This window comes from Salvia splendens, chromosome 10 (assembly GCF_004379255.2).
Source record: "Salvia splendens isolate huo1 chromosome 10, SspV2, whole genome shotgun sequence".
NCBI lineage: Eukaryota > Viridiplantae > Streptophyta > Magnoliopsida > Lamiales > Lamiaceae > Salvia > Salvia splendens.
Window position 1 is genome coordinate 2,129,906 of NC_056041.1, and position 66,726 is coordinate 2,196,631.

At 37.7% G+C, this 66,726-nt stretch overlaps 7 protein-coding genes across 9 annotated transcripts; 4 read left to right on the forward strand and 3 right to left on the reverse strand.

Annotated features, from left to right (window-relative positions):
- The first annotated feature begins 5,678 nt into the window (after positions 1 to 5,678).
- On the forward strand, positions 5,679 to 6,878 carry LOC121751433 (probable protein phosphatase 2C 33). Its single transcript, XM_042146175.1, has 4 exons — positions 5,679 to 5,887; positions 6,075 to 6,189; positions 6,303 to 6,526; positions 6,629 to 6,878. The coding sequence occupies exons 1-4, from the start codon at positions 5,744 to 5,746 to the stop codon at positions 6,806 to 6,808; spliced, it is 663 nt and encodes a 220-aa protein (XP_042002109.1). The 5' UTR covers positions 5,679 to 5,743; the 3' UTR covers positions 6,809 to 6,878.
- Positions 6,879 to 7,808: 930 nt separating this feature from the next.
- Positions 7,809 to 11,790, reverse strand: LOC121751352. Of its 3 annotated transcripts, none has more exons than XM_042146074.1 (6): positions 11,661 to 11,740; positions 10,502 to 10,768; positions 10,186 to 10,291; positions 8,863 to 9,006; positions 8,409 to 8,668; positions 7,809 to 8,029 (listed from the first exon to the last, which is right to left on the reverse strand). In XM_042146074.1, exons 2-6 carry the CDS (start codon positions 10,762 to 10,764, stop codon positions 7,993 to 7,995), a joined length of 810 nt encoding a protein of 269 aa, XP_042002008.1. In that variant the 5' UTR covers positions 10,765 to 10,768; positions 11,661 to 11,740; the 3' UTR covers positions 7,809 to 7,992. The 3 variants fall into 3 exon arrangements, with proteins under 3 accessions (XP_042002008.1, XP_042002007.1, XP_042002009.1); XM_042146073.1 differs by having other exon boundaries at positions 7,811 to 8,029; positions 10,502 to 10,771; positions 11,661 to 11,790; XM_042146075.1 differs by lacking the exon at positions 7,809 to 8,029 and having other exon boundaries at positions 8,166 to 8,668; positions 10,502 to 10,771; positions 11,661 to 11,789.
- Positions 11,791 to 14,519: 2,729 nt separating this feature from the next.
- LOC121752901 (vacuolar-processing enzyme-like) lies at positions 14,520 to 18,383 on the forward strand. The gene is made up of 9 exons (XM_042147994.1): positions 14,520 to 14,806; positions 16,071 to 16,235; positions 16,359 to 16,515; positions 16,660 to 16,745; positions 16,827 to 17,026; positions 17,194 to 17,242; positions 17,315 to 17,524; positions 17,638 to 17,844; positions 17,949 to 18,383. The coding sequence occupies exons 1-9, from the start codon at positions 14,588 to 14,590 to the stop codon at positions 18,129 to 18,131; spliced, it is 1,476 nt and encodes a 491-aa protein (XP_042003928.1). The 5' UTR covers positions 14,520 to 14,587; the 3' UTR covers positions 18,132 to 18,383.
- A 543-nt stretch (positions 18,384 to 18,926) lies between these two features.
- LOC121751090 lies at positions 18,927 to 23,533 on the forward strand. Its single transcript, XM_042145806.1, has 7 exons — positions 18,927 to 19,061; positions 19,347 to 19,555; positions 19,639 to 19,733; positions 20,386 to 20,742; positions 21,698 to 22,034; positions 23,159 to 23,236; positions 23,315 to 23,533. Exons 4-7 carry the CDS (start codon positions 20,405 to 20,407, stop codon positions 23,363 to 23,365), a joined length of 804 nt encoding a protein of 267 aa, XP_042001740.1. The 5' UTR covers positions 18,927 to 19,061; positions 19,347 to 19,555; positions 19,639 to 19,733; positions 20,386 to 20,404; the 3' UTR covers positions 23,366 to 23,533.
- Positions 23,534 to 32,810: 9,277 nt separating this feature from the next.
- On the reverse strand, positions 32,811 to 35,965 carry LOC121753068 (glycosyltransferase BC10-like). The gene is made up of 2 exons (XM_042148227.1): positions 34,570 to 35,965; positions 32,811 to 33,599 (listed from the first exon to the last, which is right to left on the reverse strand). The coding sequence occupies exons 1-2, from the start codon at positions 35,068 to 35,070 to the stop codon at positions 32,958 to 32,960; spliced, it is 1,143 nt and encodes a 380-aa protein (XP_042004161.1). The 5' UTR covers positions 35,071 to 35,965; the 3' UTR covers positions 32,811 to 32,957.
- A 7,407-nt stretch (positions 35,966 to 43,372) lies between these two features.
- Positions 43,373 to 45,767, reverse strand: LOC121751519 (CXXC motif containing zinc binding protein-like). The gene is made up of 4 exons (XM_042146268.1): positions 45,548 to 45,767; positions 44,893 to 45,000; positions 44,357 to 44,524; positions 43,373 to 43,696 (listed from the first exon to the last, which is right to left on the reverse strand). Exons 1-4 carry the CDS (start codon positions 45,647 to 45,649, stop codon positions 43,574 to 43,576), a joined length of 501 nt encoding a protein of 166 aa, XP_042002202.1. The 5' UTR covers positions 45,650 to 45,767; the 3' UTR covers positions 43,373 to 43,573.
- A 3,654-nt stretch (positions 45,768 to 49,421) lies between these two features.
- On the forward strand, positions 49,422 to 54,004 carry LOC121752036 (protein HEADING DATE 3B-like). The gene is made up of 5 exons (XM_042146909.1): positions 49,422 to 49,675; positions 50,015 to 50,342; positions 50,679 to 51,433; positions 52,798 to 52,849; positions 52,941 to 54,004. Exons 2-5 carry the CDS (start codon positions 50,136 to 50,138, stop codon positions 53,871 to 53,873), a joined length of 1,947 nt encoding a protein of 648 aa, XP_042002843.1. The 5' UTR covers positions 49,422 to 49,675; positions 50,015 to 50,135; the 3' UTR covers positions 53,874 to 54,004.
- The last annotated feature ends 12,722 nt before the right edge of the window (positions 54,005 to 66,726 follow it).

Consider the following 66,726-nt stretch of genomic DNA (forward strand, 5'->3'; position numbering starts at 1 on the left):
CGGCGTCATCCAGTTCGGCGAGCTGGATACTGAATGTACCTCGGCTTCATCAATGCTTCGATGCATTAATTCTTCCACCTTTGAGCTCGGATCTGAGGCCAACTTACTTAAGGTATCTGCTCGGCTATTTTCCGCTCTGGGAATGCGGATTATCCGAAAATAGGAGAAACTTCGGCTGATGTTTTGCGCTTTGTCCAAATACTTCTTCATTCTCTCGTCACGAGCTTCACTTGTACCCAACATGTGATTCACTATGACTTGTGAATCACAATGGACTTTGAGAGATTTGACGAGCAGACTTTGCGCTAACTGGAGTCCGGCCAGGAGGGCTTCGTACTCGGCTTCATTATTAGTAGTGGGGAATAGGAAACGAAGTGAGTAAGTTACCTCGTGTCCGTCGGGAGCGACAAGTAAAATACCAGCTCCACTTCCCATCTTGTTTGAAGCTCCATCTACGAATCCGCTCCAGCAGTCCGGCGGCTCTACTTCGGATTCCAAGGGCTGTGCTAGTTCGGCATTGGCAGAATTCTTCTGTTCGGCAATAACGGGAATTGCTTGATCGAACTTCGCTTCTGCAAGAAAATCCGCCAAGGCTTGTCCCTTGATGGCTTTCCGAGGTAGATATTCAATTGTGTGCTCTCCCAACTCTATAGCCCACTTGGCGATTCTGCCTGATGCTTCTGGTTTGGTCAACACTTGCCGAAGTGGCAGATCAGTTAAGACGCATACCTTGTGAGCATAGAAGTATGGCCGCAGTCTCCTTGCTGCATTTACTAATGCTAGAGCAATCTTTTCCAGAGGTTGATACCTGGTTTCTGGACCTCTTAATGCTCGGCTTGTAAAATAGATGGGAAGCTGCTTTAGGCCTTCTTCTCGTACAAGCACCGCGCTGATGGTTTGATCCGATGCCGCTAAGTATAAGAATATTACTTCGGCTTCGGTTGGAGCAGAGAGAATAGGAAGCTCGGCTAGATAACTTTTGAGCTCGTCAAAGGCCCTTTTCTGCTCGGCTCCCCACTCGAACTTTGGTGCCTTTTTCAACACCTTGAAGAACGGCAGTTGCTTTTCGGCTGCTTGGGAAAAGAATCGATTCAGTGCGGCTAGACATCCGGTTAGCCTTTGCACGTCATGTATGGACTTCGGCATTGCCATGTTCTGAACGACTTGAACTTTTGAGGGGTTTGCCTTGAGTCCGTCCTTTGAAACCCAACAACCCAGAAACTTTCCCGAATCTACCAAAAAGGTACACTTTTGGGGATTAAGTTTGAGGTTGGCTTTCTTGAGCACGTTGAGAGTGGACTTGAGGTTGTGCTCGTACTCCGAAGTGCTTTTGCTTTTGACGACTATATCGTCAACATATACTTCGACCTCCTTTCCAATCAGGTGCCGAAAAAGCTTGTCTACCATCCTTTGATAAGTGGCTCCGGCATTCTTTAAACCGAATGGCATCTTTTTATAAGCGAAAATGCCGAAATCAGTAATGAAGGCCGTTTTTGAAGCGTCAATCTCATCCATTAAAACCTGATGGTATCCTTTGTATAGATCAAGAAAACAAAAAATTTCAAAGCCTATCAGAGCTTCTACTTTTTTATCTATGTTCGGAAGGGGATAGCAATCTTTGGGACAGTGCTTATTTAGATCGGTGAAATCTATGCACATCCGCCATCCTCCTTCCTTTTTCTTGATCATGACAGGATTGGCCACCCACGAAGGATACTTCACTTCGAATAACACATCCGCCTTCAATAATTGACGGACTTCGTCATGGATGACTTGACTTCGTTCTGCCGCAAAGAGTCTTTGCTTCTGTTTTATCGGCCGGACCGAAGGATCAATATTTAAACGATGAGTGATTACCTCGGGGGGCACTCCGGTCATGTCCAACGGAGACCATGCAAAGACGTCTTTGTACTCCTTGAGGAGCTGGATGGTTTTTTCCCGAAGTAGAGGCGTTCCCGCGAAGCCGATCTTAACCGTTCTGGATGGATCGTCTTCGTACAGCTGAACTGTCATCGAATTCGGCTCCGGTATGACTTCGGTCATTGCCTCTGACTCCGGCTGCTGTGATTGCTATGCTTGGTGGTGCCGATCTGACTGCTCGGCACTTCTAAGCGCAATTTGCAGACATTCCTTTGCTCTCTTTTGGTCACCTCGGATGACCGCTATCCCTCCTTTAGTAGGGATCTTGATGGTGAGGTGATAAGTGGAGCAAATGGCCCGAACTGTGTTGAGCCAGTCTCTTCCCAGGATGACGTTGTACGGGGACCGAGCTTTCACCACGAAAAACTCAATCATCGTACTGGAGCTAGTAGGCGCTTTCCCCACCGTGATCGGAAGGCTGATAATACCTTCAGGGCGGGTGTCCTCCTGGGCGAAGCTCTTCAGGGGAAGCGGAGCCGGGCTGAGCCGAGCTGGGTCCACTTCTAGTTTGTCGAAGCACTCTTTAAAAAGAATGCTGACTGACGCTCCTGTATCCACAAACACCCTGTGGATCAGTTTGTTTGCCACTCCGGCTTGGATGACAATGGCGTCTTGGTGAGGAGAGATGGCCGGGACGGGATCAGCATCCGAGAACGTAATCACTTCGTCCTGCTTCAGCCTTTTATGCGTTGGCTCTTCTCGATTGGAGCCTCTGCGCTCTGACTTCAGGGACGACTTGGTCTTCCCGGCAGGGAGAGCGTCAATAGTCAGGATTACTCCATCATATTGCGGCTCGTCATCGTCTTCGGGATCCGGCTGCCTTTTCGGATCCTGAGGAGCGCAGTTCGCACCTCTCTGCTTCTTATTCTTCTTTGACTGCTTGCTTTGGTATTTTTTCAATGTCCCTGCCCTCACAAGAACATCGATACCTGCAGCCAAGTTTCTGCACTCCTCGGTATCGTGACCGTGGTCTTGATGGTAGGAGCAGTAGTTATCCTGGGGTCGGCGCGCGGCAGATTTCGTCATCCGCTTTGGCTTTTCGAACAGGTCAGAGTGTAGTTCGAAAATTTCCGCTCTCGGCTTGTTCAGCGGTACGAACTGAGCGGGCGGCTTCTCGGGATTGAGACGGGGTCCCAATCTGTCTTGCACCGGAGTCCTTTGAATCCTTTCAAAAGGAGTTCGGCGAGGATGTCCCTGATCGCCAAAAGGAGTTCGGCGAGGATGTCCCTGATCGCTATGATCGGGCTTCCTCCTGTCTCCTCGGGACGATGAGCTGTCTAACGACCGTTTGCGACGGTCTGCCTCATCGGCCCGGGAGTACTGGTCCGCAATGTCCCACATTTCCTGAGCTGTCTGCGGACCGCACTCAACGAGCTTCCTGTAGAGAGCTCCGGGCAAGATTCCATTTTGGAATGCCGAGATGACAAGCAGATCGTTGAGATCGTCTACTTGCAGGCATTCCTTGTGGAATCTTGTCATAAAGTCGCTGATTTTTTCGTCGCGACCTTGACGAATGGAAAGCAGCTGAGCCGAAGTGATTCGGGCTTCCGCTTTCTGAAAGAACCTCCTGTGGAAGGCATCCATTAGATCTCGGTAAGATCTGATGCTGCCCTGGGGGAGGCTATCGAACCACCTTCTCGCGTTCCCGATGAGCAGCTCGGGAAACAGCTTGCACATGTGGACCTCGTTGAGACCCTGGTTCGCCATGTTATACTGATAGCGCCCCAAGAAATCGTGAGGGTCCACGAGCCCGTCGTAAGTCATCGACGGAGTTCGGTAGTTCTGTGGTAGGGGAGTTCGGGTGATGTCGTCCGAGAACGGAGTCTTCAGTGCTCCGTACACGGCGAATCCGATATCTCGTCGGTATGGAGGAGATTGAGTTCTCCTGTGATTCCGGTACCGAGGAAGAACAGGAATATGTCGGGGTTGAGGATTCTTCTTCCTGGAAGACACGGCACTACTGCGGTAGTGACTTTCATGTCTGGATGAGGAAGGAGAATCCTCCGTTTTCGTCTTCGGCTCTTGGCTCTTTTGCAGGAAGGCTAAGAACTCATCCTGCTTCTCAGCCAAGAACAGCTTGACAGCCTTATTCAAATCAGGCTGCTGGGAAGACTCAGTGGGACGATTTTTGGAGCGGCCTGTTCCTTCGCCATGAGAACTGGTGGTGGATTTATCCCTAGGCTGTTTTCCAGACCTATGGGATGGATTGGCTTCCTCCTGGTTCTCACGGGCAGGAATACGGGTACTCTGCGATCTGGTATGCATTTTTTGGGTGGAAAAAAATGGATCAAAAATTCGCTTTATCACAAATTTTGTTCTCTGCTTCCCACAGACGGCGCCAGTGATGAATCCGCGAATTATTGATGATGATGAATGCTCGTAAAAGTAAATTACGACACAGGGAATTTACGTGGTTCGATTTACTGAAGTAAATCTACGTCCACGGGAAGAAGGGAGGGCAAGATTGTATTGCTTGATCTGGGATTTACAGCTTACAACACAGACTTGCTATATGATGTTTTATCTCTAGAGAGCTTAACCCCCTTCTATCTGATCTAAGTTCTATTTATATCTTGAACTAAGATCGTGGCTTGCATCACCACCCTAAGTCGTGGATGTCGTGTAGGTCATGGCCTAAGATCGTGGATGTAGCGTAGGTCATGGCCTACGATCGTGGCCTGAGTTGACACCACGTGGTAGTGGGTGTGTTGGACATCCTGTATGGGTCCACTAACTCCTTGTTCGGTCGAATACTGAGACCGAACTGCTTTGGTTGCCGATCTGAGAGTAGAGCTTGATGCCGACCTGAGAGCAGAGCTTGATTGGATGGCTTTTACCGAGCTGTAGGCTGAGGCCGAACTCTTTGGTAATGCCGAACTCATACTCCTGCTTTGGTTGCCGATCTGAGAGTAGAGCTTGATGCCGACCTGAGAGCAGAGCTTGATAGGTTGGCTTTTACCGAGCTGTAGGCTGAGGCCGAACTCTTTGGTAATGCCGAACTCATACTCTTCCTTGGGCTTTGGGCTGATGGGCCGTCATTGCTGTTGGGCTTGTTTAGTACGCACCCCATCACTCTTCTTTTTCAGGTATGTCTCTAACATATTTCCTACTATATAATGTTCTTTGTATAAAAAAAGATGAGAAGGGAAAATAGTGAGGTTTGAATCCTAAATGTATGTCCCATCGGAACTGTTACAAATAGTTATGATCATCAACAAAATTTCTCCTAAATTCATCCATCAAACTACACATGTTCTCATAGTTAGGTATTGTATTTGCATTGAAGGATTATGAAAATGAAGGGTTTATTCTTACATAATTTGGTATTTTGTAACATCTTCACATGTTTTGATTTTGAAATTCTAAAGAATAATCTAGTGATTTATTACATATCGATATTATTTTGATTTTGGCTTAGGACAAAATTTATCTATTTATGTGTGCAGTGACAGATAGAAGTGAGAGGCTCGAGGGGCTTAAGCCCATAATATTATTGAATACTTGATATTTTGTGTGAATTATTGTGTAAAAGTTCCGGTCATCAATACAAATCATAGTAAAATTCACTTTTCAACATCTCGAATATGAAATACATCACTCAAAAAAACATGTGTCCGCCTCTGCACATGTATCGCATGTACCATCTAAAAACACTGACTAAACCACGAGCGAGCATGTAACGTTATCGGGGGTTTTTTGGCAGGGCTACGGAGTCGAGGAAGGGGCCATTTGTGCAGTGTTTGATGGGCATGGAAAGAATGGGCACACAGTGAGCAAGATTGTGAGGAACAGGCTACCTTCTCTCCTTCTCAACCACAAAAAAATGGGGAGTGATCAAAGCAAGAATTTCCAAAGATGGAAAGAAGCTTGCATAACTTCATTCAAGGCTGTAGACAGAGAGATACAATTTCTTGAAACATTGGATTGCTCTTGTAGTGGAACAACTGCTACTGTCGTAACTAGACAGGTAAATGATTAACTATACTGTACTAGTGTATAACTCGAACTTTGTCGAAATTGCAATTTTGCCCCAAAAGTCGAGAATCCCGACTTCATAGATTGTTTATAAAGTAAACGTAAGTTGAGGACATTTTCTAGAGTAAAAGAAAGTGTGTTTGATTTTTATTTACGAAGTGTGGTGGCGATGATGATAGGCTGAAGATCTGACGGTTGCAAATCTTGGAGATTCGAGAGCAGTTCTAGGGACAAGGAGCGAGAATGGGATCGTGGCCGATCAGTTGACTAATGATCTCAAGCCTGGGGTGCCATGTAAGAAGAGAAACCACATTTTTTCAAATAAACTGTTTACACGCACTACACACACTATATATGCATGAAATAGTTGGGGATGTTTGAAAAATGTGTTTTTTATACTTTTGCAGGTGAAGCAGAGAGAATTACAAAGTGTAAAGGGAGAGTGTTTGCACTAAAAGAAGAGCCACATATACAGAGAGTCTGGCTGCCTTATGACGACTCGCCCGGACTCGCTATGTCTCGACCTTTTGGGGATTTCGTGCTAAAAAACAATGGCATTATTTGCATCCCAGAGGTCTCCCACCACCGGATCACTCCCCAGGACGAGTTTCTTGTCGTGGCGACAGATGGGGTGAGCAAACTTTTAAAGAAAAAGAAATCATATTAGAATTAATTATGAATTTTAGAAAGGATTGATTCGATTTTCCAAAATATCTAATTATTTTGATTGAAGGTGTGGGATGTGCTGAGCAACGAGGAAGTAGTGTCGATGGTAGCGGCTGCAGATAATGAAGAGGTAGCAGCAAAGGCAGTGGTTGATGCAGCAATTGCAATATGGAAACACAAGTTTCCCAACTCAAAAAGGGATGATTGCACTGTTATTTGTCTATTTTTGCAATCTAAATCACTCTAGATTTATATCTTGATATATATACATACAGAGTCTTGAAGTCTACTGGGGTTTAGCCCACTTCAATAGCATAGCCAAATACATGATATGATGTATAAACCATGATATTTGAATACTAAGATATTAAGTGAAAGTAGGAAATGTTTTGTGTAAATATGGTTTTGATCCTGGAGGAGGATCCCCTGCTGTGGCAATAACACAGCAGGGCATGCGGTGCTTAAAACGCATGAATTTGTTAACTAAACGCAATAGTCATGCTAACTTTTATTATGTTTAATTCACACCTTTTTATACACATTTTTATTCTATTAAATTGTAAAACGCACTAAAAATTACATTTGCATATTAGAGTATTTTTATTATATGAAGTATGTTGACTTTGATAGTTATTCTTATTAATATTTTTTTAATTGATGTTTGCAGCGGTTAATAGGAATTAGTATATAGTTCACCTTTAATTATTTTTGCATAATCCTTTTATTTTAGGAATAATAATTAATTATATGTTTTGGTACTTTCACTTATATATAAAGTTCCTATATTTATGAATTATAATTGAACATTATTCCTCAAATAAAAGGATTAGGTACAAAATAACTTAAACTAAATTATACTATTAAGTCTAGCTCGTCTGAAATCATTAATACTAAAAAACTTAAACTAAATTATACTATTAAGTCTAGCTCGTCTGAAATCATTAATACTAAAAAATTACTATTAAAAAGAACATAATTATTAAAGAAAGCATATACAAATATTCCGAGTGCAAAGTATGTTAGACAAAATGGTAAGTGGTATTTTAAAAAAATGTGAATAGAAAAAAAAGGTCGACTATAATTCTTCCATTTAAATTCACTGGTAATAGCAAAAACATAAATTTAAAAAATATTAATAAGAATGACTATCAAAGTCAACATACTTCATATAATAAAATACTCTAATATGCAAATGTAATTTTTAGTGCGTTTTACAATTTAATAGAATAAAAATGTGTATAAAAAGGTGTGAATTAAACATAATAAAAGTTAGCATGACTATTGCGTTTAGTTAACAAATTCATGCGTTTTAAGCACCGCATGCCCTGCTGTGTTATTGCCACAGCAGGGGATCCTCCTCCTTTGATCCTAGTTTGTGTACTCGATGTTTTTTTAGAAATATATCTCCCAACTTATGGTCTCTTAAAAACCCTACAGCTTCAAGAACCCGAGGAGCTGACTCAAAATTCTGTAACCAAATTATATCAATTAAGACATAAATACAAAAGTTTCAAGATTTAGAAACACACACATAAACTGGAGACATTTTTATGTCAGAATATAAAAGTTGGAAACACAAAACAGAATTAAATCAACCCTCTAAATATTTGCAAATATAAGCAATTTTATAAATGGTTACCGAATGATTGATAATACGGATGGAAATCCATCTTCTCAGATAAGAGTATTTAACAAGTTTTTGTACACGGTGAAAAGGGGAAAGAGAAGTGGCCGCAAAGTTTATCGACAAAAATTGCCCACCGAAGATACGGAAGAACATGTGTAGAAAAAGAAGGCAACAGATCAAAAGCATCTAACTTAAAGGCAAAAAATAACGGTTCTCTTACATTGCCGGAACAGCAGCAGCAGCTTCCTCGTCAGCTAATTTATCCTTGGAATTCTCTCCACCGACCAGAAAATCATCGTATATAACTGGCATTCGTATCCGTTCATGAGCAGATGTACGTTTTGGTCCGGCTTCGTGCTGGATTTGATCGTGAGGTGCGAGATCCATATTATCCGATGGATTGCCAGCAAGAGGTGCGTTTTTGGAGGGAGCATCACGGTGTTGCACAGGTGGTTCTTGCTTCTGCTGCTTGAATTGTTTCTGCAACGTTGTGAACGAGAATAATTTAATAGTTTGATTCTAGCAAAACATGGACTGCTACACCAAAACGACGTACAGAGGTGCAACTGCTTGCACACGATGGCTATTGACGTGACTATGAAACTAAAGCAAATGCAAATCTAGAAAAGTTATTATCTAAGTAAACATGCATGCACAACAACGGCCAAACATACCTCAAACTCTCTTCCTTGTCTCATTATCTCTTTGTAGGCATTTGGATCGCGTACTTTGATAATATTCCATAATACACCACCACCTCTACGGAATCTGCTGCCATCTGAGGTCTTCTGACCTCCACAAGCTTGGATTGCATCAACCTACATGTTCGTTTCTCATGTTAAATTTTCATAAGAGTGAATCTGTACAAAAATGAAACTAGCAAGTTTTGCTATACATCATTTCCAAGAGTTTCTAAAATTCTAGCTGAAGCACAAACTAACTACAGGATCATACATCTTTTCACCACACACCAATATTTACTTCCGGCCTGGGCTTTCTCATTATAGCAGGCCGGATTTACATAAGTTCTAGTGATCATTAGCCGTGGTGCATCAGTTATTGGGTTAAAAGTCTAACAGATAGGAAGAGACTATCCGAACCTACTGAGTAAGTGATGACAACATCGAGGATCAGATTAGGTTGTCCTCATGAACGTAGAGTAGGACAGTCGACCAAAGTCTCACCTTGAATTACCACGTCATGACGTCAATATTTCCAGGGTTACCTAACCATATGGATTGATGCTTTACAAAACTCTCATTTTCAAGTAATACATGAGTTTTCATAGTTGTCTCAAGGCATGAGGTCCGCCAGGATAATGTTAGGATTATTCAACAATTTAAACAAAAAATCCCGGTGTAGTGAAAAGGATACTAGGAGTGAGATGTCAGAATAAAAGAATGATTCTACGAAAATGTAGCAGGCCTTTATTCCCAACTACATCAAACAAATACCAACAGAAATCATCCAAATAGTGAGGATATTTGAAGAAATCAGATTCATCTATGAGTCTATGACCATCATCTCGCTCTGGAAATTTTGAAACACTTCACTGGATTGAAATATCACAGATGATTAAATATGAAGAAAATCGTATTGCAATATGAGAAATCCACAAGCGAAAAATTATTGAGGGGGTCAGAATCCTACCTATTTCTTCCAACATTTATACTGAAAGCCTTGGATGAGGGACTGGAGGTGCAAATCCCTCATGTTACATACTCTTCATAAAATCCACTACCTATTTGACTACTTCAACATGACCTAACAAAACTAAAAGAATTTTTTTTAAAAGTTCAAGAAAAATACACACACAGCACATATGTAATACCATAGTAAAGCTCAGAACTTCCCATTGATACGACAAAATTATATCCAAATAGTAACAGTTTGTAGTATTAAAACAGATGCTGCTTCACCAGTATTGAAATAGCAAAAAGTTGAATAGCTATCTCTAGCAATGATGCCTGTATACAGAGACTAGAAAGGCAATTTACCTCTTTGATAAGATCACTCAAAGCTGCCACTCCAAGACAACCAACAGCAGTGTACATAAGATAAGATTTTGGCTCTCTCAAACGCTTGCATGCATCGATAACAAACCTAAGGAAGGTGTCATAGGAAGAAGTCATTCACCAAAATTGTGAAATAGATGCTAATAAAATCAAGGAAAAACTAGACGTTTTATAAAACCAACAGCAAAAAATATGAAACTGTAGCAGGTAATTAGATAAAAAAAACCAGGAAACATCCCAGATAACAGAGTATATATATTTTGAATGAACGAGAACAGGACTCATAACATATACGGACCTGTTAACATCAGTTACATTTGGACCTACACTGCCACCTCTCCTCCTCTTGTTTTTCTTTTTCTTCTTCTTCTGATTTGAACTTGGCCTGTTAGATTCTTGATTTTCTTGAGTATCATGAACATTAGAACTTTCTCCTGCTCTAGTCCTTTGAATTGGTTCAACAAACTCACCCTCTTCTACATCAAGCATCTCAACATCTTGCCCGGCCTCAAAGTTTTCCCCATCAAAAAGTGTGTCAAGCAAGCTTTCTTGTCCTTCCATGTAACTACTGCAGTACGCGTCCAGGTCAAATATTCTTGTTCAAACAAACATAAGCAAGACTTACACTAAACAAGTATAATATCGTATAGGACCAACTAGCTAGGAATAAATTAAGCTTGTAGTTGATATGCAATAAAGTTTCATCATACCACAACTCCACGAAATGAAATCTACAAGATTATACTATCTAAAAATATGGAAATTAAATTAGGCATTAGCATTTTCATAGCATACATGGCTTAGGCTTATAGAGCAAACACAATTTAACTAGTATAATTTTTTTCCTTATTGATTCTTTTCTGCACACGCCTAAAACGTGCATTCTGAGGTGGTATTTAAAAATCATTTTTTACTTAAGGAACCTCACAGATTATACCTATTCGGAAGCTATTAGCTCTCTTATGGACTATTTTAACAAAATATTAAGAATACCTTCTCTAATGAACAGGATCTTTAACAGATATCTTAAAATTCCGCAAACTCTCCTCACAAATATGTTTACAATTACATAACATATTCCAACACAAAATGCCACCAGATAAACTGATAAACAATACAATCAAATCAGGGATAAACAAAGAGACATTCAATGGCTCCTACACGGTATCATACACTAAACGATTCAGCTTCCAACACACAAACACAGCTGAAAAATAACAAAACCATTTTAAACATAGACAACCAAGAAACAACCAACTGCTCTAATTTTCAAAACAAGTGAAGCTCATAGACCACTCCTACACCTAGAAATCACCATAAACCCTAACGAATAGTCATAATTAACAAAAACAAATATCCTGACTATCACATAAAAATTGGCGGAAACATTGGCAATACGATCAAATTTAAACCGATTATCAAGAACACCAAATTTAGAAAATGAGAGGAATAAAAACCTAGCTTCGATTACTGAAACTGTTGCAGCGCGCGACTTCAGAGTAGCAGAGAGCTTAAACAAACACTGCCGCAAATGCGGAAAATCAAATACGGAGTATATTTATATTTTTATTTGTAACGCAATATGAATCTAAACCGTTGTGCTGATATCTAAAGGGCCTTCTATTTTTGGGCTAGTATATCTAATGGGCCTTACCTCTTACATGTATAAAAAAAGGGATTATTCTTAAATTAAATTATAGCTTAAAATTTGATTTTATAGTAGTAATTTTTCGTAAAATATGTAATATTATAAATATTCGCTTTCAAGCAACAAACATTAAAACCAATGATATGCATATAAAAAATCTAATTTTTTATGCTGAAAAAACAATGAAAACTCTCTCAAATCGCCCAAAAATTAGTATAACCCAGAGTGATAAGGAACAGCAAAGATAAGTAAATTATTTACTAAGTCATGTAAATTAACAATATATTTTACATTATAAGTATAAGTGAATCAACTAATTTTTGCCAATAATCACAAATATACTTATTATACTAGAAACCAAAAAAGCATAGGATGCTGGTGCAGTTGATATGAACCCCCCATTAATTGATAATTTGATCTAGATATTTTGCTTTCTCCAACTCCAATAGATGGAAAGCACCACTCATGATATTTATATATCGCCTAACGTATTTGTATTATATATATATATATATATATATATATTAACAAATATAAATTTTAAAGGTCATATCATGATAAATTCAAAATATATAATTTCAAATATTAACTATTATACCATTAAGTCAACATATGTTTGCTAGTTATATGATATGTTAATTATGCATAAGCAAGGTTTTGTTGTAACTTATCCATAAAATACGATGCTATTGTGGCAAAATGAAATGCCTAAAAAAAAGGTATTCTCTTTTTTCAATGAATATGACATAGTAGTACTTTTTAATTTACGAACAAATATGACAAATTTTTTAAAAATAAAATAATATTATTATCTCTGCTTGCTTTATTCCCTATTTATTTAACAAAATATGACATAACATAAAATTTTATCGTCAGAAAGGGATCATGTCTATTAGTACAGGGTAATTGTATGGATATTATTGAGATAGACATATGATTATTGTTCATTCATATATGGAACTAGTCATATCCATGTGACCATATGTAGATAAACATTGCATGCTATACCATAAGTTCACAATTGTTTCTTCCTGAAAAAACACACACAAATATTGTCACACTAAAATAAAATTAATCACAAGACTCAAGAGGATTTAATAACAAAAAAAATATCCAAATCATGAGAATTTTATCAACCAAGTGGATGCTTGATATTGCAATTTGTTGTGTATAAATAATTATAGAAAGTGACGTGATCATGTGATTGATTCAATCTTATTCGATCACATAATATCAATTATACAATCCATTTGTCCTTGAGTTAGAGTGGGCATGATGAGTGCATAAGATTCTATCTATATTTGAAGATTCATTTTCTATTGATGAATCTACCCTTGATTTCACATCTTGTCACTCAACCACATACTTAAATATCAAAACTTATGAACAAATGTTATTATAAAGTAGTTGTAAATGTTGACTTTTAGCATGATTAAATTTCAAATATCGTTTAGAATATGTCATTTATAAAGTAGATGATACGCAAGATTTGTAATTTGAACTATATAAAATTTCAAAATACATGATAAAGAAATGCATAAATTACCGATGGATAATTATTTGACAATAATTATTGATGGACAATTCTGATGCCACTCTAACGGATGTTAGAGTTAAACTCTTATATAGCTTAAATGAAATAATATTGACCCTTTAATCCGATTTCAATAATTATAAAACTCTAAGTGTAGCTATAATTATAAAGTAAAAAATAGTTTGCAAAATATCAATTTAATACGCCGTTGTCACATTGAATACAATTTGCGATAATTTCAACTTTTATTATATGGACCACTAGGCTAATACGAGTGGTTATTCTTTTACGGTGGTTCCCACTGAATATTCTAATCTTATCTTTTCAATTAAATGTATTTTTTGATCGAAAATGCATCAAAATAACATAAATGATTAATTAGAAGGAGAAAACAATAAATGCATCAAAATAACAATCGAGGTAAGCTTAGCTATATCCACAAAAATAATGTATCGATCTGTAAATATTTTAAACTGTGGATTAAACACATTAGTGAATACTACTCCTAGTACTTGAATTCAATTTAAAGTTATGGATTACATTTTTTTTTCCTATGGATTACATTTAAATGTAGGGTAATTAAAACAAAAAATTTGTCTAAAGCCCATTGGCCCATAGAAGAGAAAAATGTCCAATCACAATAAAAAATCATGGATGACTTTCCCAGTATTTAAACGACACACAACAAACTACTCCTACGACACAAAACAAAATACTAAGTAATACTAACCCATTTTAATGGAATTGGATAATACTCTTTTGTTAACCCTTTTGAATAAATTATGTTACTCTACAAAATAAAATAAAATCATACATAACAATCAAGTCTTGACCTTTCATTTCCTACGCCAAATTATATACTCACAAATGCCGTAAAGTGCAAACGAAATTTATAACTATATTTAATTCATAAAATACATAGTACACGTAGATTTACGAATTTCTTATTTTAGTCACGTAAGTACGATTTAATCATATACAGTATAATTTTGAAGTTCTGATTTTGATCACACATAATTTCAACAATTCATATATACTTTTACAATAAAATGTTATTAATAATTATACTACTTATATTTAATAATTTGTGCTCACGTAAGTCGCAACCAAAAATTTTCCTGGCTATATAATCGCGCAGTTTAGATTCTTCACCCACTCCTCACTTCTCCCGAATTCCCTATATTCCTTCAACATCGGGGAAAATGATACGCTACGCCGCCGGTGCACTCTTCGTCCTTGCACTCTCGATCCTGACCGTTGCTCACGCCCGCCACGATCTCCTCAGGCTGCCGACCGAAGCTCGCCGCTTCTTCGGTGGCGCGCCCGCGGACAGCGACGCCGGAGCAGACGACGACTCCGTGGGGACTAGATGGGCCGTCCTCTTCGCAGGATCCTCCGGCTACTGGAATTACAGGCACCAGGTGATCGCGATCAAATTTCTCTTAATTTTTTGTAGGATATTTTATTTCTGTGCTGATTTATTGTTTATATATGGCCGTTGATGCTTACTGAAAATCCGCAGGTAGTCAGCCGACGAAATAGTTTTGTTTTTTTGTTTTTGGAAGCTAATTTTGCAGAGGAGCGTAGTTCTGTGTTTTTTTTGTGTTGCTTCTTTTTACTGTTTTTCCTTTTTCTTTACATTTTTTTTCCGATTTAGATCTTAATTGTACTGCTGTGTGTGTGTTTATCAGCTCATGGTTACTGAATCAGCATAGACTTAGTTTTAACTCTTCTGTCATTTTTCGTTTATTACGGTAATTTTGGAAAAATATTTCACGATTTACCAAGTTTTATGTAGCCAATTGCGATTACAGTACTTTTCTAGTTTTGGCTTTTTGTTTGCTTAAACTATAAGTTTTCTATTCAGTATATTAATCCTTATCTGAGATTTTCAAAATATCCTTTGCCTGCGTTTTATTTCTTAAAAGTTGTGGTTGCAATTCATTAAAACGAAATATGGCATAGATAAGAATCTCAGCTACAAACCTTTACTTTGGCTGAAGAGAAATTATTGAAAGCAAGTTATGACAGATAATAAATTATTAATATATTTTAGCCAGTAGTTGTCTATTGCGTGTTATAGTAATGAACAAGGCAGAGTCATAGTTGGGACCACAGAGATTATAAATCATAAACATAATACAAGCGGAGTATTTTTTTTGTCGTGAGAGTCAAATTACTAAAGTTGCTGATGCTTGTCTAATTGAAAATTCTCATATTCTTCTTTTCTTGATATGCATCTTTATCCATCTGCCCTTGATTTTCCTTGCAATGTTGAGTTTGACCTTGAAATGAATTGTAGTTGAGATTAATGAGTGAGTTGCAGGAAACATTCAGAATATTGATCTTCCGTCCTCTCTTTATGTAGGTAGCTAACTATGATGATTTACTTGTTAACTAGTGACTAATATAAGACATTGATGTTGGAACCAAGAAATTTTTTACTAGTATACTTGGCATGAACATCGGGGCAAGTAATTATAAGGGAAAATATCGAGTTATGATTTAATAACGAAAGTGAAGTTGCAAAAGGGAACATGTAAAGCAAAAAAGATATACGTTGCTTTCTTCTATTGGTGCAGTTTGCTATTCATGGCTTGTTTTATGTGTAAATGATGAGATGTCCAGATTCTCCTCTGTGTCGGAGCAGTGGAGCTGATGCATGTTCTTTCTGTTTTGTGCTAGGCTGACGTGTGCCACGCATATCAAATCTTAAAGAAAGGTGGTCTGAAGGATGAAAATATTGTAGTTTTCATGTATGATGACATTGCCAATAACAAAGAAAACCCTCGGCCTGGTGTCATCATCAACAACCCGCATGGTGAGGACGTGTACAAGGGAGTTCCAAAGGTTCGTGTTTGTTTCAAGTATCCTAGTTTCTTGTCCAAAGGTTCATGTTTGTTTCAAGTATCCTAGTTTCTTGTCAGCTGTAGAAGAAGCTCAATTTTTCCTAACAGAGTTAATTTTTGGCAGGATTATGTTGGAAGCGCGGTAAATGCTGAAAACTTTTATGCTGCGATTCTTGGCAACAAATCTGCAGTGAAAGGAGGTAGTGGAAAGGTCGTGGACAGTGGTCCGAATGATCACATCTTCATATATTACACAGATCATGGTGGTCCTGGAATTCTCGGTTAGTAAACTCTTTTATTTGTAAAATTTCTTCTTTCATTATTTCATTATGCTGATGATAGACAATGCCATCCTACACATTCTCTTTACCAGAGTTTTTGTTGTGCGTTGGACTGATTATTCTTGATGAGTTATGTATGCCCAGGGACGCCTGCCGGACCATATATATACGCGGATGACCTAAATGCTGTCTTGAAACAGAAGCATGCTGCTCGGACATATAAGAGCCTGGTAATTTGAGTACATACTTCATTTTTTGTGAAACATATCTGAAGCAATAAAAACACTAAATACCTACATACTATGCCATAGGTATTTTATTTGGAAGCATGTGAAGCCGGAAGCATATTTGAAGGTCTTCTTCCTGAAGGCTTGAACATATATGCAACAACTGCATCAAACGCTATAGAGAGTAGTTGGGGAACCTACTGCCCAGGAGAGTACCCGGCTCCTCCCCCCGAATATGACACCTGCTTGGGCGACCTCTATAGTATTGCCTGGATGGAAGATAGGTAATATCATGTATTCTTCAACTTTTCTTACTTCATTTGGTCTTCGTGTATGCAAATAAGAGAGTTTCCTCGGACGTGGATGATCCCTCTTGTAAGAGTCATTGGAACTAGTTCTGAAACTACTATATTTTCCTGATGAATATTGACTTTGTGGTGTTTATCAACAGTGACAGGCACAATCTCCGGACTGAAACTTTGGAGCAGCAGTACGAGCTGGTAAGATCTTGCGAAACTAAATATTTCCTCTGCTTATTGAACAAATATGACCTTTCTTTCTTGCATTTTCAGGTCAAGAAGCGAACAGCGAATGACAATGGTTACTATGGCTCCCACGTTATGCAATTTGGCGACGTGAAGCTGAGCGTGGAGGCTCTTTATCTGTATATGGGCACAGATCCTGCTAATGATAATGCCACTTTCGCGGAGGACAATTCTCTGTCGCCGTCTTCACAAGCTGTCAACCAGCGCGACGCTGATCTTCTGCATTTCTGGCATAAGGTATGTGTAACAAACTCGAGTTTGATCAAATTAATCATAGGATAAAAAGATCAAATGAGAATCAATGTCACATTTCCTCGATTTGTGCTTCTTATTTTGATTCCCACTTGCAGTTCCGGAAGGCTGCTGAGGGCTCTGATCGCAAGGCTGAAGCTCAGAACCAGCTTGCTGAAGCTATGGCACACCGCGCACACATTGACAACACCATCAAACTGATCGGAAAACTCCTCTTCGGGATAGAGAAGAGCCACGAAGTCATGAACTACGTCCAACCTACAGGCAAGCCTCTTGTCGAAGACTGGAGCTGCATGAAAACTATGGTAATAACAAACACTAAAACATCCCAAAAAACATTCATAGCATCTTCATTTCATTCCCTCCTAATTTCAATCAAGAACGCGTTCATTCGTCTCTTCAACCACAGGTTAGGACATTCGAGGCGCGCTGTGGGGCACTATCCCAGTATGGGATGAAGCACATGCGGGCTTTTGCCAACATCTGCAACGCGGGAGTGAAGAGTGAGGCGATGGCCGAGGCTTCTGCACAAGCCTGCACTACCTTCCCTTCCAACTCTTGGAGCTCTCTCATTAGGGGCTTCAGCGCTTGATTCGCCGTCGTCGTGCAGCCTGGCTATGTGCAGAAGCAGTGGTGCTGGATCTCAGCTTGTATATATGAAGATGGTCTTGATCATATGTATATATATATGTATATGTTGATAATGCTGTTGGTGGCTTTTTTGTACATAGTGCCAAGGATTATTAGAGTCCCTTTGTTATTCTTGTTCATATAATCAAATTGGTTAGAAATTGTGGGCAACAATTTAAGTATTTATGCATTGAAAAAGCAGGCTTTGATAAAATTATTGGTTGTGTAGTAATTTATGAATTGTCTTACATTTTATGAAACATTAAGATGTGAATACATTTTATGTATTCATAATCATTGAAAATATAAATTAATTCAGATCAAATATACTATAGTTAACGAGACAGTTTCAAAATTCAAATTATCAAAAGCATCTACTTACAAAATGTTGGGGGTCCACTTAAAAATTACTGATAAATTTCAAATTATAACACGAATTATTGGCATCTCCAAACTCCAAATTTGAGATTGTTTAAAAAATAAAGGCAAAATTAGATAAATAAACCTAACCATGGTAGCGAGAAGGCTCCACGATTAATCAATTGCAAATATAAAAAATTACTCCAACAAACGACGTTTTAAATATTCCGTTAGATCATTCAACGTCGCGAGTCTTCCTTTCAGCTCGTGTAGGGGCATAGTAACGCCGTCATCTAACAGTGCAAACGGCGACAGATCAATACCGATGATGATAATTCAACGGTCAAGATTGAAAATTGAGGTCGGGACGGTATAAAACAGGAGGCTATCAATGAAGGCAGAGTTCATTCGTATTTCTGTGCTGTTTCTTCCCACGAGGAGAAAACCTTCTCTCTCCCTGGTTTCTCTCTCATAACTCATAAGTTTCGAGTAATTGATTGGAAATTGTGAGCTCACGGAGCTGTGTAATCTGGTGAGTGGTAATGCAGTGAATGTTTAATGATCAAACAATTTAATAGTGAGAAATTCTCAGTTTCTGAGAGTTTAATCGAATATAATTGAATTCTGGATCTTCGTAGGCCATATATGAACCGCACGCGCGTTATTGGATTATGTTTTTAGAAGATATTCGAGTTCGATTGTGCCGAAAATTTTGATTCAGTCGGATTTGATTTTCGGAAGGATATTTGTTTCACGTTCTGTTTATATTCATTCGGTTGTTTGTAATACTAATATTTTGTTGATTTTTGTTCAACAGGTGAATTTTGAGAGATTTGAGATCGGTATCGTGGATTTGAAGATCGCAATCGATTTAAGAAACCTCGGAATTCTTCTTGTTTCTCTGCTGAAACCGCTATTTTCAGCACTGGATTCTGCTTGATTTCTTAGGCGTATGTGACGTCAATTCATTCTTTCTAAAGTTTCTTTAGAGTTTCAGTCTGCTAGCATCCAACTTGGGAGGCCAAGGTAATTTGTTTGGTTAAGATCAGAAAATTGGTGTATAATTTGCATTGTATGTTACGATGACGAATTTTATTTCGTTGCCGCAGATTTGGAGGACTCCGGCTTTACTGATTTTTTTTTCAGATTTTATCGGCAGAGATTTTAGGTTGTAGTTGAGGTCCGGATAGCAGGTAGTTTGCAGGTAATGGTGAATTTTCTTCCTCTGTTTCTCCTCCTCTCTCTCTCTCTCCGAGGAACGTGATTTTCAAACCGTTTCAGCTATCATCTTTTACCAATCATCACCAAAGTTTCTTGTTGTTTAATTCAAGCGCTCTGTTTTTGCCTAAATATCTTCCTCTCGACGATTCCAATTTTGTGAATCTCCAGCATTTTTTTGGAAAATATTCATCTGTTTGAAAGTGCTTGAGCTGAAGAGAATCTAAAGCATCATTCACCATTCCAGCTGACCTAAACATTCAAGAGCTGATTTCTCAATTTTCGTCGTCATATCAAATGATTCAAATCTCTTCATTCAATTAAATGTAAAACCACACATTTACCTCTACTTGTTTCCTCCCAGAATACAAAAATTTCCTGTATTTTTTTCACTCCATTATGACTATTTCTCCCCAAATTCATCGAAACCTCTTGCAACGAAGATTTCGCGATGTTACATTAGATCTCGCAATTGGCCAAAAACTCTGCCAATTTGAAACTCAGTGATTTTCATTTCATTTTAAAATCGTATCTTCCTTTTCTTTACACCATTAAAAGCACAAAAATGCACATTAATTTAGTTAACAGAGCCTCAACTTCCGTTAATAACGAGAATCATGTTCCTTGACGGCGTACAGACGTGAACTAAAGGGGGCGATGGAGAGGAACATTGCCCACTCCACCAATAGAGACGGCTTATTGCTGAGATCCGAATCCAAGTCAGACGCTACGACGTCGTCCGACTTCGTATTGCAGTGGGGCAACAGAAAAAGGCTCCGCTGTATGAAGTTCCAGACCAAGGACCACACCAACAACAACGGTTCGGGCCCGGTTCAGCGGCCCACGACCCGGATCGATCGGCGGGTCGTCAGGTCGGATCTCAGCAAGAGAGAAGATCCGAATTCTAATCAACTGCTCACTGGTAAGAGTAACGGCGGCGGCAACGGTTATTTGAACCTCCGCCAGCTGGCCTCTCCAGCTCATCGAATTTTGAGGTATTTTGCTTATCTTAAATTTTATTTTCCCGAAAAATACGATCGAATTATGTTGACTTATTACTTTGCTTTGGTTTTGGTGCTGATGTCGTGGATTATCATTTTATCCTTTTTTCTTGAATTTGTGGAGAGGAACAAATTATTCTTGAATTCATTATTGGTGTGGGTCTATATAAAGTTAAAATAATCCCCATTCTTCACCCAATTCTTTTCCTTTTTTCATGCAATAATTCGTGTGCAAAAATAGTTTTTAAATGTGCGTTGATGCTTGTGTTTTTGGTTTCCTCAAAGCAAATGGAGTATGAACAGTATTTTTGGCTTATATTAATAAAAGATTGAATGAAAATTTTCTCTTCATTTCTTGGAAGCTGCTAATTGCTTGGCTTCGGAAAGTGGGCCACTATTTATCCTCATTTCCACTCCTCTTTGGCATTGAACTGTTATTTTCCAGATCCACGCCCCATTTGTATAATATTTCAAGATTATGACACGTAAATCATCAACTCAAAGATTAAGGTAGCAATTCAATCCAACGGCTCAGATCCTTCCAAAGACCACCTCACAAGTCGCAACCTTTTCTGTTTTATCATTTTCTCTCCATTTTTGGTATCTCTCTGTATTTGCACACACTGCCCTAAAAATCTCGTCTCTTTGGAGTATTAAATAAAAGGCTGTGACCCATATCAGAAACCATATCCTCTATTAAAACAACTCCCCTCAATTTCTCTGATCCAAAAAGCACTACCCCACAAGACTATTTCTGTAATTTTTCTCCCACCCTTTTATAAAACTTTACATTTTTTTTACTTTTTTTATTACTTTCCACTAATATAACAAATTCTTGTTGTCAATTTAATCAATAGTCATAGAAGTAGTTGAAGTTTATAGTAGTATTTTAGTTTTGCATATGTTCTGAATTGTAATGTGATTTGTTTTCACTTTATCCAATCTTTAGGAATTCAGAGACTTCGCTTGGTATGAGAGGACATAGCAACGTAGTAAGGGGATTGAAATCCCCTGAGAGGGGTGGTACCACCGGCAATAAATCTAGTCATCACAACGACAACCACTACCAACATGGCAGCGGAGGTGGTGGCTCCGGGTCATCCGGGACAGGCCACGATGAGAAAAAGGGCGTCTCATCCGACACCACCATCATGGCGGTGTGGCCTCCCAAGTTCGTGATCGCCTTGACGAACAAGGAGAAGGAAGAGGATTTCATGGCAATTAAAGGCTCAAAGCTTCCTCAGCGACCCAAGAAACGAGCCAAGCTTATCCAGCGCACACTCAACGTAAGTCCTTTATTGATCAGATCCCTTCTTGTTGAATACTTGAATCTTTGTTTTGTGTTATCAAAGCATGAAAATTGGTATTTTTAGAACTACTATTTGTCTCTTGTGTTAGGTAAGGAATTATTCCATCCGTTACGTTAGTGTTATAACATGAAGTTAAAAGATTGATCTTGATTTCTTGTCATGGATTGTATTTTGTGGCTTACAATGACAAAAAATACCAAGCATAGGAAAAACAGGGGACTTTTATCCTTAGCTTAGTTTGATTTTATTTATTTTTTTTACTTTTTATCTGTAGTTAAGTAATAAAAAGAAAGAAATAGGTTGCAACTCTTATGATCCAGCTGCATTAAATCTTTTCACCGGCTTTGCACGTGGATAAGTTTGGTCAAAATAAATGAAGGGCATTAAATATTAGCGTGAGTAAATACATAGCTTGAACAAATATTAATTCAAATCCATTATTTTGTTCAATGCATCATACTAGTACATTATTATGGAAAATATCTTTTGCAAAAAGTATCATTGAAACGTTGCAGCAAGGTAGGTTAAGTGCAATGTACCCGTCCCTTTTTTGCCCATCCATTTTGGTCGTAAATGAACGGAGACTCTTGCTCTCATCTTTTACTTCAAAATTCACATGAAGGGCATTGGTGACTTTTCACTAATTCAACTTTGATGATCACTTAATTATCTAGAATTTGGGAAAGTGCATCACAAAATTGTACGAGTAGTGCAACTTGAGTAATGTTATTCTCCACTGTAAGAATATGGAGATGATTAAATATTTAGGCATTACTGTTGATGATAGTAGCTACGCACCACCACCACAAATAGATATTTTCTTCTGCAACTTTATGATTAAATATTGTGGACAGCTGATGCAATAATTGGTTTTGGTGGGGTGTTTGTTTTCTTGTTCATTCTTTTATATAGTCGACAGCGCATTCTTTTTTGGATTGTTCGTGTCACAGTTAACGTACATGTATGATTTTACATGTATCCCAATAATGCATCAATTACCTATATCTCCACTTAGAATTTATTCTCCATACAAACATAAAAAAAATTACTAGTAAAAAATTATGGACTGATTTTCTGAATATATTCTTGTGCATTTGCAGTTGGTTAGTCCAGGTACATGGTTATGTGATCTGACTTTGGAAAGGTATGAGGTCAGAGAGAAGAAGGTTTCCAAGAAGGTAATGCTCTTTCTCTCTTTAGTTGATTAATTTATCTTTATATATATAGTTTATTAATTTGTTATTTGGATTATTCAGAGACCTAGAGGGTTGAAGGCGATGGGAAGCGTGGAATCGGATTCAGAGTAGAGTAGAAGGGGAGATTTGGACGAGGAGATTCTAAGAGCATCTACAGTGGGGCGGACGATGGCGTCGGAACACGCATCGTCCGCGGTATCGTCCGCCCCACTGCGGGTCACGCGGACGATGCAACGTGTTTTCCTTTTTTTTTTCAAAATTTTTATCTATTTAAATCTCCATTTCTCTTCCATTTCCCACACCAATAAGTCGAACACGAAGGTGGAAGAGTCACCGATTGGGGCGATGATGAAGGTGAATCTAGCTCCAGCACGGCGGCCCCGCCCCACGTTCGAGGATTACCGATGGGCTTCTAGACAGGCCTCATTGCGCAACCAACAAGACCATGCTCAGCTCATGAACGACATGATTGAAGAAGTTTGGGACCGTAACCGCCGTTGAGAATTTGTAGTTTTTTTATTTCGTAGTGTAATGTTTGAATTTTAATGAAATAAAGTTTTTTTTTTCAATTTTTGTAGTGTTTTAAATATTCAAATAAATAAAATGCTTAAGGCAGATTATAAGGAGGCCTATAGGAGCATCCCACTGCAGGTGGAAGGGTAGGAGGATGAACTATAGGGCACCCCATTGTGGATTCCCTGAGAAGTTGTTGAGAGGTCTGAGAGAGTTCAGATTTGTGAAAATATTTCCCAAAATTGTGGTCTTCAAGATGAAATTCTTGGGGTTCAATATAATTATTGTTGGGATTCAATACGCACAAGACTTTCACACACTCAGGTGAATCACACACACACTCACAGTTGTATGATAACTCACAATGCAGAAGAACACACACTCACACTTAGAGTATCGAAGACGGTAATCTTGGAGAGAAAACTTGAAAACTCTTTATTGATTTTCACTACTAACTACGTACATGGTTTTGAGCTATTTAAAGCTCTACAATCAAGTAGCAACTGCTACTAACTAACTACAAGAAGAATCAAGAAAGCAAGAAGAATAACTGCTACATCTCGGCTAACTAACTGCTGCACCAACGGCTAGTTTCTCTAGGCCGAACTTCCTTCTCGGTTCAAGACCGAACTGTTGCTTCTTCTTTTTCGGCTCAAGACGAACTCTATTCTTGACTCAAGACCGAACTTTCTTTTCGGCTCACAACCGAGCACTCTCTTCGGCTCACAACCGAGCTCCCTTCTCGGTTCACAACCCGAACTCCTTTCTCGGTACACAAACCGAACTCCTTTGCTTCTCGGCTCAAGACCAACTGTCTTCTCGGCTCAAAGCCGAACTCAAAGCCGAGCTCAAAGCCGAGCTTCCTTCTTCTTCTCTTCTTCTTCCAACTGAAATGAGCACTCCATTATTACAATTCTCCACCTGAGGGCTCATCTCAGTTCTCGCACAAACATTGATCAACTTCTTGCAATGATCAAACTTGTCTCTACTTAGAGACTTAGTTAGCATATCTGCCGGATTGTGCAAGGTGTTAATCTTAACCACCTTCACCCTTCCCCTTTCAATCTCATCTCTAATAAAGTGCAACTTTATGTCTATATGCTTGCTCCTTTCATGGAAACCCGGATGTTTAGCCAAGCATATAGCTGAGCTGCTGTCACAATGAATCACCATTGTTTCTTGGTCAAAACCAAAATCAGAAATCACTCCCTGGATCCAAAAGCTCTCCTGTACAGCTGCAGTGAGAGCTATATACTCTGATTCTGTAGTTGAGAGAGCAACTACACTCTGCAGACCTGATTTCCAACTGATCACAGTTCCAAACATGGTGAACAAATAACCTGTTTGAGACTTTCTGGTGTCCAGATTTGCAGCATAGTCTGCATCACAATACCCCTGCACAACCTCCTCAGATCCACCTTCCCAGCCATTGAACACAATCCCCCAGTCCTTAGTTGACTTCATGTACCTCAATATCCATTTAAGAGCATTCCAATGCTCCTTCCCCGGGTCTGCCATGTATCTGCTAGTCACTGAGATAGCATGAGCAAGATCTGGTCTTGTACAAATCATAGTGTACATGATACTCCCAACAACACTAGCATAAGGGATAGCCTCCATCTCATCAGCCTCTTGCTTAGTTTTAGGAGCTTGTTCCTTTGATAATCTGAAACTCTGGGACAAGGGTGTTGAGGCAGGTTTAGCATTCTCCATTCTGAATCTCTGCATAACTTTGTCAATATAATCAGTTTGCAGCATCCACAGCTTCTTGCAGCCTCTATCTCTCTGAATATGTATGCCTAGGATCTTCCTTGACTCTCCTAGATCCTTCATTTCAAAGCTCGACTTCAGATCTTGTTTAACTTTCTGAATTTCTGTCATAGAAGGGCCTGCAAGTAGCATATCATCCACATAGAGTAATAGGTAGGCAATGGGAGTCCTGCCTGCCTTCTTGATGTAAATACAATCATCATATTCTGACTTGGAGAAGCCAATCTTCTTCATCTGTGCATCAAACTTCTTATTCCACTGTCTAGGACTTTGCTTAAGTCCATAAAGACTTTTCTGTAGCAGGCACACCTTGCCTTCTTCTCCAGTCTTCACATAGCCCTCTGGCTGTTCCATAAAGATAGTCTCCTCTAGATCCCCATTGAGGAAGGCTGTCTTCACATCAAGCTGTTGTAGCTCCCAGTCTAGCTGGTTCACAACTGCCAACAAGATCCTAATCGAAGTGTGCTTAACAACTGGAGCAAATACTTCATTGAAATCAATTCCTTCTTGCTGTGTGAAGCCCCTAGCCACCAGCCTTGCCTTGAATCTGATTCTATCTTTATCAGTGGTCTCAATCTTTTTCTTAAACAACCACTTACAACTGATCAGCCTCCTTTCTTTTCCATCTGTAGTCAGTCTGGATTTATCCACCAAAATCCATGTTTTGTTCTTGAGTAAAGATTCCATTTCCTCATTCATGGCTTCAATCCACCTTTCTCTGTCTTTACTCTTCATGGCTTCTTTATATGTGAGAGGATCTGCAATATCAATGCTCTCAGCAGCACAAAGTGCATAGTAGACCACATCAGAAAACCTTTCAGGTGGTCTTGTATTTCTTCTGCCTCTATCTCTTGCTATCTGGTACTCTCTGGCAGAATCTGCTGTAGGCTCATCAATTTTTCTACCTCGAGCTAGAGCACCATCATCCTCTGGTTCAGACTCACTTTCTGAGTCAGAGGCTCCACCTGCTCCTTGGCAAAGTCCCACTGGCTCCACCTTGAGGAAATCACTCTCAACTTCATTGGAGTCCAGCTTCCTTTTTAAGTATGGCATCTGATCCTCCAAGAACACAACATCCCTACTCACCACCACCTTCTGCCTACCAGGCTCAATGCACCAGAGCCTATACCCCTTAACACCCCTCTGATACCCCAGCAATATGCATTTTAGAGCCCTAGCCTCAAGCTTACTTTGCCTAGCATGAGCATAGGCTGCACACCCAAACACCTTGTATTTTGAGTAGTCACTATGGGCTCCATACCACATGTAATCAGGAGTCTCAGACTTAAGGGCAGTAGATGGACACTTATTGATGAGATAGGCTGCTGTATTCACAGCCTCTCCCCAAAATCTGTTGCTCAGACCAGAACTGAGTAACAAGCACCTTACTCTCTCTAGGATAGTCCTATTCATCCTCTCCACAACACCATTTTGCTGGGGGTTACCAGGAACAGTGCGGTGCCTCTTCATACCCTTCTCCTTGCAAAACAGATCAAACTCAGTAGACAAGAATTCCAAGCCATTGTCAGTTCTTAGGCATTTAACACTCCTTCCCTTCTCTAGCTCCACCTCTTTACACCATATCTTGAATTTTGTGAATGTCTCTGATTTTTCTTTCAGTATGTACACCCACAGTTTCCTAGTGTAGTCATCAATAATAGCAAGGTAGTATTTCCCACCACCAATTGAGCTTACAGGTGAAGGGCCCCAGAGATCACTGTGTATGTAGTCTAATGGGGCTGTAGAAGAGTGAATACCTGTAGGATAGGGTGCCTTCTTTGCTTTTCCAAGTATACACTGCTCACAGGGGTCCATCTTGTTGAAATCTCCAGAGATCAGGCCCTTCTTGATGAGTTCTTTCAAGCTTCCTTCTGCTGGATGGCCCAATCTCTTGTGCCATAGCATTATGGAATCATCTGACACTGCATTGCTTTCTCCATCAACGGCCTTAGCCTTCAGATAATAGAGAATGTGCTCTCTGTCAGCCTCCATCATCACTGCATTCCCAGATTTCACAAGCATCTTTCCCTGACTCATCAATATGGTGAACCCTTTCTCCTCCAGCATTCCCAATGAGATGAGATTTCTTTTCACTTCCGGAATATACCTCACCCCAGTTAGGATCTTTATAGAGCCATCTTGCAAACTTAGCTTCACTTTCCCTATCCCTTTGATCTGACACACATGGTTATTTCCAAGAACTACAGTCCCTGATGCTTCCTGAAGATCATGAAACCAAGATTTGTTGGGGCACATATGGAAGCTGCACCCTGAGTCCATTATCCACCTGTGACTGATCCCATTATCACTTACATTCATGAGTTGAGCAGGGGGATCAGTACTCTCTACACAATCAGAAGTGTTGTGGCCCTCAGAGGCTAGTTTTCTCTTCCAGGCATGGCAGTCCTTCTTCAAGTGCCCTGGTTTCTTGCACCAAAAACATGCTCTGGTTTCCTTCTGAGCATCAGAACTTGAGGGTTTAGAGCCATCAAACTTTTTCTTGAAGTTCTGCTTTTTGAACTTCTTCACATTCAAGGCCTCTGCTGCTTGAACATTGGAGCTTGCAGAGCTTCTGCTGGTAGTCTTCTGGAGTTCCTTAGCCATCAAGGCCGAGTAGACTTCTGCATAGGTGATAGGCTTATCTCTGCCATAGATAATTGCATCACTCAACTGGTCATACGAGCTAGGCAAGGCATTCAATGTAAGAATGGCCTTGTCTTCATCTGAAATTTTAACATCCACAGAGCCCAGATCATCAATGATCTTATTGAACTCCTCCAACTGCTCTATGATAGATTTTTCACCAGAAAAACTATAGGCATAGAGCCTCTTCTTGAGATACAGCCGGTTAGCCAAAGATTTTGCCAGGTAAACTTCATCTAACCTGTTCAAGATCTCCACCGCAGTCTTGGCTTCTTGAACTTCCCTCAAGACCTTATCTCCAAGGCACAGAATCACTGCAGAATGTGCCTTGAGCTGCATCTCCTCCATCTTTGCCTGAGCTTTATCATCAAGCATTGGAGCCTTTCCTTTCTCTTCTGTATTTGCAAGAACTGCGGCCAAGCCTTGTTGAATCAAGACCGCCTTCATCTTCATCTTCCACAGGCTATAATCATTCTTGCCTGTGAACTTTTCTGCATCAAGCCTTGCTGCCATCTCTGAAACCGTTTGATCCTCTGCAAATCAGCTTCAATATCCCCTTCCCACAGACGGCGCCACTTGTTGGGATTCAATACGCACAAGACTTTCACACACTCAGGTGAATCACACACACACTCACAGTTGTATGATAACTCACAATGCAGAAGAACACACACTCACACTTAGAGTATCGAAGACGGTAATCTTGGAGAGAAAACTTGAAAACTCTTTATTGATTTTCACTACTAACTACGTACATGGTTTTGAGCTATTTAAAGCTCTACAATCAAGTAGCAACTGCTACTAACTAACTACAAGAAGAATCAAGAAAGCAAGAAGAATAACTGCTACATCTCGGCTAACTAACTGCTGCACCAACGGCTAGTTTCTCTAGGCCGAACTTCCTTCTCGGTTCAAGACCGAACTGTTGCTTCTTCTTTTTCGGCTCAAGACGAACTCTATTCTTGACTCAAGACCGAACTTTCTTTTCGGCTCACAACCGAGCACTCTCTTCGGCTCACAACCGAGCTCCCTTCTCGGTTCACAACCCGAACTCCTTTCTCGGTACACAAACCGAACTCCTTTGCTTCTCGGCTCAAGACCAACTGTCTTCTCGGCTCAAAGCCGAACTCAAAGCCGAGCTCAAAGCCGAGCTTCCTTCTTCTTCTCTTCTTCTTCCAACTGAAATGAGCACTCCATTATTACAATTATAATGATGATATAGTATATCCTTGCTTTTCAATGAACATCCATCCTTCATGTTTGCCATATTGATTGTACGTCATGTTTTCTTAATTATTTTTTTCAATTTGTTATCAATACAGATCGAAGAAAATATATTGATTGATCTAAGAGAACATGTTCCTGGGAAATTTCAAAACCAACTCTAGTGTTGCGTGATCTTTCACCATTTTTAAAATTTTCAAAACTAACTCTATTTAAATTTGAGAAAGATTAATACTATAAAATTGCTATATAAAATTGACTTGTCAAATGTGATGAAATGAACCGGCATTTATACATAATTTTTGTAACAACAACTGTAACAACTTGATTAGTTGGCCTTGGATCTTATTCCTAGAGTGATTATGTCCGAGATCAAATAATTCAGGTTTGAATTTATTGTAACCTTTGAAAAACTAGATTAGCAGATTAAGTGTATTTCATTTTGGGGCGTAAATACTATGAATCGAAATTGGGCTTCCAACTTTATTGTTTTGGGGATACGAATATAGTCCACCAAAACTAATTCATAGCACTCTCGTTTATCACATGAAAATTAATTCCTTCCCCGCAAATAAATGAAATAAAAACGATGAATGTGCCATAATTCTTTAAATTTAACATGTTTTTAGGTATAAATGCTAGAAAATTATTGAAGCATTAATAATTTGGTGTTCATATAAAGCCACAACTAGCTGCATAAATATAGATCTAACACGAATGTGTAAAATAATTAAGGAAATGAAAAAAATATAAGAAGATCACACATAAATATGTCGAATGAATATTACAAACCCAAAAAGAATTTGAAAATCCCCAAAACACCGCAAATCAACACATTCAAATCCCCAAACACTAAAAATCAATATACATTTTACATTACATTACATACACACTCCGCCATAGTCTAGAAGAAAAAAAGCTCAGATCCTGAGCGCTGCGCCGACGACGAATGAAGCTACGGCGACGGCGAGAGACGGAAGCGCAACGCCGGCTGAAGAAGCCGGCGCCGGTGCGGGACCTTCCTGCGCGGCTGAGCTCCCGATCAGTGCGAAGACGGTTGCGGCAATCGCCATTGTCGCCACCAAAACTCTCTTCTGCGACACCGCCATTGCGTGTTGGTGTGTGTGTGAGAGAGAGAAGAATGTTTTGACGTGAGTGGCGGAGATGAAATAGAGAGAGAGATGTGAAGGGATTTATAGTGAGAGAGAAGGTCGGTGTGGAGGTTGCGGGCAGAGAGCTAGGTTGGACGGGCAGCTGCCCGAATTTACAGACTGGCAAATGGACAGACAGCTATTTGATACGACGGCGTACTTAACATGGCCACTACTAATCATCATCTGACTACTTATTTTAGCGATTTCAATAATTTTAAATTGAAAATTAATACTCTCTCATGACTAGTTTTTGATAAAATAAAAATTCTTTCATTTATAGTTCGTTCGTCTCATAAAATTATAAATTTATTTAAGAAAAATTCTTTCTTCATGAGAGACTTATTTTTCACTAATACACTTTTTTTTTCTCTTTTACTTAATCAATTTTGTATTAAAATTCGCGTCGTATATTTTTAGGAGACGGATAATATTAGATTATTAGAAGAGTTGGAATTTTTGTCCAAATTAATAATTTTCTTCATGAATCATTAATTCTCAAATAAACTAAATCTTCATATATCTTGATACAGCAATATGAGGTAGTATTTTTAAACTATCCCTATCATGATAGATATAAATTTCAATTTCAATTTCAATTTTGAATTTGAATGCTAACATTTTTTAAAAATACTCTCCACATCTATTTTTGTGATAGATCAAGTTAAAATGTCTCATTTTTTCTCTTGGCAAAAATTAACTCTTATTCTCCAATATATTATATTTTCTTCATTATCAGCTATTTTTTTCTCTATCATACACTTTATTACTATATCCTTTAACCCACTGAACACATTTTTAAAATTATTGTGTCAATCACTTAAATTGGAATAAAGGGAGTACAAAATATTGAGTTAATTTATCATGAATTTATTAGCACGAATAATGGAATTCAATTTCAAAATAATTACCCAATCCAAATTTAGTGAATCCAGCGAATTGATTAATTATGAATGAATATTTCACCATAACACACTCTAGATATTTTGTTAATTTAGTACTACTAGACTAGTACATTATACGGCACCTTGACCTACTTCTGAAGGTGACTTCAATTCCTAATGTATGTAAATACTCGAATAGATTTTGAAATTTAAATCATACACTACTATTAGTCAATCATCAATCACTCAAATAAAGAAAAATAAATTGAGAATGAATAGAAATAGATGGGGCAACCATAATAACGGCGATCGGAAATGGAGCAAGTTTCCGTTAGTCTGGAGTCGCGGTTGGGTGATCAAATATCACAAATCGAGTACATCTAAACGACAATGGTATATTTGTTTATGAGTATTAATACAATTTTTTTCAAGTTATTTAAAAAAGAAATGTCTAAAGCATTTTTTTAAATTTGTTGACTTATGGAGTGCATAGTATTTTAAATTATATTTTTTAATTTATTTTTCCCTCGCTGACGGTGTAAATAGTCGTGTAAATCATCAAGTTTGGTCAAAATTTGGTCGAAGTTTGAAATCGCTGATTAACTCATGAAATTTTAATTTTTCGACCCATGGGATAAGCTAAAAAATGAAAATCCGTGATTTAGTTAGCTGGTTTTAAATTTTGTGACATATAGAAGATTTGAACATGGTTTAAATGGCTATTTATCTTTTTTATTCATTTGTTATTTTTGGCAATTTCATACCCTCATCAAAAAATCCTAAACTATAAACGTATTCATACATTTAATGTTCGCAATCATTTGTCCGCAAAAGAATATTAATTCATTAATATAGAATGTAACACAATAAAACATAAAATAAATCACAAAAAGTCAAATTGGAGACTATCTTGAAATTTAGCATAAATGCATTTATTGACATTAAATAAAAATATAAAATATTTTTTTTTCTATTTTTCTTGTGAAAAATACTATCAACGTGTTTTTCTGCAAATGCTAGAAGTAACAAAACCACACACTAATGTATATAGAGTAAGGGTTAATTTTGGTGCTAAATATATGATCAAAATATGAATTTGGTCAAAAAAATTTACTTTTTTAAAAACAGCTCCATAACATTATGAAAATGTCGCCAAGTAGTCTTTTTTTTACGTTTCCGTAAAAAAACTAACGGCCAACACCAAATGTACAATGGCATGATCGTTAATTTTTTTTACAGAGACGGAGATTTCATTTGTTATGGACTTGATTTTAAAAAAAAAGAATGTTTTGGAACAAGTTTGTATTTTGATCATATGTTTAGCCCTAAAATTGACATTTACTAATGTATATAGTTCAATAAATCAAACAATTTTGCTTCATATACTCAAATTCTATATATATAGTCAATCAAAAATCTTGGATCAAAACTTGTGCTATATCATCATACTATCAAGTTTATTCTAACAAAAGAAGAATTCTCCACCTGCTTTTATCTTTCCAATCATTTATTTTTCCACTAAAAACCTAAGAATTTAGGAGCTAATAGAAACAAAGCTTGCAAAGCACTTGGAGAGAACTTTCTTGCAAACAGAAAACAAACAGATGAATTCTGCCCATTATACAAGCACCTCTGCCCCTCATATATCCTCCTCATGAAGAACTCATCCGTCACATCGGCCGCCCCGAACGTGGCTGGGTGGGCCCCGCCCCTTGACCAGTCAACCCACGTCAGGCTCCGGTTTGCCAGGAGCCCGCCCGCCTGTATGGTCAGCATGGTCGGGAAGTAGTGCTCGTCCACGTAGCACGCCGGCCGGCAGAAGTCGAGGAATTTCGGGTAGAATTTTGTGTCTTGGACGACGTAGACTGCGAGCTTCCTGTTCACCTCGAACCACTGGGACCCCTTGCGCCAGTCGGATATGTTGACCTCCGGGAGCATGTTCTCGTTGTAGCGGCCACGCCCGTATGGGCCTGGGTCGTCGAACGCGCCCATGAAGCTGTACTTGGAGCCCATCATGTAGTTGTAGATTGTGGTGAAGTTGAAGAGGGGGATGCAGGACTCGGAGAGGAGGACAAAGCGCTCGTTGGAGAAGTCGAGGAGGGCGTTCGCCAAGAGCCTCCTCTCAGCGTCGCACATGCTCATCCTTCCCCATTCGGAAACCTGTCAAAATGACTACATATTAGCAACAAACAACGATTAAAAAAACAGGGTATATAAGATCACACAAAGCAAACAGGAAATGAGGAAAGGCATAGCCAAGAGATTGAGCTCCCAATCATTAAGAAACGACTTCGTTTATGTCGTTTGTTTATGCTCCGGAGCTGCTGATGTTGCAGTCTAACATACTTTATTGAACAATTCAATCTAAGATGACACCAAGGCAATAAACTCTAGTTAGAATGGCTATCCTGGATTCAAGCTAATCAATCTTCTATTATTGTCTCTGCTTAATGCACTCGATAACTAACTCGAAACACAGGAAGGGGAGGGCCATCATTTATCACTGTGATAAACCTCATTTACTATCTTCAGACAGCCACACAGGTCAACCACACACAAATTAAGCTTCAGGTATCAGTCTTTACAATTGAGCATGTCCCTTAACCACTTTTCCCTGAAGATTTGGATCACACACCAGAGGAAACATGTGGGAACAAATAAGATAGTGAAATGCAACGATGACTTCAACTGACTACAAGTTGTGTGTCAACTTAAGTCCGACAAGGATACTGAAAAGAGCTTCTTTGACAGTCGAAAACCACTCGATACGCCCTTCTCAAACTCCCATTTACACACCATGATTTCAAACCGAGTAAACTTTAAACACTAATAAGTAGAATATGCAGGATCAACTTTCCTAGACAGCAAAAGGAACATGTATATATTTTTCGTATGATATCAAATTCCATCCACCTTTACAGAGAGACGACATCAAAATAAACTAGCTGCAACGAAGAAGAGCAAAGCATATCACAAGGCCAAACAAACATCTTTCTTGACATGAATTTCAGGTATATCACAATAATCATGTAACTCATTATATAACAAGGAAAATCAATGCCAACAAACATATCGCAGAGAACTTAGAACAATTTTGAACCAATCAGGAAAAATGTGGCACGATACACACCTGGCTCGGTATCTGTCTCTTGTAAAACACAGATCCTGATGGGAAATCAGCCTCATAACTAGGCAACGAGTGAATGTAAATCGAATACTTCCCTTCATGCCCCTTAAAAAACCTTTCCCAGAGAGGCGCCAACGGCAACGGCCCCTTAGTCAAGAACATAAACGCAACTTTCGGAACCCTCTCAAACGGATACTTGCTCACACGGGGCACTAATGTGGCCCTCCAAAACAACTCCTCATCACTCATCCCGTGCATCAAATTAGAGGGGGGCTCAATCCATCGATCCAAACCCACCGGCTCATGATTGCAGGGCACTAATATAGGCTTCATGGTTGTCACTACACTACTATTGATTCCAAAGTATCTAATCATGTAGATGCTAACGATAGAGAAAGTTAAGCACAGAACCAGAAAGAGTACAAGCAGCTGAAGCACCCTCTGTGGCAAAACCCTAGGCTGACCCACCCTCCCCCCTGCAGTGGGATCTTTGCCTTCTTCCATATGTACAACCTTCTAACGCAATCCAACCTCTAATAGTATTTTTCCCTCCTCAAATCGCACTAAAAATCCAATCTTTTCCCTAAATCAAAATCAAAATCCAAATCCAAATCCAAATCCAAACCCCATCCCTCGAATTGATGAAGGGAAGAAGAAATACCAAACCCTACCATTAATTTTGTATTCACAGCTAATGAATGGAAAGAAAAGGGGCTAAAATTAGAGATTTTGAATCAAAATAGCCAAAAATAGAAAGTTCTAGCAGATTGGATTGAGCATTGATTTCAGTAGAAACCGTCAAGACTCCCCACTACAAATTAATTCTTGGATGAGAGAGAGGGATCATGGAATTAACTATTTTTTGCAGAAAAGTAAAAAAAAGGAAAAAGCTAATAAGTAGGGTTTCACAGCTAAATCAAAGAGCTCGATTAAGGATCATGGTTGATTCTTGCTTGCATAAAATCACGCCGTGTAAAGTGATGAAATTCTGTTTGAAAAATTAAGAAGAAGAAAAGGCAACTGGAAACAAACCCAACCGAAAATACCGGAAATGGAATTCCAGAGATTTAAGAAAGCAAACAACTCCTCGAAAAATATAGTGAAAATGGATTAAAAATGATGAGAGAGAGAGAGCGAGAGAGTCACAAGAATGGTGTGGTGAAATCTAATGGGGATAAAGGTAAAAGTGATGCAATTGAGAGCGCCATGCGGTGAATTTTCTACTATGTCATTTAACATTCAAGAATGTATGTAAATCTAAATCTCAATCACATGCTTCGAAAAAGGGCCAAAAATATTGAATTTTTTAAAATGGGAAAAGGCAAAAAAAAAATTTAAGAGACTGTTTGGTTTGGTGATTTTATTGTTGATGATAGGGAATAATATTGGTGTGCAAATGGACAGGCTATCCTTACACAAGATTGTGGAGAACAAATCAAGAATGTGTGATTCAATTTATTTTGGGATCGACAATTCACATTGGAAATCACGAGTAATTATGTGTTGGATTTATTTGATGTTGTTATTGATATGATTATTGTTGATTTTTGACACTCCATGTTTGTATTGTAGTAGTATTTTTCTTGAAATAGAATAGGGACTGTAGAATTTAATCATCTTGACTGAAAAAAATAGCATGCTGGGGTCTATTTAGAAGTCTGTATTATCCTATTCAGTGAAAATGAAGTGCTAACAAGATTTGAATGCCCATTAATGTGGTGACTTTAATTTCATTTTGGATTGACGAAGTTGAAATATCTTGTGTGGGTGAAAAGGAAAAGTTTACTATGCCTATATTTTCATGCCCATTAATGAAAATTTAATATCATTTTGAAGGGTATTAGGGCATCAATAACCCCGTCCCCATTTCCTGCCTCAAGTCCCCTCCACGTCATCATTCCTCTACAGTTGCGGCCCAGGCTCCAACTGCTGTAACCCTGCAGGCCGCAACTAATAAATGACACTATTCACAACTTCAATCTATTTTACACGTAAAATAAAAACACCGGAAATTTATAACACGGAAAATTTCATTTATAACACGAGAATTTCATTTTTAATACAAAAACAATAAATTATAACCTAAAAATTATAAAAAAAATTAGAATATTAAAAAAAATCAAAAAAAATTTTTTGGAAATCTGCACGTCGCCCTCCTTCTTCTTCCTCCTTATCTCTCTCTCTCCCCCTCCCTCTTCTTCCTCTTCCAAAATGTAAAAATTCAGAAAAAAAATTGGAAATCTGCATCACGTCGTCGCCGCCCCTCTTCTTCCTCTCTCCCTCCCTCTTCTTCCTCTTCTCCCTCTTCCTCCCTCTTCTTCCTCTTCCAATTTTTGGCAAAAATTCCTTCTTCCGTCACGGCCCATCTCCGTGTAACGCGCGCCCAGGCCGAGCCGCGGGACGCTCTCCAGGCCGGGAACGCGGCCCCGGGACCGGCCTGGGCCGTGACTCTCCTCCGTGTAACGCATGGGACGGGCCGGGACTCGCGACTTGCGGCCCGGCCCTCCGCGTTACAGATGCTCTTAAAGTCTCGTAAGTTAGTGAACGAAAAAATGAAGTGCTTATAATACCTCATTTTTCAAACCAAAGGTTTTAGTTGAAATTGTTGTTGTACAATACCACCAGTATTCGAATTGTTTAACAATAATGTTAGCGTAAAAACTCTTCATTCGAAACGGAATTCATTAACATGAATTAATCATGTTATTCCACCACGTCACCACACGACTTGAATCTTGCTTGGGAATACATATAAAATTATCATATTTTAAATTATGCTTACAAATTACAGAGCAGAGGTTGTATATAAATAATATATTATGAAACACGAGTCCATCACACATGTCTATACAACTCGGTCACGACCAATAATGTAATACTCCTAGTACTATATGGTGGCGTACGGTTGCCATGACTAATATCATGGGACTATCCATCTAGGATTAAGTTGTGGGATTATTTTAGTTGATGGGAGGCTATGACTAATTATCATGAGACTATCAATCTGTTATTAAATTGACGGCTTCAATCTTATGAATCAAACATGATACATATTTAATCATGAGATTTAATCTTGTCAACCGAACACCCCTATATATATATATATATATATATATATATAGGGGAGCATTATTCTCCTTTTCATACCTAAGCTCCTTTTCTCTTCTTAATATTAATCATTAGATCATATGAATCAACGGACCATATTGATGCTGAAATTCTCAGTCCGCGTTGCATTATAAAACCTAACCTTATGCATTATGGGGGTAATATAGTAAATGGGAGAAATTCGCAGCACCATATTTTTGGCAATCGCGAATTTTCAGCGATTTGAAAGTATCCGTCTCTTCAACCTCTCTCATTCATTACTCTCTCAACCTATTCCACTCTCCCCACTCCCTCCACTCTCTAAAACTCTAGTCGTTCATCGAGGGTGAATAATTGACAGCAGCGATCCAAGATTTCGGCGATTAAAGTCCACCGGTGGTAAAATATTACCCAAATCTACACTCCTTGACTCGTTTTGGGGCATTTAAATTAGGGTTCTGTCCATTATTTAATATTTTGGGTCAATTTTTTCCTCAAAAAATGAAATTGTAAACTTTTGATCTAGGGTTCTGTCCATTATTTAATTTTTTTAGTTTATTGCTGAGTTGTATTTGGTATATGTTCGATATTTCCAATTGAAACCATACGGATTTTGTAGATGTTTCTGGAAATTGTCGATTTTTTGTTCAGTGTGATGTCGATTATGTTCAGTAATGACGATTTGGTTGATTATTGAGTTATATCTATGTTTTTTGTCGATTTGGATGAAGGAATTTAACTAATTTCGTTGGTGTGTATTACAGAGCATCAATGACGAAGAGAGGCAGACCCTTCAAGAGTCAACCAACACAAACTGAAGGTTACATAATTGTTTCCATTGTTCTGATGCAGTATTCGTTGGCTGTACTACATTATTGGTCAGTATTCTTGCATTATTTTGTATATGTAATGCATTATGTAGAAATGTATTGACATAACCTGCAGTATATGATGCAATTTATGGGTATTGCGTGTATTGTTTACGTAAATCATTGAAGCTTACTTTTATATATTATATGATTTGATTAGTGCATTATGTCTATACTGAAACCGTCATTATATGCAGAAAAGTATGCAATATGTATGGTGTTGTGTGTTTTAGTGACTACAATCAGTAAATAGTACATATGTGCATTTTTTTAGTTTGTACTGTGCATTATTGAACATGATTTATGCATTATGTTTACTAAATTATACATTACTAAGCGTATTGGGTGTGTACTAATATTTACTCAGTTAGGATGAAATATGTTTATTAATTTGTGCGGGTACTGCATTGAGAATCTGTAATAGTACATTTGTTGGAGTATATTGTGCATTATATGAGTGGTATTCATTATGTGCAGTAAATTATGCAATATGTAGGGTGTTGTGTGTTTTAGTGACTAAACTCAGGAAAGAGTACATATGTGCATTTTTTAGTATATACTGTGCATTATGGAACATAATTTATGCATTATGTTTACTAAATTATGCATTAGTAAGGGTATTGGGTGTGTTGTAATAGTTGCCCAGTTAGTATGAAAGTTTTTTATTATGTTGTGTGGGTACTGCATTGTGAATCTGTAATAGTGCATTTTTTTGTAATATTGTGTGCATTATATGAGTGGTATTATTTATATTGTTTAATACATTTTATGTGTAACACATGTGCATTTTTGTGTTTAGACAATGCATTATGAGTAATTTTTAATGCATTATGAGGTTGTGTTATGCATTATTTCATATGTTATATGCATTAATCTGCAAAAAGCTATCAGCATTATGTATTTTGATTTATTGATAATGTTTTGATGTATTACTTTGTTTGTTCCATATCAGAGAAGCGGCTAAGATCAGAAATTGGCGATGCAGTTGACGATGTTATTCCAGTTGACGAGAATTATGGTTTGGAGTGAGTCTTGGTTCGGCTATAATGAGATCTTGGTTAATGGGTAAACTGATATTCGGATAGATGTTTCAATTTAAAATTGTACTTTTTCGCAACTTAATAAGTGCGTTTGGATATTAGCTAATGATTTTGAGACTGCGTAAATTGTCTGTATTCAGTATTAGAGATTGTGCATTGTGTTTTACAATCTGTGCATTACTCCTTTATCGACTGTCATTATTTGCAGTATAGTGTTTGTTACGATAATAATTGTGTATATGCAAAGTTTGAGCATTATGTGTAATTATATCGTCATTATTTACAGTTAATTATGCATTATAAGAAGTATGCATGGTAAATTTAAAGTGTATATAAACGTTGCGACAGAATTCAGGGGTGCATGGTATATTTCAACTGGATATAAATTCAACATTAGATAAATTAGTGCATTATTTGATTAAAACGTTGCATTATTTACCAAGAAATTATTATTATTTAAAATTTTGTATTGAATAAGACATATCAACGGGCGGCATTATTTATTCCAATAAGTGAATTTTTTAATTTAATCATTTCGTCAGAATTCAGGGGTCCATGGAATATTAAAATCGGATATCAATTCTGCAATAGACATTTTAGTGCATTATTTTACTAAAACGTTGCATTATGACCTAGAAAAAAAAATTGGGAACAAACAAAATAATTCATCAGAACACAACTGATACAAAGTTGACTTCTTTAAAAAAAACCAAACATTGCATTATGACAGATATAAAGTTCCAATAACAAAAACAAAAACATGACCTAGTGCAAGACACAAGAAGTTGCTATATGTACGTACTATACCCTAGCCCCTAGTCTTATTAAACCCTGGGAGGAAACAAGAAACGTGTGCCAAACATCGTATCACGGTACATTTTATTCGTATGCATTGCAGTTCACATAATTTGCATTATAAAGTCAATAATATGCATTACTCACTACAATTTGGTGCATTATTCGAATTGTTTTACTATTTGTAATTAATGTGTACGTACTATACCCTAGCCCCTAATATTATTAAACCCTTGGGGGAAACAAGAACCGTGTGCCAAACAACGAAACACGGTAAATCTTATTCGTATGCATTGCAGTTCAGATTTTGATCATTATATAGTCAAATATATCCATTACTCAATACCATATGTTGTCAGACATAAACTGTTATTAAACCCTGGGGGGAAACAAGAAACATGTGTCAAACATCGTATCACAGTACATCTTATTCGTATGCATTGCAGTTCACATAATTTGCATTATACAGTCAATAATATGCATTACTCGCTACAATTTGGTGCATTATTCGATTTGTTTTACAATTTGTAATTAATGTGTACGTACTATACCCTAGCCCCTAATCTTATTAAACCCTTGGGGGAAACAAGAACCGTGTGCCAAACAACGAAACACGGTAAATCTTATTCGTATGCATTGCAGTTCAGATTTTGATCATTATATAGTCAAATATATCGATTACTCAATACCATATGTTGTCATACATAAACTGATATTATGATCATTATATAGTCAAATATATCCATTACTAAAACGTTGCATTATGACCTAGAAAAAAAAATTGGGAACAAACAAAATAATTCACCAGAACACAACTGATACAAAGTTGACTTCTTTAAATAAAAACCAAACGTTGCATTATGACAGATATAAAGTTCCAATAACAAAAACATGACCTAATGCAAGACACAAGAAGTTGCTATATGTACGTACTATACCCTAGTCCCTAGTCTTATTAAACCCTGGGGAGAAACAAGAAACGTGTGCCAAACATCGTATCACGGTACATCTTATTCGTATGCATTGCAGTTCACATAATTTGCATTATACAGTCAATAATATGCATTACTCGCTACAATTTGGTGCATTATTCGAATTGTTTTACAATTTGTAATTAATGTGTACGTACTATACCCTAGCCCCTAGTCTTAACCCTGGGGGGAAACAAGAAACGTGTGTCAAACATCGTATCACGGTACATCTTATTCGAATGCATTGCAGTTCACATAATTTGCATTATACATTCAATAATATGCATTACTCGCTACAATTTGGTGCATTATTCGAATTGTTTTACAATTTATAATTAATGTGTACGTACTATACCCTAGCCCCTAGTCTTATTAAACCCTGGGGGAAACAAGAAACGTGTGCCAAACATCGTATCATGGTACATCTTATTCGTATGCATTGCAGTTCACATAATTTGCATTATACAGTCAATAATATGCATTACTCGCTACAATTTGGTGCATTATTCGAATTGTTTTACAATTTGTAATTAATGTGTACGTACTATACCCTAGCCCCTAATCTTATTAACCCTTGGGGGAAACAAGAACCTTGTGCCAAACAACGAAACACGGTAAATTCGTATGCATTATGACACAGGAAGGGCTGTGTCATACATAGGCAATTGCTGACTCCAGATCCCCACGATTTTTGTAGATAACGCCCATGTTGCAATATGCTTCAACATACATAGGTCGCTCTATTGCAGCTTTCTCGTAGCAATTAAGGGTTGTGTCATATTGCATAATTTCAGAATAGACGACACCGAGGTTATAATAAGCACGCTGCAGGCAATGAAGTTATACATCAAAATTCAAATACCAGAACAAAAAATCAAGTAACGAAAACTAATCATGGAAGTCAGGAAAATGTTGAATTACATCATAGTGTGGATCAATTTTGATAGCTTCGTAATACTTCTGAATTCCATCTTGAGTATTACCAACAAGCTTTAAGCTGGTTTCCAAGGTCCGTTAAAACAATGGCCAAGCATTCCGCTGCAAGCTTGTATGCAGGGTCAGCCTTAAGAGCTTTCTGATACATCTGCACCGAATTAAACACGCTGAAGATGGAAGGTGCAATCCCAAACAAGAGAAAAAAATACTAACGACGAGGACACGTTAATGGATATCCGATAATTGCAAACAATGATGATCGAAAAAAATCAATTGCAGCGAGGGGAGTGTGGAGAATTTCACGTCTGGAGCGTGTTGCAGGGATGAATAACCGCCGAGATCTTCATAAGCGTGAATTATGGAATTTCCATAACCAACCCACATATTGCTTTCCTATTTAGCCCTTTTCGGGTATTGTAATCATTTAATTTAATGTTTTTTCAAACAAATTTAGGCCATAGGATTTCGAAAATCAACGGTTAAGATCAAGAAGGAAATAGGAGGAAATATGAGAAAAGGAAATGAATACATCCCTATATATATATATATATATATATATATATATATATGTCAAAATTGGAGATTCTCAAGTTCGTGCTCCACTACAACTCCATGAGCTGGCGCAATATCTTGAATATTCGAAATACGAATATTTAGACAATATTCTTCAATAATTTAATCGAGTCGTTATATTTTAGTCTGTTCAAATGAAATTTATATAAATTCCATGTGCGATACATATCTTGCTACACCAAAAACAATGACTCGATTTTAACATGTATGATAACATAGATATAATAGTAATATAAATAAAAATAAAAGATGTGTATTCATAATAAATTTTAATGCATACCTATAATAATGTAACTCATATATGTAGTAATTATTTATTCTGAGATGAGTATCTAATATTCTTCAAAATCATGAAAAAAACTAGTAATCTCTTTTAGATAAATAGCTTCTTATACACAGACCTAAACATAAAATATGCATAGTCTCTTCACAAGGATGACGCATCTTGTTTTCTACTCTATGCAATTAATCATCTGTAGCACAAGCAAATAAAAAACCTAGATCATCAGGTTTAATTCGCATTGACGCGACAAAATATAGACAAAACGTCATCAATAGTATATTCCAGCAGTAATTTGAACGAGCATGAAATGGCTGGATGTTTGAGTTAAGTAAGACCAGAAAGTGATAACATCAGTTTTGCAAGAGTTGATTTACATCAAAGTGAGAAAAGAAGCACTTATCTGTGACACTGACACCCCCTTCCTTATGTAAGAGAAACTAATATATTTGAGACCTACTTGACCACGTCAAACTTAGCACGAACGTTTGAGATCATGACCGGACATTCTCCCTTTTCGTCATAATCAGCATAGTCTCCTCCGGACAGATCAATGTCAGTAAATTTAGTTCCTTCAAGCTACAAAAAGATGAATAGAAGTGCATGAGAAAGAGTGGTTTCTATGGTATAACTGCATATTAGCAATTCACAAACAAACAGCCGAAAAATAGATAAACTTTCAAGGAAGCCAAATTAATGTGTGTTTATTACTACAACATTATTCTCAATTTTACCTCGATTGGTAAGTCAAATCCCAACGTGATGACAAGCATATCATTGAATTCTAGCGCCTAGGAGTCGAGTTGAGGTGTGTAGTGTGTGTAGGATATAGGTTTACCTTCATCTGTCCATATTCCCAGTAATTTAGCCCTTATGTTGGTGTTGGCTAGTGATTTTGTTAGCTTTAGTATATTTTAGTTGTTACAGAACACTGCTTAAATCACTGTGGAAAAGCATTTCACTACAATAAACTTGAACAGATGAGCAAATAAAATGATAACCAGGGTGTAAGGTCAATTCCAAAGTATATTGCTTCTGTACATACAGAAGATTATTAAAGCTCGCAAATAAAGATCAAATGCAACTGGTTCGCAAAGAAAGAAAAAAACAAAAAACATACTACTATTAGCCACAAATATCAGCTAAAAGCCCCCAGTCCCCAGAATATCAAATTTTAAAATTCACCATTTTGGGGGGTAAAATACACTATCAATAGTTCAATAAAGTAATATGACTTACAGATTCAGCTTTCCACCCATCTGCAAATACAAAATCCACAGGCTCATAACCCCGGCAGTCAAACAACATTAGAGGAGCATAAGTCCCAGTCTCAGCGTCTGTCTGAGTAAAAGGTCGGCCTCGGCCAGTTATCATATTTATAGTTCCATCCCTCGAGCAAAACTTGCACTGGAAGTAGAGAGGATAATGAGAACAAAGTATCTATCAGCAGGGACTGTATTATAGAATATAGCTCCATAGTAGCTGAGCAACAGCTTGATCGATTGATACCACTTATTATGCTGACAAGACGGGATGATCTTCTAAGAAAAATACATATCCATATGGCAACATAAACTTAGGAGTCTAATGAATATTTGTGCAGTCCATATTACTTTCAGAAATTTATTGATATCTGTTTAGGTTGCAAATTCAGACCAGAATATGATAAAAGCATGGCCATCCTCATTACATCGTCATAAGCTCGAGTATAAAACTCTATGAGGGGGCAGCAAATTGATACATACTGTAATCTAGATGAGAAGATGAAATCCAACCTTCTGAGAAAGATGAACCTCAGTCTTGCCTTTCGCGGAAGGAGTTGTCTCATTCAAGCTGAGGCATGTCTCTTTCTGAGTCACCTCTCCACAATTGCCGCACCTCAGCTGAACAAGAATACAATCAAACGGATGGGAAAAAGAAATCCTTAACAACCAAAATTACATACAACAATTAAGCTAGTAAGTAGTAACCCTAATTGAACTCAACTCGCCTAATTACATTTTCAAACTCAATACAAATTGTGAACACCAGCCATTTCCTAAAATAAACTTCATATCCAAAATCAATGTGTAAATGCCACTATAAAATGCAGATGAAAAACTGAGGTAATTGGCGATTCATCAACAACTTAAAAAGTAAAAATAACTTGTATTACTATGTGAACAACAAAAATGATAATCTAAACACAATCGATGCTGAAACAGAACAATAATTTCAAAAAAATGAGCAGTAATCAACCAAGATATGTCGATTATTGAAACACGCACAAATTTAAGCAAATAAAACCAAAATTCGATCGCTATATCGGCTAACCAAATCCACTACCAAGTAAAAACTACAATCCACATAGGTATTCAAGCGAAATCCTGCTCCGGAATAACAAAAAACATCGAGTAAAATGAAATGAAAAATAGGGGGGATTTTCGATACCTTGAAGAGGTATGTGAAGTTAGGGTCGTCACAGCCGCCTTGAGGCTGAATATCGGCGAGATTCTCGAGATCGGCACTGATCATCAGCAAGTGATTCACCATTTTTTCTACCTTCGATCAGCCGGAATCTACGGTTTTTCTTACAAACATTCACTGCGTGGTTTGTACGTTCTTTGCCCGAGTGAGCTGCTACTGTCTAGGCGAGTTGTTGCTTAGCTTTGTTATGCGGGCAAAAGCGTTGATGCGACTATATCTTTCCCCGTTTTTACTAAGAATTTTTTTTTATTAATTATAGTCATTTTTAGGAGAAATTTTAATTAAATAAAACATTATTTCCTCCGTCCCATATAAATTGGTCAATTATGATTGATACGAGTTTTAATGGGTACACGATTCAATAAAAGTTATGGAGTACAATATTTCATGATTGTGTTACTTAATTATAGCCTTGTTTGGTTTATTTGTTAGTAATAGATATATACAAACGAGATAAATATAAATTAATATTTTAAAAAAAACTGTGATGTTTCTACCCAAAAAAAACAGTGTAGTGTTTCTAATTTTATGCAACGTTTAAAAATAATAATGTGCTCACAATTTTATGAGATAAAAGAGTGCATATACATAGCGAATGTAGCGGAGGCAGATTCTCATTAAAAAAATAACTTAAAATTTGAAGATAAATTGTCTATATGAAAGGTTCTTGGGTTTATACAAATGCAAGCAATCGTGAAAAATAAGTCTTTAACATGTTATTTGTGCAGTATCATCTCGACAAAAACAAGAATTTAAAAGTTCATATATATTGTTGGGACAATCATTTTTTTGTTTCGATTTATATATACTACTGAGTCAGTTAATTTTCCCTTACATTAAGCGACTCGCTCTGATACATTGATAGAAATATTTATTTCATTATAAAACCAATTGGTATTATTAGGAGGAGTAATCCACAAAATTTATATATGGGTCTTTTTACAATAATGTGAAATAATTGTATTTTTAGTTGCCAACCCAAACAAAAATAAAAACATATTCAATTTATATGTTATGAGAGCAAGTGGGATTGAAATCTCAATCATATCGTATCAACGTCACATAATCTCATTTTAATTAAAAAGATAGGATTATTCATAAAAAAAGTTCCAAATAGGATTATTTTATCAGCTATATTCTGATTCATTGTTGTACGTTGTTAATGAAGTTAATGAAAATGGTCGGATTAGGTAGATATTATTTCATGGGCCCATTTACAAGTTGGGTTGGGCTCATAAAGCTATACATACATACACATGCATATGCATGATGTATGTGGTCATGACTCATGATACATCATCGCCGCCTGGTTTGGTTGCACTGACAGTGTTATATGGGATAGCCTCCTTACATTGATTTTACATGATAGTGTGGTGAGATATGTATCTCACTTCGATGTTTGGTTGCACCGACAGCAGCCCCATGATAACTTATATTATGTTTGATTTGGACTGTAGAAATTGCTGATACAAAAATACATGGACAGATTTGTCCTTCTAAGATTATTGTAGTGACCGTTTTATCCTTGCAAACCCTATTTCATTTTTGGCTCAACTTAAACACCCGCCTACATTGAATTCGCGCGCCTCTCCCACATTCCACTTCACCGAGTGCAGCTGTTGTGTCGGGCAAGATTGCCAGCCATCCGTCGTTTCGTCGTGACCTACTCAGGTACATCTTGTGTTGTTCTCCTTCCCTCGGCCCTCCTTCCCTAATGTTCCACACAGTTGATATGATCACCAACCTCTTGGTCACCAACCGCTTGTTCAGGATCCGTTTCAGCCTCATCGTCGTCTTGGTTGCCCAACTTCGTCTCGATCGGATCAACCGGCATTTTACTACAATGAAATTGTGAAGTAGGAAACATGCGATAATCAAGCCCGTTTGTACCTCAATTGGGTAGAAACTTGCGGACCGGAGTATACCCCATCGCATCTTCAACACGACAAACATATTAATTTGGTAGTTCCTTAATATCTCCTATAGCAAAAATCAAGACGGATGTCATCTCCTCACGCCTACGGGCAACCTAGTGGTTCAAAAATGATGGATGAATTGGAGGGGTATAATGGTGACTGTGGTGAATTTCGACAAACGGGAACATTGAGATTGAGGGCTATCGCTGAGAGTGTCCACAATGGGGGAGCCGCGGCCCCCCATTGCAGAGAGCCGAGAGGCGGGGCGCAGGGCCGAGAGCCGAGGGCGAGCCGCGGCCGCGGCCTTCATGCGGCTGAGCCGTGTGAGCCGCGGCCCTCCACTGCAGCGGGCCGCGTTTCGTGGCTGGGCCGCCGATTTTTTTTTTTAATTTTGAAATTTTTTTATAAATATGAACTTTCATTTCCATTTTTTTCACTTCTTTCTATACTTCCAATAAATTCATTACACTTTCAATCCCTACAAAAAATGCAAGATTGGAGTCCGCAATCGCCCCAATTCCGGGGCCAGAAGGTGGTGAAGAAGATGTGCCGGATTCCGATGACGCCACCGAGTAGAAAGCGGTGGCGTTTTTTTTTATCTTTTTATGTTGTGTTTTTTTAAAAATTTCGTTGTAGAATTTTCCCCTATCAATAGTACGACGAAAATTTGACTCTAATTCGTAACTTTATTAAATTATGTTTATTTCCCAAATTATTAGTATACTAAAATTTAACATAGTTAAATTAAAAATAACAATAAAAAAAGAAAACAAATTAATTTTTTTTTATAGAGGGCCACATTTGGTGGCCCTTGTTAATTTTGTTACTTTACCATTGCGAGGGCCACATGAGAGCCAAGAATGGTGGCCGGGCCACATTTGGTGGCCTTCAAGGGCCACCATTGTGGACCCCCTGATAAATCCCTTGTTAGCCATATATGCTGAAGTGCAGGTAGCTATCGTAAATGCTACCGGGTTAACATTTTTTCCCCGGGTCAGTAGGTTAGTACTCCCTCCGTCCCGCACTACTCGCACTTATTTCCTTTTTGGGCGTCCCAAGTTACTTGCACTCTTTCCATTTTTAGTAAAAATTTTCACCTATAGCCGTCATTTTTTACTTTCCTATACACTCATTCCTTAATCTTCGTGCCGAAAAGGAAAGAAGCGAGTAGCCCGGGACGGAGGGAGTATATCAGTGCAACCAAACGGTTGGATAGAGTCCGATAGGAGGCAATATCACACTATTCGAGATTTACCCACATTACTCACGACCAATTAAAACACTGATGATTATCAAGCTCCACGTCACGCACTCTTTAACAGTATTTATTTATAGCCACACTTGATCAAATCAATTAAAAAAATGTTTTTTATCTGTAAATTGCGTAACTACGAGACTACGACCCCAAAAGTTAAACAGCCAAAAATTAAACTACCCAGAAAAATATGATTGCTAATTCAAATAAAGAAATATTCTCTCACAATCAGAAGTAGCAGGACATTTAAAAAAAAATCTATTTAGTTGTTTTATTTAAATGATATTGCATTATTCATTCCTTTCTATGTTATTTTAGACGCATTTCATTTTATTTAAATTATTTGTCTTTATATTTAAAATCATATATATTTTTTTCTATTTTACTGTATATTCTTTCTATACTTAACCATAACATACATATTTTTAAAATCTTATCATCAAAAGAAATGACTCGTATAATATGAAAGTTAAATAATATGGAGTATATTTAGTATAAAAATTAGAAACATAACTTTTTATACTTAATTTATATTTATCTCTGCATTTATATAGTACTAAATAAACATTGTATATAATTTCGTGAAAAAGAAGAAATGTTTTGCTTGGAGTAGAGATTATTCGATTCAAAATTATGGTTAATATTCCACCCAATCCAAAAGTCTTCCTCTTTAGACAATAATCTTGTAAATGCGATAAATTAGGGATTTAAATAATCACACCTTGTTTGGATGGTTCTAGGTGCTTTTCTGGTCCAATCCGAAATTGGGTCCACAAAAGCTGCACTTTTGCACTTTTTTTTCTCTCTCCCCACACTTCTTCCCCCAAATCGTATTAGATTTTGCTATATTTTCCTAATTATTCCTTAATTTTTTTCTGCTCTTCGCCAAATCGTAGTGTATTGAGTTCAGCTGCTGGAGAGGTAATCTTCTTTCTCGGGTTTATTTTTATGAGTTTTGCATTTGACTTTTCCGCTTGTTACTCTGCTTGATTATTCGATGTGGAATAATTTGGTCGATTGTAAAATTTGTGGTGTTAATGATATCTGCACGGTTGTTACTTGATTGTTGGTGCTGTGCTTTGTGTGAAATGGTGTTGAGAAAATTTTAATTTGGATATTTACATAGAGATTGATAGTATTTCGTTGACTTGGAATTATGGATTTCAGATGATTTGTGTGAAATGGTGTTGAGAAAATTTTGATTTGGAATTTTACATAGAGATTGATAGTATTTCGTTGACTTGGAATTATGGATTTCAGGTGATTTGTGTGGAACTGGTTTAGATTTGAGAAGTTGGACAGTTAGGCCTATGCTGTTTCGGAATTACAAGGAGAAGAAGCTAGATACATATCTATATTTATATTGAGAGAGAGAGAGAGGATGAAGAGAGGGAATGATGGGGAGAAGATTATGGGGCCTATGTTTCCTAGGCTTCATGTAAATGATACTGAGAAGGGAGGGCCAAGAGCACCACCAAGGAACAAGATGGCCTTGTATGAGCAACTTAGCATCCCTTCACAGAGATTCCGCCATAACGTACCGACTCGTAACCTGAGTGATAACACTGTGGTGTCTCCACCGAGCCAGGTAAATTTTGAGAATCTAAATGTTCTGCTAACGTTTCCATTTGTCGAATTAGTCTCACAATCAAGAGATGTTGTAACTTTTCAACATTTAGTTGAAATGCAAAAAAGTCGATGTTGATGTTTGAATATGTTGCTAGTTCATTAGCATGGTTTAAGCTCTCATGTGTTAGTTACTTTGGAAAAGGTATATGTAAGTATTCAAGAGTTCTCAGATCTCATAGGACTATATTTTGATGTTTGTCGCGTTGGAGGGTGTCAATGATGCATTCCCATTATGCTTTGCTAAACTATTGTCAAAAGTTTTGGCTCTGATTGCTTCTATCACTTTTACACGCAGGGTGGTCGAAATGAGAGGGGTATGTTTTATGCTCGGCAGCTACAACCTGTACACCCATCTGAGATGCAATACAGTCAGCATTCTGAATTAAGCACTCCATTGGTACAAGTGGAGCAAAGAAAGAAAATTGACGAAGATGACTATGTGGTCCCTGTTTTCATCCAGTCCGTACCTGCAGCATATGATAAATATAGCAATGACATATGCCCGCAGAAGTCACCCTCCAATCCTCCTTATTTGCATCCTGCTTTGAAGTTCCAAAAGACCAAAGGAACAGGCATGTTTGAGCCTAGTGTTGGACAAGAAGAGGGAAGCAAGAAGGGAGAGAATTCAAATGAGTCTGTGGCTCGCCAGAAGCAAACTGTCTCGTCGATTAGTCATGAACCAGGAACTAGATTAAGGACTGATGATAGTGGACAGCAAGAGCTTTGTGCTGAGTCACAACTTTACAGTGCTAGTCAGAATACTGATGCTATGGGTGCTAACGCGGCAGAGGCAGCGAAAACAAATTCATCTGATTTCGAGGAAGCTTCACTGTTAGGAGATGATAATATCATCTGTGATCTTAGTGATGACACGGGGTCTCATGAAGATGAGTCTTGTAGGCCTCCTCAAACTGGGAGCTTGGAGAGGGGTGACAGTCTTTCGGAATCATCCATTTTGGATACAGAATCTGCTCTGGATATAACACCTGACGATGTTGTAGGTAAATTAGGCCAGAAACATTTCTGGAAAGCAAGAAGAGCTATCATGAAGTAAGTTACCGTGCTGATTGTGTTACTTTCTTTGATTGGCAATTTTGTGGTAGCTGGAAATATTGGAATATGAGGTTACGAGGTCTATCAGAAAGTTGATCACAGTGAAGCTAGTTATTGGTTATTCTCAAATCCTAGCCAATGATCAATAGGAGACTTTAGCATTCCATATGCATTTTTAAATTATTCAGATGCATCTGCATGAATTATCCCATGATTTTTCAGTGACCAGCAAAGATCCATATGAACTTGTGTTTGATTGCTGTATATACAATTTTTTCAAAGGTTTCCATTATTTTGTGATGATTATCCAGTGTCTAGTTGAGAAGTTTTTGATGTAGTTGAGTCATTTTGTTTCATTTCTGGTTCTATAAATGGCTCAGAGGAATGGTAAGTGTTAAAATGCGAACATCCTTTGAGATTTGCTCCATCATTATGCGAATTCTGAAAGGATGCATAATGTCAATGGAGAATTCTACAATGTGGGATGCCCTGTGGGTCAAAGGTTTCCTGCTTTATTCAATGTTGGTTTATGTATTAATTAGTTGTTAAGAGTCATGTGTAGCACCGAGGATGTTTTTTTAGTAGTTGTTTTGTATGCATGGTTAAATGGTGGGTGGCTTTGGTGCAGAACATTAATACCTTATAATGAGGAAATTTAGTTCTTCAGCCACCTTTGATGTATTCAGAGAGCGAATGACATTTTGCATAGGCATGGTGGGTGCATATGAGATTATATCATTTGATTTGAGGTGAGTCCATCAGCCATGGTCCATTCCTTCTTGTCGGTTCTGGTTTTGTTTGTTTTTTTCTGTTATTATTCTAAATATTGCTGGAGGAGCTTAGATGACTAACTGCAGATGCGTTGCTGGTTTGACATCAAGGCGAGAAACACTTCTGGATTAATCTTGGCCTTTTGTCATCAGAATAACAAGTGTTCGAATTTTTTCTGTTGAATGAGTTAATGTTGAAAAATTGCTACTCTTCTCTCAATTCCATCGAGAAATTCTGGGCCATGGCTTTGTGACATTCACTTACTGAATACTGTTAGAATATCTCATGTATATAAGTTCAAAAACTTAAGGTAAGATCGTGTCCCTATGCATCACCACATATAGTGTTTCGCATCACATTTGGTTCTATATTTACTTTCATGGGTTTTCTGTGAGTACTTACATTAAATCCCGGTGCTACTTTTGTTGTATTTTTGTCGTTGTTGATCAACTTTCACGATTTTAAGAGGTGAGACAAGTTGGGACTTGAATGAACTTAGCAATGTGATAAGGAGTACTACTTATGCTAAGCTTCGTTACTTTGTTACCTTTTCGCAGGATATTTCTGACTAATATCTATCCTATTTTCAGTCAGCAAAGAGTTTTTGCAGTTCAATTATTTGAGTTGCATAGATTGATAAAGGTAATACTTTGTTTGACTCAAGCAGTTTGAAATGTTTACATTCTATGAGTGTTTTTGTATCTAAGAATGACTTTACACTGTCCTAAATCAGGTTCAGAAAATGATTGCTGCATTGCCAAATCTTTTGGTCGAGGACTCGGGTATCTTCGACAAAGCTATAAAACCGATACTGGGGAAGAAACGGCCTCTGGATTCTACCATGAATGCAGTTTCAAATGCTTCAGAGGAAAAAGGCAACTCAGATAATCCAAGTCACAAGAATGAACGCTCTGCTGAAAACACTCTTGAGAAACCACATTCAAGCTGCAGGCCACCATCACCTCCAGCCATCACAACCAACAACCACAGCAATGCTCGAACGCCTGTTTTCAATCATCCGGAGGGGCACCAGTGGCTGATTCCTGTGATGTCTCCTTCAGAAGGACTGGTATACAAGCCGTATCCAGCACCTGGATTTCCTGGCCAAGGCTGTGGGGGGCTTGGCCCTCCTATGCCAAATCCGGCAACAGCTAACTTCTTAGCTCCGATATTTGGAGTCCCCACACCAATGTCGCAATACCCGTTTCCTCCATTTCCTGCGTATGCACCTCCTGGCTACTTCCCTTATGGCATGCCGATGATGAGCGCGTCAACCTTCCCTGTTTCATCCATGGAGCAAGTGAATCCCCATTCTGTGCCCGGTCATTTCTCGTCCCGGGAATCTGCCTCCACCATGCCAACTCAGACTCAGGGACCCATTCCAGACAGGCTGGACCGACGTGCAGCTGAGGGGCTTGAAGTGCAAGGGAGCAGTTCAAGCAGCCCGAGTGAGAGACGGCCGAGTACTAGTAAGGTGAATAGCAGTGTGGGTGGTACAAACATTCTTCCAATACTCCCTAAGTCGTCTCTGGCTAAGCCGACCCCTCGGGTTCGTGCGCCCCGGGTGATCAAGGTTGTGCCACGCAACGGTATATCAGCGTCTGAATCTGCTGCAAGAATTTTCCGGTCCATTCAAGAAGAAAGAATGCAGTATGATTCAGTGTGAAATTTGCTTAGCAATCTTTTTTTTGTAACTTTATTTCATAACGTTTAATATCCTCGAATTGTTGAAAATATATACATCTGCCTATGTGTGTGTATATAGGAGTATTATGCTACCATTTCATTTGTGCTCTAGTCTCTGGTTTCTTCTTTTAGCTTGTGACCATAATTCATTGCATCAAATGTTATACGGATTCTGGATAAGATTAACTTATTAAAAGAATGTAAAATTCAGTTAATTTTATTAATATTTCTCATATAAAAGGTAGTAATCCTCTAATTATGAAACTCTAATTAGATATTTTCAAGTTTGGCTACTAGCAGTATTTAATTAATTACTCCCTCCGTCCCACAAAGAATGTTCCATTTTTCCATTTTCGACCATTCCACAAAATTTGTTCCATTTCACTTTTTATCATTTTTTATAGTCGACCTCATATTCCACTAACTTATTAATATTCACATTTTATTACAAAAATAATACTCCCTCCGTCCACTAATAGGAGTCGTTGTTTGGCCGGGCACGAGTTTTAAGAAATGTAAAGAAAAGTTGGTTGAAAAAGTTAGTGGAATGTGGGACCCACTTTTTTATATTGGTTTTATAATAAAATGTGAGTGGAGTGAGTTAGTGGAATGTGGGACCTACTACCATTTATGGTAAAAATGAAGAGCGACTCTTAATGGGGGACGGCCCAAAAAGGAAATTAGCGACTCTTATTCGGGGACGGAGGGAGTATATAAAAGTAGTACTCGCATTTTACTAACTTTTTCAAGTCACTTTTCATTACATTTCTCCTAATATATACAATGAAAACAAAATATTTACATTAATAAAATTTATTGATATTTAAAAATCTAAATTTAAAATTTAATTTTATAAAATTAAATCTAATATTGAAATAAAGAAACAGAATGAAGGATGATAAAAGGGAAGAAAAATGATAATTTTGAAATAATATCAAATTTAGTACATCACTGAAATAATATCAGATTTAAAATGTTAAATGTGTAAAAAGACCAAATTGTCCAAACCCTCAAAAGGGTATTTTCGTATAAAAAAATGGCAAAATGACCAATTTCGAGATAAACCCTTAGTCCGGGGATGTCTGACGATATTTTTAAAATTTAGGGACTATGAGCGAGATAAACCCATAGTCTATGGACCATTTTAAAGTTCATTATTTATTATATAAAAAGTGGGTCACACATTCTGCTCACTTTTTCGACTCATTGTTCTTTATTTTTCTTAAAACACATGCTCACAACAAGAGTGACTCATATTATAGCCTATAGGACGGAATGATTTCTAATAGTAATATTTTATTATAAAATAAATATAGTTGAGAAAAACGATTAAGGCCATCCACAATAGCGCCTAGCGCACCGCTTAGCCGAGCGCCGGCACTAGGCGGTGCGCTAGGCGATCTATTGCAACCGCCCAGCCATTTCCGGAATTAAAAACCGCTTAGCGCTCGGCGGTTCCGTGGCGCTAGGCGGTGCGCTGGGCGATCCGCTCGGTGCTATTGTAGTGTCCGGATCGTCTAGCGCACCGCCTAGCGCGATTTTTTTTCCGAAACACTATACATACACGCCAGATACGTCATTTTCATTCGCACCACTTGTTTTAACGAGTACTGTCTCTATCTTAATTTCTGTACAAAATCAACACCTAGAAATGAGTAACGCCGGTGGTAGTAGTGGTAGGGATGCTGAGGAGTACGAGCGTATAATGAACGAAGCGCTAGAGGCTTATACGAACCGTGAGATTGATCAATGGATGCAGAAGGCCCTGCAGCCGGCGGTATCTCGACCTCGCCCAGTGGTACACCGCCAAACGGTGATTGATCGTGATCACGTAGCTGCACATCAGCGCCTGTACGAAGACTACTTCGCATAGGAGACGCGGTTCAACGCCAACCTTTTCAGGCGCCGTTTTAGAATGAGCAGGTCCCTGTTTATGCGTATGGTTAACGCTTTGGAGCAACGATATCTGTATTTCCGCTTCAGGCACGATGCGTCTGGCAGACCCGGCCACACAGCTATTCAAAAGTGCACTGCGGCAATCCGGCAGTTGGCCTACGGAGGCGCGACAGACATGTGGGACGAGTACCTCCACATCGGTGAGACGACTGCCCTGGAATGTATGAAGTATTTCTGTCAGGGCGTGATTGAAATATTCAGTGATCAGTACCTTCGAAGCCCTACCCCCGAAGACTGCCGGGATCTTTTGCGGATGCACGGGGAACAGCATGGGTTCCTGGGGATGTTAGGCAGCATAGATTGTATGCATTGGGAGTGGAAGAACTGTCCCGCTTCCTGAAAGGGGTTCTACACGACCGGCTACAAGGGAAAGAATCCCACGATGATCCTCGAGGCCGTAGCTGATTACCGGCTGTGGATTTGACATGCGTATTTTGGGATAGCCGGTTCGAACAACGACCTCAACGTCCTCAACTCGTCGCCACTTTTCAACGAGCAGTGTCAGGGTGTCGGTCCGGCCATCAGTTTTGTCGCCAACGGCAACCGGCATGATATGGGCTACTACTTGGCGGATGGGATATACCCTAGGTGGCCCGTCTTTGTGAAGACGATCCGATGCGCATCAGATGAAAGGAAGGCCTACTTTGCGGCACGGCAGGAGTCGGCGCGCAAGGACGCGGAGCGCGCATTTGGTGTGCTCCAGTCTCGATGGGCGGCAGTTAAGGGGCCAACGCGTTTGTGGCATGTCGATTGCATTGCTGATATAATGTACGCCTGTATTATCATGCACAACATGATTGTCGAATATGAAGGTGTACAACTGACTGATTGGGCCAACGATGATAATGAAGCCGGTCCAAGCCACGGCGTGGCCGCCCCCAACGTACGGAGTGGGGTACCTCACGATGAAGACGGCCGCCTCCAAGCACATGCCGACATGCGCCAAACGGAGGCTCATATTCGACTCCAAAAGGATTTAATTGAAGAGTTATGGGCGCGGAGGACTGCACGGCAGTAGTTTTTTTTTGTTAATTATGTAGTTTTTTTTAATTAATGTACTTTTTAAATTTTAATAATATTATTGAATTTTCTCGTATATGTCTCGTAAATTAAATTGCGTATTTTGTATGATTGTTAATTATTTGTTTTATATAATTTTGAGTGATGTGACTATTGATGTCGCTAGGCTATTTATGATGTGGCTAGGCTATGACTGAGATATTTATGATGTGGAAGGGGGATTTTTAGTGTTGATAATGTGACATGAGGAGTTTATGGCTAGGTTATGACTAGGTTATTGCTGGACTATTCGTACTATAGATGGCCTAATAGGCACCAAAAATTAAGTGCAAGTAGTTGAGTTCCGTACAATTTAGATAAGATTTGAAGACGTGGAAGAATTAGACGTTAAGTTAGGACCCAAGCCAAAAATGTAGAGTGAGAGAGGGATAGTCAACATCACGAACCAAATATGAAGAGAGAGAAAGAGAGGGACAAATTCAATCCATATCCGAAAACTAAACGCCACGCATTCACTCATCGTTTTCAATTGCCAACACGCCAACCAACACGTGTACGTCACGCATTGGCTGTGATACGCCTCACGTGCCTTGCATCCCCCTTATTCCGACCGGACGTATTATCTCCTCGACTTTGCAGACATGATCTTCAGTCAGATAAATTCTGATATTTTAATTGTTTGCAGCCGGCATGGCCCCAGCCAGGTCGGATGCTTACATGGCACCCCAAAGCTGATGTAGTGGACTCCTATTCAATTTTTTATTTATTATTTCATTTTAAATTATGGGATATTCACATCTAATATTATAAATATTTTAAAAAAGATTTTCCAAGAACTTTAAGTTTGACATATAATATTACAAACTTAGCAAGTCGTTAAATTTTTCGCATACGACAAAATCTAGCTACATCTCATTTGCCATAACATCACATCAGATATTGTTAATTTGTTACTATTAAAAATGATAGTGATATAATTAACAAAGTGTCAAGAAGTCAGTTATGATTATTCATCTCATTTAATGTAGTATATGGATTTCGTCTTCGGTAGGAAGATTTAACAATTACATAATTACGTGATTTATATGTCAAATTTAAAGATTATGGAAAAAAATAACATTTAGAAAACTTTTGTGATATTAAACATCAGTATCTCTTAAATCATATCTATTTAAATAAAAAACAACATATTTAATTTTTTTTAATGTAGTATTTAATTTTTTTCCTTCAACCATTCAGCCCAACTTTTTCAAAAGCCCATGGACCAAAAACTACATCAACTATATAGTGACACTGAAAAATCTATATTGTTTCTAGGACAAAGGACCGAAGGTGTAATATTTTTTTGATATTTTGAACAAGTAGAGGAAAATTGTTATAGTACATTAGTACTACTACAAGTGTTCCATTCGTCCCATAATAGATAACATATTTGGATAACGACACGAGATTTTAGAAGATGTTTTAGTATATATTAAGCAAAGAAAAATAGCAAACTTCCCCTGTTCAGATAGAGAATATGGTAGATAATACTCTTCTTCTCTACATTATTCTCTATCTTACTTTACTCTTTCTCTATTATAACCATTTATTATTATTTTTTTTAAATGAGTGCTCAAAATGAAATGCCTCTATTACTGTGGAATAGGGAGAGTAATACTATTTATATGTGAGAAATGAACGTTTTTCAAAAAATGAAATTCGACATTTTTAATATGATAAATTAGAAAGGAAGGTGTAACATTTATTATGAGACGGAGGAAGAGTGAGTTTCATTCATATCTTATAACAACAAAAGACAAAAGTATAAATTTAGTATTATACGACCTAAGATTCATATGATAATGGCCACAATTGAGTTCAATTTACCGTCGGCAAGTAGGAATTGGAACTACAATTTTGTACAAAAACCTGCACTAGAAATCATTAAAATTAGTAGGGTATAGATCATTCATTCTTATTTTGTGTGCAGTTGGGGTAAACAAAGTCTAAATTTAAGGCATCAATTAATGCTTCCTTTATTGCATTTTCAATTGCCTTTTTGGATGAAGATGTACTCGAATAATACTTACTCCTTTCTGGTCATGTGAGGACGCACTTGAATAATGGATTACTTCTCCTTACAAGTCAAGTGATGAAAATTAAGAAAATGGTGATACCCCTGTCTATTAATCGGCAAAGATTTTAAGAAATATAGTGCAAAAATACTTCTCCTTACAAGTCAAGTGATGAAAATTAAGAAAATGGTGATACCCCTGTCCTTTTTAAATGGCAAAGATTTTAAGAAATATAGTGCAAAATAGGTGAAAAAGTTAGTGGAATGAGGTGAATATTTGGTCTATTATTAAAAGTAGTACTCCTTCCGTTTCACGATAGTGGAGGCGTTTATTTTAGCATGCGATTTAAGAAAAATTATATTAATTGAGTTAAGTAAAAGTGTCCACAATAGGGCACCGCGGCACCCGCCCAAGGACATGGTTGGGCCGCGGCACCCTATAGCCTATACGGGTGGAAACGAAGGGCCGACTACTCGGCCTGGACGGCGCATGGAGGGGCGCCGCGGCTCCGGAAATGCATTTTTTTTAATTTCATATTTTTTTTCTATAAATAATATACCCATTCCTCTCATTATTTTCACATCATCCAAATCTCCACTCTTCTAAATTTTTCTCTATTCCACTTTCAAAAAATGGTTTTAAATTTCTTTTCTATTAAATTATGAGTTTTTTTTCTAATTATTATAGTCCGATAATTTTTATTCTAATCGAATTAAATCATACCAATAATTGATAAAATAATTTGATTTGTGGTTGTGGCGTGTCCACTATGGGCTGGACAAGTTTTTTGTGGTTGTGGACAAGAATTTGTGGCTTTGACTTGGGCTTGGCCAAGCTATTGTGGACACTCTAAAGGAAGACTAAAATAGCAAATGAAAAAAGTAGAGAAATAAAGAGAGAATAAAGTAAACGAGAGTAAAGCAAGAGAGAAGGAATACGTTGACTTTTATTGAAAAGATAAATTATTCTACTATTATAGAACATACTAAATGGCAAAATGACTTTAGTACTATAAAACAAATGATAGAAAAATTTAAGCGTGCCAGCTAATTGGGAATGGAAAAAAGATATTGTTATTAATTTTAAGGGGACTTAGGGGAGTATTATTTTAAGTAAAAGGCTCAAGTCCTTATTACATTCATTTTAATTTTTTTTCATTTAGAAAATCTTTAATCTATTAAAAAGTTTCTTGTTATGAGAAAAAAGGGAGTAGACCCGAATTAAATAAAAAAATATTCTGATTAAAGTTTAGAAAATATAGTTTTAGTATTCTTTTTCTATTCGTTCTTGTGAGGTGATTTATTCAAAATCCCTAGAAAAATTCATTAGACCAACTCAAGTATTCTAAGCAGTCAATTTTGTTAGAGCATTCACGATGGAAAGATACTCTTAGAGCGTCTTTTAATTTCATATTAGCATTTTATCCAATGGCCTATCTATTTATAATGGAATGGCCCTTCCAAAAGCATTCCCACTTCCATTTCATTTCCACATTATCACTATTTATTTTAGTTTTTTTGCACTTCTATATTTAATATGTTATTAAGTTAAATAAAATTAAATGCAAAATTTTTAATACGCACTTCACTATCAGAAGACATTGATATTCTGCTAGATAGATAAAGTGTAGAAAAATTAGAGAAATTAGATGTTGGTATGTTAAATGTAAAGAATTGGGATTAGATATTTATAATATATAAAAATAAAATTAAAAAAAATAAAAATTAGGGAAAAGAGGTAAGGGTCCATCATCGGCCCAATCCTCGCAATGGGTGGCCGATCTATGGGCCATATAGGGCCTTCCACTGGAGTGCTGTTAGTAAAATTTATATTTAGCTCTAATTAATTCATGATCAATTTTGAGAGACTCGATTCAAATAATTCCACGTGGCAGCGGACAGTGACACCAGCGTGTGTTGAGAGTCACTTTTTCTGTATTAAAAAACGACAAATATCAGAGTTGAGGCGTGAATAAAGATAATATCACGGACTGTGACGACTATTCAGGTCAAAGTTAAATCTCATTGGTCTCCGTCCAACGAACAGGGTTCAGGTGGGACCCAGTCATCCAGTAATTATGGTAGCAGGCCAGGTGCCACTGCAGCCGCAGTAACTTGAGGAAAACGTTGTAGACTATAGAGATGCAGATTCATTCAACTAACAAAAGTCCGTTTATTTAATGCTGATATGTTCATAAAGTAAGAGTGTCCACAATGGTGGCCCTTGAAGACCACCATTTATGGCCCGGTCATCATTCGTGGCTCTCATGTGGCTTCCGTAATGGTAAAGTCAACAAAGCTATCAAAAATAACAAGGGCCACCAAATGTGGCCCTCTTTAAAAAAAATTAATTTGTTTATTTTTTAATATTATTTTTTAATTTAAGTCTAATAAATTTTATTAGTTTTAAATTTATGATATTTATAAATTTAATTAAAGTAAAATAATGTGGATTGTAAATTAGAAAATTCACAACCTAGAAAAAATGTAACAATAACTTCGTTGTATTATATTGAAATAGGAAAATTATACAACGAAAGTGACATAATTTAAAAACAACAAGCCGAAACCCAAATCACTCTGCAGCGCCCCTTCTACGGTTCCAGACCTCTTCAACCATATCAACCTGGAGTGAATCATGCGATATTTGGCTCCGCATATCGGTGTACCTCTGGATCAAGTATTCATTACTACGTGGTACACCCATCTGTATGGGCTCCATGGCAATACCCGAGCTCGTACTAGCACCTTCTTCGGGTGTCCATCGCTCTGCAGCAAATCCTTCGTCATCCAAATAGTACCCCATGTTGACGGATCGTCTTCACAAACACGGGCCAGCGAGGGTATATCCCATCGCCAAATAGTACCCCATGTTGTACTGAGTTCCGTTGGCCGTGAATCTCACTTGCGGCCCCTCACCCCGACTCTCGTCATTAAACAAGTGTGACGATCGTAGAACGTTGATGTCGTTGTTCGATCCAGCGACACCAAAATACGCATGCCAGATTCGCAAGCGGTAATCAGCAATGGCTTCCAAAATCATCGTGGGATGTCTGCCTTTGAAGCCAGAAGTGAACTGCCCCTTCCAAGCCACTGGACTGTTCCTCCACTCCCAGTGCATGCAATCGATGCTCCCCAACATCCCCGGAAAATGATGTGCAGTCTCGTGCATAGCAATCAATCTCTGGCAATCATCGGCCGATGGCTTCCGTAGATACTCCCCTTTGAAGATATCCTTGATCCCCCTGTAAAACTGCCTCAACGTCTGTAGTCCAGTGGTTTCGCCCATCTGTAGGTATTCATCGAACATGTCAGCGGGCCCGGCATAGGCAAGCTGTCTAATTGCCATCGTACACTTCTGGAAAGTCGACAAGCCGGGTCGGTCGGTTGGATCATATCGCAAGTTGAAGCACCTGAACCGCTGCGCCAAACACGTCGCTATATGGACGAAGAGATTTTTTGACATTCTGAATCGCCGACGGAAAACTTCTGGCGGATAACGGGCGTTGTCGTTGAAGTAGTCCTCCATCAACCTGCGGTCTGCCCCGACATGATCACGATCGAAAAATCACCGATGATGGAATGGCTGGCCGACAGCCACCGCCGCCTCAGCCGCCGCCTCTTCTGCCTCTTCCGCTTCACGTTGCACCGCCGCAACAAGGTTTTGGAACTCTAGATCTACCGCTTGTTGGAATTGTTCATCGTCGGAATCCATAATTGCAAGGTTAAATTGAAGTTGGAAGGGAAGATTGGAGGAAAATGAGAGTAAAATGGAGTTGGAAAATGGAGTGAAAATGTAGTATATTTATGCACAAAATTTCGAAAAAAAAAATTAATAATAATAATTCCCGCGGCCCAGCCGCGATTCTCGGCGCTTGCAATGGGATGGCCGCCGCTCACACGGCTCAGCCGCGTGAAGGCCGCGGCCGCGGCTCAGCCACGCTTCTCGCCTCTCCGCCCCGGCTCTCGGCCTTTGCAATGGGGGGCCGCGCGCCGAGCCGCGGGCCGCGGCTCCCCCATTGTGGACACCCTAAGACATAAATTAGGAACTTTGATATGTTTTTACTCCCTCCGTCCCCGATTAATTGTCACTCTTTGACTGGACACGAGTTTTAAGAAATATACAGAAAAATTGGTTGAAAATGTTAATGAAACATGAGACTCACTTTTTATATTTATTTTATAATAAAATGTGATTGGAGTAGGTTAGTAGAATATGAGACCTACTTACCATTTATGGTAAAAAATGAAGTGTGACAATTATTGAGGAACAGACTGAAATAGAAAAGAGTGACAATTAATCGGGGACGGATGGAGTATTATTTTATGGTAAAAATTACGATAACATGCATATAATATATTGCCATTATTTTTCAATAAAATAAACTTATTAGTTTTTTTTTATTTTTATGAATAGGCTGGAGATAATATCAAATGAGAAATAGCTTTTACTCATCCTAATTTAATAAAAAAATCAACCGATTTAATGTTTTTACTCCATATTTTTTTCTTTCTTTATATTTTTTGACTTATTTTTCTCTCCATTTAATTCGTATACTAATTTTATAAATATCGTGATAAAAAAAACGTTTTGGTCAACCAGAGATAGATAAAAGAAGCATCTTTTCAGTTGTGCATCAAGAAAATGAGTAGTAAAATATGACTCTTGTTAATGCTTTAAAGAGTAGCTGACACATATAAACATTAGTAGGTTGTTATCGATTTTTATAAGTTATTTAGATATCATTTTGGTAATGTCTCTTTAACCTTTACCCATGACTAGAAAGTCTGGTGTTAATTAATTTGCGGTATTTTGATGTACGTGTACACATTCTTAAATCTTAATACCTATTCCATTAAAGCATCAACCAATAACAATGATCAATAATTAATTTGTTTGGTTGATTTCGAAAAGTAAAGTTGAATTATTTAAGCTAGTGTTTGTGTGCCCTAACTCTTAACCCTATTTTTTAATAGGGTAAGTCTAAGCAGCTATATTATGGCCGGCCATAATAGGATATAATGGTCAATATACATAAGAAATAAATAATAAATTAATAACTCTATTTAATGTCTTGTGTGCTTTTACAAAATAACCCTTTTCTCAATAAAATTAACGTACTATTAAATTATCTAACTGATTATGGGAAATGGCGTCTGGGAAGTGGAGTTGGAGGCATAAAAATTAATTTTAACTTAACCTTTAGTTTAGCCTAATTGATGTATTTAGACACTTTCATCATACCGTTTAAAAACAAAGAACTTATAAATTAAGTTATAATATTATATTTTAGTATTATCAATTATTTTAAATATGTATATTATAATATCTGCATTGAGTAAGATACTATATTAATTATATTTTTTATACAGGTGTTACGTGTGTATAACTAATCAATATAAAAACTATAGTACAGTGGAGTGAATAGTACTTAAATTGAGAAGTTGTTTATAGTAATACTAAGACTTCCTTGCAATTTTGTAGTAGAAGTTTATTGTATCACACCTAATAATATTTATAAATAAAATGTCTCACACTTATGAAATTATTAATCATATTATTTATATTCAAAATATTTTAAAATTTGTTCATATATCAATTTAGATACCTATGGTTTTTGAGCTTATAAAATTATAACTTATGTTTATCATGGTTTTTGACCCTAGACCATCTCCAATCATACACTAAATCTCATTTTTATGTAAATACTCCATATTCTACTACATAAGTATTTAATATTTGAGGATATATTAGTCTTTCAAAAATTGTTACTCTCTAGGTGCATAAATTTCAATTATTAAGCATTAATTGCATAAAAGTTTAATAATATTTTAAGATTATGGCTGGCCATTTAGCACCACTCTTTTTAATATCTATTTGCAGTGGATTAATCAATTAACGCCTCTAGGAAACAACGCACTCGGTTTTAGACCACTAATATCAAACACCATTTGATTCAGTGATAGTCATGCCATAATCTTTTCGAAATATAAAATTTTATTTATTCATTACTGTTACAATTTATTCAACTAAGTCGCGGATTTAGAACTAAATTGTTAGGAAATATTACCCCTCGGACCTTGACACACTCGTATGAAATTGTGTATTTATCGTACAAAAATAGAGTGAGTATAGTGTAGGTTTCAAATCGCATAATATTTTTGCGTTCATATTGTTCAAAAAATTGAATTTCAATAAAAGAATAAATTCGGGCTGATGCAAAATTTTTAAAATCCAAATATAAAAATTCTATTTAAGTACTCCCTCCGTCCCATGCTACTCGCACTTTTCATTTTAGGCCGTAAATTTGGGATTGATTTTTTTGTGTAATTAAAAAAGAATTTTAGGCGTAATGAGACATCACTTAATAAAAGAGCTCTTAACTTAAACTAACATATTAATTAAATGCATTAATTCTAACTTAAATTATAAATAGTGTAAGGACTTTGTGACGAGCCGAAAAGCAAACGTGCGAGTAGCACGGGACGGAGGGAGTATAAAAATTCGATCTACACCAAAAAATTGACATTATAATATAAAAATACCCAAAAATATAGAAGTATGAACTCATTTATCTATAACAACAAATGGGGCAACACTAGATGATGGGCGACTGGGATAAAGTTGACAGTGACCCACACGAGCCAGGGTTCAGGAACAAGGCAGGTGACTAGATTCAAGGAAGGAGAGAGATGTCGATTTAAGGTATATGGGCCGCATGCTACAAATTCGAGAAGAATTATATACTACGCGAAATAATTCAATTAATTATTGAAGTGATTAATCTAGCAAAATACACGCAGAAGCTATAGTTTCTAAAATATGTCCATAATTTGTATGAAAATAAATTCTTAATATCAACAAAAACGGATTAGAAACAATCAAGTGTTAAAATAAAAACAACAATAAGGTTTTAACTAATTCTATCTACAAGTTTTAAAATACTATTAAACAACAACCATTTAGAGCACCCGCAACGCGGGCCGCCCGCGTTCCGCGTTTCGTGCCGGCGGAACGGAACCGGCGCGCGACGCGTTGCGGAGGTGCGTTCCGTCTCCGTGTCGTTCCCAAGCCGTGCCGGGTGCCGACGGCACGACCCGCGGCACGGTCTGTGCCGCCACGCGCTTCGGCGATGTGGCTCGCCCTGCGTCGTGCGTGACGCGTGGGCGTCGTCACGCTGACGCAATAAATTCATTTTTTAAAAAAAATGAATTTTTAAAAAAATATTTTTTATTTATAAATATTGTTTTTTATATTTAAAAACAATTTTTACAAATAAATGAATACTAGAAATTCGTATTAGCCCATATATATTTGATGGGCTTGCGAATTTATGATACTCATTCTTGGTTGTCTCTCTTTTATAGAGACATCCTTGAATGTTTCATGTTCCACTTTCGATGTGGGACAAACTCATTCTTGGTTGTCTCTATAAAATTGTATTTTAAATTATGTCATTTTTTATTTTTTTAGGATTTTAATTATGTCTTTTTCTATTTTTTTGAATTTTAAGTTGTAATGTTATTTTAATTTTAATGAAGTGTGTTTGTTTTAATTGAATTGGGTTGGAAATAAAAATAAAAAATGAAATTGAATGAATAGTAATTTAAGGAACGGTCAAGGAACGGATGGTTGCAGGTTTCGTTCCTTAGTTAAGGAATAGAGTAAAAAGTACAGTGAGACCCGCAAATAGTAGTTTAAGGAACGATTTAGGAACGGTGGGGAAAGTGGATGGCCTTAAATCTATAAAAGCAAATAGTTATTTCACTTATTTGAAAACTATTAAAATCGCTTGATTGG

What these genes read in the sequence shown, in the direction of transcription:
- LOC121751433 (XM_042146175.1), top strand. Translation starts at nt 5,744, where the DNA reads ATGGGGAGTGATCAAAGCAAGAATTTCCAAAGATGGAAAGAAGCTTGC. An exon ending in CTACTGTCGTAACTAGACAG is followed by an intron (nt 5,888 to 6,074) that starts GTAAATGATTAA and finishes CGATGATGATAG; the next exon opens with GCTGAAGATCTGACGGTTGC. An exon ending in TCTCAAGCCTGGGGTGCCAT is followed by an intron (nt 6,190 to 6,302) that starts GTAAGAAGAGAA and finishes ATACTTTTGCAG; the next exon opens with GTGAAGCAGAGAGAATTACA.
- LOC121751352 (XM_042146074.1), bottom strand. Translation starts at nt 10,764, where the DNA reads ATGGAAGGACAAGAAAGCTTGCTTGACACACTTTTTGATGGGGAAAAC. An exon ending in TGAGTGATCTTATCAAAGAG is followed by an intron (nt 9,007 to 10,185) that starts GTAAATTGCCTT and finishes ACGAACATGTAG; the next exon opens with GTTGATGCAATCCAAGCTTG. An exon ending in GCTGCTGCTGTTCCGGCAAT is followed by an intron (nt 8,030 to 8,408) that starts GTAAGAGAACCG and finishes ATTTGGTTACAG; the next exon opens with AATTTTGAGTCAGCTCCTCG.
- LOC121752901 (XM_042147994.1), top strand. Translation starts at nt 14,588, where the DNA reads ATGATACGCTACGCCGCCGGTGCACTCTTCGTCCTTGCACTCTCGATC. An exon ending in TGGTGGTCCTGGAATTCTCG is followed by an intron (nt 16,516 to 16,659) that starts GTTAGTAAACTC and finishes ATGTATGCCCAG; the next exon opens with GGACGCCTGCCGGACCATAT. An exon ending in TTCTGCATTTCTGGCATAAG is followed by an intron (nt 17,525 to 17,637) that starts GTATGTGTAACA and finishes TCCCACTTGCAG; the next exon opens with TTCCGGAAGGCTGCTGAGGG.
- LOC121751090 (XM_042145806.1), top strand. Translation starts at nt 20,405, where the DNA reads ATGGAGAGGAACATTGCCCACTCCACCAATAGAGACGGCTTATTGCTG. An exon ending in CCAGCTCATCGAATTTTGAG is followed by an intron (nt 20,743 to 21,697) that starts GTATTTTGCTTA and finishes TCCAATCTTTAG; the next exon opens with GAATTCAGAGACTTCGCTTG. An exon ending in AGAAGAAGGTTTCCAAGAAG is followed by an intron (nt 23,237 to 23,314) that starts GTAATGCTCTTT and finishes TGGATTATTCAG; the next exon opens with AGACCTAGAGGGTTGAAGGC.
- LOC121753068 (XM_042148227.1), bottom strand. Translation starts at nt 35,070, where the DNA reads ATGGAAGAAGGCAAAGATCCCACTGCAGGGGGGAGGGTGGGTCAGCCT. An exon ending in AGAGACAGATACCGAGCCAG is followed by an intron (nt 33,600 to 34,569) that starts GTGTGTATCGTG and finishes TCATTTTGACAG; the next exon opens with GTTTCCGAATGGGGAAGGAT.
- LOC121751519 (XM_042146268.1), bottom strand. Translation starts at nt 45,649, where the DNA reads ATGGTGAATCACTTGCTGATGATCAGTGCCGATCTCGAGAATCTCGCC. An exon ending in ACTTCACATACCTCTTCAAG is followed by an intron (nt 45,001 to 45,547) that starts GTATCGAAAATC and finishes ATTCTTGTTCAG; the next exon opens with CTGAGGTGCGGCAATTGTGG. An exon ending in ATGGGTGGAAAGCTGAATCT is followed by an intron (nt 43,697 to 44,356) that starts GTAAGTCATATT and finishes ATCTTTTTGTAG; the next exon opens with CTTGAAGGAACTAAATTTAC.
- LOC121752036 (XM_042146909.1), top strand. Translation starts at nt 50,136, where the DNA reads ATGAAGAGAGGGAATGATGGGGAGAAGATTATGGGGCCTATGTTTCCT. An exon ending in TGGTGTCTCCACCGAGCCAG is followed by an intron (nt 50,343 to 50,678) that starts GTAAATTTTGAG and finishes TTTTACACGCAG; the next exon opens with GGTGGTCGAAATGAGAGGGG. An exon ending in GCAAGAAGAGCTATCATGAA is followed by an intron (nt 51,434 to 52,797) that starts GTAAGTTACCGT and finishes TCCTATTTTCAG; the next exon opens with TCAGCAAAGAGTTTTTGCAG.